Here is a 72,089-nt window from a genome sequence, read left to right on the forward strand (position 1 = left end):
TTAAAACAACAAAAAACTTGTGAGGGCCAAACAAAACATGGATGAGGCCAAAATCTGCCCATAGGCAACCAATTTGCAATTTCTGAACTATAACTACTGTGAATTTCTCAAGATGACAAAGTGAGTGAGTGGTAGGTATTCCTGGCGATAGAAGAGGTTGCAGTGTATGAGTTCAGAGTTTGTGTGCGAGGAGCCTGTACATGTGAGATATATATTACCAAGTTGGTAGCAGATAACTTTATTTATGTATTGGAGGGAGAAAGGTTAGAAGACAATATAAGAGTTTCTTAAGTTCTAAACACAGGCTCTATATTGTCAACTCTGAACTTCTACAAATGTCCAAACCTGGGTTGGGAGAAGGTAAAGTTCCTGTAGTTTCTTTCCCTTTAAACTCTGTCCCCCTTTGGGAGATGTTTCTAAATAAACCATGGTTTACTTAAAAACCCAACAAGCATCCCCTGGAAGCCAGTTTAAACAAGCAGAAGCTAAAAATCACTCAATCAATATATTACCTCAAGTCAAGAAAATATGCAGGCAAATGAACCTTTACCTGCCTAGGGTCACTAAGCTTAACAAGGACATGAGACAAAAATTGGAAGAGACAAACAAACAAACAAATACATCCTGTAAAGTGAGGCATTAGTAGAAGAGCCCTCGCCTATCCTGTAACAGGATTTTCACAGTGCTTTCCAGTTCCTGGTTTCTTGCAGATAACATCATTTCATTGACTCCTTGCCACAACCATGTGGAGTGTTACTTCCAATTTCTAGATCAGTAGTTCTCCTGTTTCTTTAAAGTGACTGTCCAAGAATAACTAGAAGAGTAAGGAGAATTCACATGTATACAGCACTTTGGAATGGATAAAGTGCTTTTACTTTTGTTATTGAATCTTCCAAGCACCCCTCTGAAGTAGGTAGTGAAAGGCATCTAACTCAGTTCTGTCCTGTGAAAGACACCCTGAACTCCGGTTTCTTTAAGTGGCATATATATATATATATATATATATATATATATATATATATATATATATGTTTTTTTTTTCTTCTGGATGCTTTGGGTCTTCGTTGCTGCACGTGGGCTTTCTCTAGTTGTGGCAAGCGGGGGCTACTTTTCATTGCGGGCTTCTCATAGCAGTGGCTTCTCTTGTTGCAGAGCACGGGCTCTAGGTGCGTGGGCTTCAGTAGTTGTGGCACACGGGCTCAGGAGTTGTGGCTCACGGGCTCTAGAGCTCAGGCTCAGTAGTTGTGGTGCATGGGCTTAGTTACTCCACGGCTTGTGGGATCTTCCCAGACCAGGGCTCGAATCTGTGTCCCCTGAATTGGCAGGTGGATTCTTAACCACTGTGTCACCAGGGAATTCCCAGTGGCTTATATTTTTATTTCTAAGACATTATCAACATATTTGACATTTTTCCTCTCAAGTAAGATTGTCAATGTTTGACATTTTTAAGATTTTGCAGCATCTTGGGGCTACAATATTTGTCAGAAGAATGCATCTCCAGTGTTATTATGGAAAGCAATGAGGAACGGGATTCTATACGGGAATTGTTTTTTGGTGGCCAAGTTTACAGGCACACAGCTAGTTCATAAAATGAGGCACACCTGTAACCCTCTTGGTCCAAGCTGTCACATTCCTGTAGCAATATTTGTGATGCTGCAGATAGGAAGAAGTTAGGAAGGGTCATTGGATCCTTGTACATACTGAAATGCCACGTGACCCACCTAATGCTTCTTAAACCAGAACATATTGCAGGCAGTTCTATGTGATATTAAAATCTGTCTCTAAAACTCTCAAGGCTGGAAGTTTAGTAGTGGGAGTGAGTGTGGTGCTCAATTCAATCACCACAGTCATCAACTGACTTCATTCAAATCCAAGAGCACGGGATTTATCGAGGCATAGTTCATTCAGGCCTTGAGTACAGCGTTCACACAAAATGTCTTTGCCTAACCTGTGGCAGCTCTTGCAGAGAAAGCAGTTTCTTTTTGCATCATCTTTAATAAGCCAATCCCCCAATTCATCATTCCCAGAAACTCCTGCACTCTGGTACCAGTGATCTCTCTCCCCAGTGCTCTGCAACTCAGCATGTACAAATTAATTGCCAACAGTGATGGTAAGCATTTCCCTTGCTCCATATTTATAAAATATATTCTATAGAATATCTCAACAGGGTCTATAAAGCAGTCTAATCGCCTATATATAATTAACACCTGCCTGCTGCTTAATTGGGAAAGGGCAAGTACAGCTGCTTCTATGACCTTTTCCTGTGCTCCTCTGAAATCCCCCAAAGCTTCTACTATCTGCTAGGTCTGTTTTTCTGTGGCTCGGTGGGTTTTTGATGTATGAGGCTTTGGAGGATTCTTTTACCCTTTCCTAGCAAAAGAAGCCCCTATTACATAGCCAAATTGAATTCCACCCCCACCCAATCAAAAAGTAAGCAAGCATCATAACATACACCACTACCTGTTATTAGCGGGCTGCTCTGCTGTTTTACTTTCTCATGCGGCTCTTGGGAGGGAGGCTGGATCAAGTTGGGATGAGTAGGTTATTATTCCTCCAGTGAAAACCAGACTTCCACTATGAGCACAGCTAGAGAAGCCAGCTTTCTGTCTATGGCTCCAAAACCTGGAACATGTATTCTCTTTGCTTTGGGGGCTGGGGTGATGGGAAGAAAGCCATTTCCTAACACAGGACTGCCAAAGTTGATTCAGAGAAACAATGTTTGATTTGGTTAAAATGCAACTATGGGTGCTTTAGGCTTTAAGAAAGGCCAGGCCCTCTGCTTTCCTGAAAGCTTTACATTCCCCAGGGTCCTGTTGACATAGCTGGAGTCAGACAGACTGGCTCCAGCACTTACTAGCTGTGTGACCTTGGGCAAATCACTTAACCTCTCTGAGCCTCAATTTCCTTGTCTGTTAGATGAGAATACCTTGCACAGCATGTGCCTGCTAGCCATTCTATAACTGTGAGTCCCTTGTGGATTGTGGAGGCAAGCACTCCATTCATCTCACTGCTGGGAGCTCCCCTCTCTGGCACTAGCAAGCCGGGCTGGCTAAAGACTGAAGCAGAAGAATGAGGAATAGGGTGACAAACTGTCCCAGTTTTCCCAGGACTTTCAGTGCTAAAACCAGAAGAGTCATGGGCAAACTGAGACCTTTTGTCACCCTAGCACTCAGGTGCTAGGTCTTCCTGCTGCTCTTGTCTGCAAGGGCTATAGCTGCAAATCCCTCCCACTGCTTCCTGTGCTAAGGAAGAACTATAGAGCCTCAACCACATCCCTGCTCTCTATGAGTGAAATAAAAGACAGTTGAAAATGATGTTACATTTTTCTCTGACTATGTAAAAACTTTAGCCAGTTCTTCCATATCATTCCAAAGATATTTTATACACATATATTCTTTCTTCACGTAAATCATAACATTCTACGCATGTTTTGTCTCTTGCTTTCTACACTTAATATATCATGGAGCCCTTTCAATATCTGTACATACTGAGCTGCCTCATTTCTTTTTACAGTTGCATAGCATTCTGCTGTATGGATATAATATGATTTATTTAAACAGTTCCCTATTGATGGACAATGGTTTAAAATCTTATTCTATTACAAACAATACTGCAATGACTCTCTGTATATACATGTCATTTTGCATTGGTGTGAGTACATTGATAAGATAAATATCAATAGCTGGTAACTTTAAAACTAGCCCACTGGGACCATAAAGCCTAAAAAGATATGTCTTCTCAAATCTCTCCCCTTTCTTTTTCTGTTATTGGAGTTTCCTAGGAATGGTAAGGACCATTAATTGCTTGCAGATTGGGGAGGAGATGAGCAATTTGGACCCAGGCTGACAAACTGCAGAAAGCAGTAACCTGGCTCTTGGTAATTGCCCTGGGACTAGCACGAGCCACAAAGTGGGAAGAGCTTGGCTGAGTCCTTCCAGACCTACACACAGGTTTGAACTGTGCAGCCTTGAACAAGCCATTTCACTGCTAGGAGAGATTATAAGTAACTTGGCTCTGGGTGGGGATACAAGCTTTGGTCTATGTAGTTCAAAGTCTGTGCTCTTGCCACAAAACAGCCTTTTAACTTTCAGAGCTAACCTGACCTTAGCAATGAGTAATCTCCCTCCCCACCCTGTTAAAGATGATGAAAATAGGGCCCCAGAGGGGCTACACTTCAAGTCAAACAGGAAATTTGTGACAGAACCAGTACTGGGCTTCTGGCCACTCTATTTCAGTGATGTGGGGAATCCTCTCTGACCTCCTTCATGTGAGTGGAGGGGCCCTATAACCACAGCCATTGAGTTTGCTCTATATTGGCAGCACCTCCTGGAACAGTTATATAGTTTTAAGGGGCTTCAGAGGAAGAGCATGGAAAGGGGTGCGAGGATACCAGCAGGAACATGGCTTGACTCCAAGACTGGGATCAAGAGGACAGACTGGGTCAGAGCTTTGGAAGTTTGAGAAGAGTGGCTAAGGGGAACGCTTCCTGCAAAAGGTTGGTTTTGCTCTGCAAATGCAGGGAAGATGAAAGGTGTCAACTAGGGGGAGGAGGATTGTTTTTGAGCCTTGGGAGAACCAAAATCTCAGAAGCAGGAAATCCAGTTAAAGGAGTGGTATAAGCAGAAGCTTAGCAGAAGACCCCTGTTGCTACAGCTGCAGTTGTTGCTGCCTAGAAAAGGAAGTTCTGTGGTCACACAAAGTCCCTAAAGGAAAGATTTCATGGAATTTTGGACACGGGTCTTCAGCTTAACCAAGGTCACAGAGGCCAGGACAGCAACTATCATATCTAGTGTCACTGAATTACAAGGAATGACAAAACATGCCTGCTTCCAACTGCTTTCTTCCCCATCCTTTCACCTGACCATCAGCAGCCAGAGATGGATAGGTTCTTTTAATATCCTGTGGATGTTTCTTCTCTCAGAGACACTCCCCCCATTGCTTCTAGCCCTTGGGTCCCACCACCAAGCCACATGCCTTCTTTATCCTAACCACCTTCTGTGAGACCAGTGGCTCCTGTTCAGACTCTGGCGATGTCCTCATAGAAGCAGCCAAGGCAGCATCTTCTCTAAGTTTCTTTTCAATTATCCCACTCCAGAGGAAGAGAGTTGTTCCTGGATGACAAATGTCTGCTATTTGCTCTTGCTTTACATGCATTATCTCATTTAATGCCCACAGAAACAGTCCTGTTGGGGAGGTGGAGAAGTTGAGGATTAGAGAGGTTAAGTGATTAGTTCTAAGTCACAGTGAGTGGCAGAGATGGGGTTTAAAGCCAGGTCTGTTTGACTCTACTGCCTCTCCCCTCCAAATCCTAAGCATCTAAAGGATGATGGTCATAATGATCTGGCTTGGGTGTCAGGTCCAACCTGAGGATCACTTCAGTCCACTTATTTCTTCCCCTAGGGGCCACAATTTCACCTAGGAGGAAAAGCCATGGACAGTAATATCTGCAGATTTCCCACTTGTTTAGCTGAGAGAGACCATGTACTACAAATTATTTCACAAAGGGGAGGAAAAAAACTGGTTTTTGGAGAGAGGCCTGAAATGTCATAATCCCATATTTTGCATATTTTGATACTTTGTGACAATATGCTGGACCGTCTAGGAGCTCCTAAACGTGGGAACTTCAGCCTTTAGAGGTATTTTTAAATGTTTACAACCTAAGGCCAAAATGAACCTTGCAAGTATGCAAATATGTAGTTCATTTGGCTACAACTCACTCTAAGAGCAAAGCAATGAAGACTCAATTGGTGCTTCCTGTGCTTTGGTCTTTAGAACTACCTCTTTCCAATCATGGCTTCAAGTGCCTATAATAAAGTAGGCGTGGTGAGCCCATATCACCTAACCATATGTTCTTAGGGAGTTGGGGACATTGCCTTATTGCCAAACTGGCCCCATGCAGATAGCTATCTGAAGATGCACACAGGATCTAAAACTACATTCACTAACAGGTCCTCTGGGGATGAAGTGGTTAGATAATAAACAGGGGATGTGTGACTTTTCATTTTTTTCTCAGCCTTATGAACTGGTGTTGACAAGAATCATGAAGTTGGAAGACAGAAACTGATGCTAGAACCAGTTGGTTTGCTTGCTTCTTGCAGCAATAGTAGTCTAGGGAAGATTAAGTTCAGTAATTCACTAGTGGTTTTGTGTTGGGGGGAATGGGCAACCTGTGTGCATGCGGTGTGTGTGTGTGCTTGCCCAATTTGCCCCATTAGTGGTAGGTGAGAGCAGGAGCAAGGTCTCAGGTAAGGACACCTCAGGGGTAGGAAGAGCTTGGGGGCAGGGTGAGGGACAGACCCATGGGAGACTCCACCCAATGCCTAAAGCTATGGATAGCCTTGCTGCCTCTGAGCAGAGAACTGTCCCTGGCTGAACAAAATTGCCTCATGTGGAGGAAAGAGGGTATGAGGTATGGTAATTTGACAGCCCACAAAACCTGGAGGGAAAATGGAGGAAAGAGCTGTGATTGCAGGAGACACTAATCTGTCAAGGAGGAAACTATGTTGTGGGCCTTGGTTATAGAGAAATTACTGGCCAGGTAACAAAGTTGAAAAGCTGTGCCAGTTGGTAAAAGGAGGCCACCAGGGATAAGCTTTCTTGAGTAGTAGTAGCAGTAGTAATAGTAGTAGTAATATGAATTACTAACAGTTGGTGAGTCTTCACTATGTGGGAAGCACTGTGTTAAATCATGTTACATGGGGTATGTCATTTGAGCCCAATAACAATTCTAAAAAGTAGGTGCCATAACAACCTTCACTTTATAGATTGAGAAACTGAGGCTTAGAGAGATTAGGTAACTTCCCTTAATAGGTTAATAAATGGCAGAGCTAATATCTCTCTTGGATTTTACAGGACATGGAAGACCAGTTATTCCTTCACTGAAAGAAAAAAAAGTAAGGTTTAAACCACTGGTCTTATTGCAAGATATACCCTATCCTATGTCAATTGACTGAAGGAGGCAGAATGGCGGAGGGGGGGAGACTGATGGTGTGAATCGCAGGTATTTGGTTCAGTTCGGGTTTTTTTTTTTAACAACTTTATTGAAGTATAATTGCTTAACATTGTTGTGTTAGTTGCTGCTGTATAACAAAGTGAGGCCAAACCCTTTCCCTTCCCCAGGGGGTGCTGCTAAGCCCTGGTTGGGCTTGCTCACTCATCCACACCAAAGGATCTAATTCCGCTGGGCCCTGGGGTTTCACAGGAACAATTGCCTTCAACAATAGCCAGAAAACAAGTTCCACCAGTCTAGGCATTTGCAAGTGAATACAACTGTCTGGTGGGGGGCCCAGGGCCCAGGAAATGAGCTCTGTTGTGATTCTGGAGCAGAACTAGAAAAGTGAGCAGCTATGTGGCTAACAGGGTCTTGGTGTTCCAGCCAGGTGTCAGGCCTGTGCCACTGAGGTGGGAGAGCCAAGTTCAGGACATTGGTCCACCAGAGACCTCCCGGATCCATGTAATATCAAATGGTGAAAGCTCTCCCAGAGATCTCCATCGCAACGCTAAGACCGAACTCCATTCAACAACCAGCAAGCTACAGTGCTGGAGACCCTATGCCAAACAACCAGCAAGACAGGAACACAGCCCCGACCATTAGCAGAGAGGATGCCTAAAATCATAATAAGGTCACAGACACCACAAAACACACCACCAGACACAGTTCTGCACACCAGAAAGACAAGATCCAGCCTCATCCACCAGAACACAGGCACTAGTCCCCTCTATCAGGAAGCCTAAACAACCCACTGAACCAACCTTAGCCACTGGGGGAAGACAGCAAAAACAACGGGAACTGTGAACCTGCAGCCTGCAAAAAGGAGACCCCAAACACAGTAAGTTAAGCAAAATGAGAAAACAGAGAAACACACAGCAGATAACGGAGCAAGGTAAAAACCAACCAGACCAAACAAATGAAGAGGAAATAGGAAGTCTACCTGAAAAAGAATTCAGAGTAATGATAATAAAGATGATCCAAAATCTTGGAAATAGAATGGAGAAAATACAAGAAATGATTAACAAGGACCTAGAATAACTAAATAGCAAACAAACAATGATGAACAACACAATAAATGAAATTAAAAATTCTCTAGAAGGAATCAATGGCAGAATAACTGAGGCAGAAGAACGGATAAGTGACCTGGAAGATAAAATAGTGGAAATAACTAATGTAGAGCAGAATAAAAAAAAATGAAAATGCTTGAGGACAGTCTTAGACACCTCTGGGACAACATTAAATGCAGCAGCATTCTAATTATAGGGGTCCCAGAAGAAGAAGGGAAAAAGAAAGGGACTGAGAAAATATTTGAAGAGATTATAGTAGAAAACTTCCCTAATATGGGAAAGGAAATAGTCAATCAAGTCCAGGAAGCACAGAGAGTCCAATACAGGATAAATCCAAGGAGACAAACGCAAGCCACATATTAATCAAACTAGCAAAAATTAAATACAAAGAAAAAAATTAAAGGCAGCAAGGGAAAAGCAGCAAATAACATACAAGGGAATCCCCATAAGGTTAACAGCTGATCTTTCAGCAGAAACTCTGCAGACCAGAAGGGAATGGCAAGACAAATTTAAAGTGATGAAAGGGGAAAACCTACAACCAAGATTACTCTACCCAGCAAGGATCTCATTCACATTCGATGGAGAAATTAAAACCTTTACAGACAAGCAAAAGCTAAGAGAATTCAGCACAACCAAACCAGCTTTACAACAAATGCTAAAGGAGCTCCTCTAGGCAGGAAACACAAGAGAAGGAAAAGACCTACAATAACTAACCCAAAACAATTAAGAAAATGGTAACAGGAGCATACATATTGATAATTACCTTAAATATAAATGGATTAAATGCTTCCACCAAAAGACATAGACTGGATTAATGGATACAAAAACAAGACCCATATATATGCTGTCTACAAGAGACCCACTTCAGACCTAGGGATAGATACAGACTGAAAGTGAGGGGATGGAAAAAGATATTCCATGAAAATGGAAATTAAAACAAAGCTGGACTAGCAATTCTAACATCAGAACAGATAGACTTTGAAATAAAGACTATTACAAGAGACAAAGAAGGACACTACATAATGATCAAGGGATCGATCCAAGAAGAAGACGTAACAACTGTAAATATTTATGCACCCAAATAGGAGCACCTCAATACATTAGGCAAATACTAACAGCCATAAAACAGGAAATCAACAGTAACACAATCATAGTAGGGGCATTTAACACCACACTTTCACCCATGGACAGATCATCCAAACTGAAAATAAATAAGGAAACACAAGCTTTAAATGATACATTAAACAAGATGGACCTAATTGATATTTATGGGACATTCCATCCAAAAATAACAGAATACTCTTTCTTCTCAAGTGCTCACGAAACATTCTCCAGCATAGATCATATCTTGGGTCACAAATTAAGCCTTGTGAAATTTAACAAAAGTGAAATCATACCAAGTATCTTTTCCGACCACAATGCTATGATATTAGACATCAATTACAGGGAAAAATCTGTAAAAAATACAAACACATGGAGGCTAAACAATATACTACTTAATAACCAAGAAATCACTGAAGAAATCAAAGAGGAAATAAAAAATACCTAGAAACAAATAACAATGAAAACGCGACGACCCAAAACCTATGGGATGCAGCAAAAGCAGTTCTAAGAGGGAAGGTTATAGCAATACAATCCTACCTCAAGAAACAAAAAACATCTCAAATAAAAAACCTAACCTTACACCTAAAGCAATTAGAGAAAGAAGAACAAAATAATCCCAAAGTTTGCAGAAGGAAAGAAATCATAAACATCAGATCAGAAATAAATGAAAAAGAAATGAAGGAAACGATAGCAAAGATAAATAAAACTAAAAGCTTGTTCTTTGAGAAGATAAACAAAATTGATAAACCATTAGACAGACTCATCAAGAAAAAAAGGGAGAAGACTCAAATCAATAGAATTAGAAATGAAAAAGGAGAAGTAACAACTGACACTGCGGAAATACAAAGGATCATGAGAGATTACAAGAGGCAACTCTATGCCAATAAAATGGACAATCTGGGAAAAATGGACAAATTCTTCAAAAAGCAGAACCTTCCGAGACTGGACCAGGAAGAAATAGGAAATATAAACAGGTCAATCACAAGCACTGAAATTAAAACGATGTTTAAAAATCTTCCAACAAACAGAAACCCAGAACCAGATGGCTTCACAGGTAAATTCTATCAAACATTTAGAGAAGAGCTAACACCTATCCTTCTCAAACTCTTCCAAAATATAGCAGAGGGAGGAACATACTCAAACTCATTCTATGAGGCCACCATTACCCCGATACCAAAACCAGAAAAAGATGTCACAAAGAAAGAAAACTACAGGCCAGTATCACTGATGAATATAGATGCAAAAATCCTCAACCAAATGCCACAAACAGAATCAAACAACACATTAAAAGGATCATACACCATGATCAAGTGGGGCCTATCCCAGGAATGCAAGTATTCTTCAATACATACAAATCAATCAATGTGATACACCATATAACAAATTGAAGGAGAAAAACCATGTGATCATCTCAATAGATGCAGAAGAAGCTTTTGACAAAATTCAACACCAATTTAAGATAAAAACCCTGCAGAAAGTAGGCATAGAGGGAACTTTCCTCAACATGATAAAGGCCAGATATGACAAACCCACAGCCAACATCATTCTCAATGGTGAGAAATTGAAAGCATTTCCTCTATGATCAGGAAGAAGACAAGGTTGTCCACTCTCACCACTATTATTCAACATAGTTTTGGAAGTTTTAGCCACAGCAACCAGAAAAGAAAAACAAATAAAAGGAATTCAAATCAGAAAAGAAGAAGTAGAGCTGTCACTGTTTGCAGATGACATGATACTATACATAGAGAATCCTAAAGATGCTACCAGTAAACTACAGAGCTAATCAATGAATTTGGTAAAGTAGCAGGATACAAAATTAATGCACAGAAATCTCTGGCATTCCTATACACTAAAGATAAAAAATCTGAAAGAGAAATTAAGGAAACACTCTCATTTACCATTGCAATAAAAAGAATAAAATATCTAGGCATAAACCTACCTAAGGAGACAAAATACCTGTATGCAGAAAACTATAAGACACTGATGAAAGAAATTAAAGATGATACAAACAGATGGAGAGATATACCATGTTCTTGGATTGGAAGAATCAACATTGTGAAAATGACTCTACTACCCAAAGCAACCTACAGATTCAGTGCAATCCCTATCAACTACCAATGGCATTTTTCACAGAACTAGAAGAAAAAATTTCACAATTTGTATGCAAACAGTAATGATACCGACAAGCCAATGCAATCTTAAGAAAGAAAAATGGAGCTGGAGGAATCAGGTTCCCTGCCCTCAGACTATAGTACCAAGTGACAGTAATCAAGACAGTATGGTACTGTTACAAAAACAGAAATACAGATTAGTGGAACAGGATAGAAAGCCCAGGAATAAACCGTCACACACATGGTCATCTTATTTTTGATAAAGGAGGCAAGAATATACAATGGAGAAAAGACAGCCTCTTCAATAAGTGGTGCTGGGAAAGCTGGACAGCTACATGGAAAAGAATGAAATGAGAACATTCTCTAACACCATACACAGAAATAAACACCATAGTCAAAATGGATTATAGACCTAAATGTAAGACCAGACACTATAAAACTCATAGAGGAAAACATAGGCAGAGCACTCTATCACATACATCACAGCAAGATCCTTTTTGACCCACCTCCTAGAGAAATGGAAATAAAAACAAAAATAAACAAATGGGACCTAATGAAACTTAAAAACTTTTGCACAGCAAAGGAAAACATAAACAAGATGAAAAGACAACCCTCTTTTCATCTTGGGAGAAACTATTTGCAAATGAAGCAACTGACAAAGGATTAATCTCCAAAATTTACAAGCAGCTCAATATCAAAAAAACAAACAACCCAATCCAAAAATGGGCAGAAGACCTAAATAGACATTTCTCCAAAGAAGATATACAGATTGCAAACAAATACATGAAAGGATGCTCAACATCACTTATCATTAGAGAAATGTAAATCAAAACTACAATGAGGTATCACCTCACACCGTTTAGAACGGCCATCATCAAAAAATGTACAAAGAATAAATGCTGGAGAGGGTGTGGAGAAAAACCCTTTTGCACTGTTGGTGGGAATGTAAATTGATACAGCCACTATGGAGAACAGTGTGGAGGTTCCTTAGAAAACTAAAAATAGAAGTACCATACGACCCAGCAATCGCACTACTGGACATATACCCTGAGAAAACCATAATTCAAAAAGAGTCGTGTACCACAATGTTCATTGCAGCTCTATTTACAATAGCCAGGACATGGAAGCCATCTAAGTGTCCACTGACAGATGAATGGATAAAGAAGATGTGGCAAATGTATATAAGGAATATTACTCAGCCATAAAAAGAAATGAAATTGAGTTATTTGTAATGAGGTGGATGGACCTAGAGACTGTCATACAGAGTGACGTAAGTCAGAAAGAGAAAAATAAATACCGTTTGTGAACACATATATATGCAATCTAAAAAAAATAAATGGTTCTGAAGAACCTAGGGGCAGGAGAGGAATAAATTCGCAGAGCTAGAGAATGGACTTGAGGACACAGGGATGGGGAAGGGCAAGCTGGGACGAAGTGAGAGTGGCATGGACATATATACACTACCAAATGTAAAATAGATAGCTAGTGGGAAGCAGCCACATAGCACAGGAGTATTAGCTCAGTGCATTGTGAGCTCCTAGAGGGGTGGGATAGCGAGGGTGGGAGGGAGACGCAAGAGGGAGGAGATATGGGGATATATGTATATGTATAGCTGATTCACTTTGTTATAAAGCAGAAACTAAGACACCACTTTAAAGCAATTATGCTCCAATAAAGATGTTAAAAAAAGAAAAAGTAAAGTGAATCAGCTATACGACTCTTTTCCAGATAAGAACACTGTGACTCAGGGAAGTAAAGTGACTTGCCCAAGGTCACCATGTTGTAAACTGGCTCTGGCACAAGGCTCTTTTCACTGTATCTCTATATTTTATGTTTTCTGTGTTGTTTGATATCATTTTAATTAGTAGTCTGTATTTTCAAAGCCTAATTTTGCCTTCTCATCCCTTTTCTGCCATTCAGCAGTATAAATCTCTGTTATCACTGTTGGTAAAGAAGTATAGGCATAGTCAAGTGTGCCATTTTTATGCATACTCATGGTTAATGATGATAGTGCCATGCTGGGCCCTAAGGGAAGCTCTTCTCTGACCTGGATGATTCTTAGTAGCAATAATGAAAAATTAACTTGGCAGTGCATCTACTGCAGGAAAGCATTCTACAAGGATCTTACTAGGAAAGACTGAGAACATTGCTGTTACTGTTCCCCTCCCTTCCCAGGGGCCATTTCCCACGTCTTGTTCAGATGCTTTACCCTAAGACCTACTGCTAAGCTTTTCATAGTTTTAGACCTTCATTTATTTCCCTGTTGAAGCACCATTCAGACCTGCATCCTTCTCTAATTTCTCCCTGCAGGCAAACACCTGGTAGAACACCACTCTCTCTAGCCAGGCTATGTTTAAGGGATTAAGACTGCTCAACTCCTAAATGTCTACTAACTACAGCAATCAAATTCTAACACCCACTGGCCAAGGTTTACAGCAATGCTGACTGTTATCATCTGGATCTTGTGCTGCTCAACTCTTGATAGCTTATCCAGAAGGGGCCACCTAAACGTACAAATGCACTAAGAGAGAGGGAAAGAGAGAGAGGAAGAAAGAGATCAGTGGTATTCTAAGTCAAGCTGACAGGCCTGGAAAGGGGGAAGAGAGGAGTAGAAAAGCAATGACTAGTTCGAGCATGGAGGGGTGGCTGGGGGGTGGCTGAAAACACTCATAGACTTACAGATGACACAAGAGGTTCATTTCCCCACCAGTGATGCATAGGACTCTCACTCATCCTGGAACCATCTCTCAACCACCATTTCATTGGCTCTGAGACTGTGCCCTAACCAGTGTGTGCAACTATCTATTTTAAGTTTGCTGGGGAGAAGGCAGTGCTGACTAAAATGGGAAGAGAAGGATTATCAACTGAGATCTGGGGAACAGCTAGACCTGTAGGCAAAATTGTCCTCTTGTAGGGGGAGGGGACTGTCCTTTCATTGGAAACAGGACCTAAAAACTAGGATTGCTTAAGAAAGGGAAGGAGTAGAGGAGATGGCAGGGGAGAGTCAGTGTTAAACAGTCTCACTAATAGCAATATACATACACCAAAATTGATACAGAGAAATATAGAGACACAGCTAACCCCTTTGGCCCCTCATAATATGATTAACAAGTAATGTAGGAAGATGGCAGAAGAGTAAGACGCGGAGATCACCTTCCTCTCCACAGATACACCAGAAATACATCTACGCATGGAACAACTCCTACAGAACACCTACTGAACGCTGGCAGAAGACCTCAGACCTCCCAAAAGGCAAGAAACCCCCCACGTACCTGGTTAGGGCAAAAGAAAAAACTAAACAGAGACAAAAGGATAGGGACGGGTCCTGCACCAGCGGGAGAGAGCTGTGAAGGAGGAAAAGTGTCCACACACTAGGAAGCCCCTTCGCGGGTAGAGACTTCGGGAGGCGGAGTGGGGGAGCTTGGGAGCCGCGGAGGAGAGCACAGCAACAGGGGTGCGGAGGGCAAAGCGGACAGATTCCAACGCAGAGGATCGGGCCGACCGGCACTCACCAGCTGAGAGGCTTGTCTGCTCGCCCCCCGGGGCGGGCGGGACTGGGAGCTGAGGCTCCGGCTTTTGTCGGAGCGCCGGGAGAGGACTGAGGTTGGCGGCGTGAACACAGCCTGCAGGGCGTTGGTGCTCCGCGGCTGGCCGGGAGAGAGTCCGGGGAGGGGTCTGGACCTGCCGAAGAGGCAAGAGACTTTTACGTCCCTCTTTGTTTCCTGGTGCACGAGGAGAGGGGATTAAGAACGCTGCTTGAGAGAGCTCCAGGGACGGGCGCGAGCCGCGGCTAAGAGTGCGGAGCCCAGAGACGGACATGGGACGCTAAGGCCGCTGCTGCCGCCGCCAGGAGGCCTGTGTGCGAACACAGGTCACTAGACACACGCCCTTCTGGGGAGCCTGTGCAGCCCGCCACTGCCAGGGTCCCGGGATCCAGGGACGGCTCCCCGGGAGAGCACACGGCGCGCCTCAGGCTGCAGCGTCACGCCGGCCTCTGCCGCTGCAGGCCCGCCCCGCACTCCGTGACCCTCCCTACCCCCCGGCCTGGGTGAGCCAGAGCCTCCGAATCAGCGGCTCCTTTAACCTCGTCCTGTCTGAGCAAAGAACAGACGCCCTCCGGCGACCTACACGCACAGGCGGGGCCAAATCCAAAGCTGAGCCCCTGGGAACTGTCAGAACAAAGAAGAGAAAGGGAAATCTCTCCCAGCAGCCTCAGAAGCAGCGGATTAAAGCTCCACAATCAACTTGATATACCCTGCATCTGTGGAATACCTGAATAGACAACGAATCATCCCAAATTAAGGAGCCCTGTGGATGAAAGGCTCTTGGTGCTGCAGCCAGGACTCAGTGCTGTGCCTCTGAGGTGGGAGAGCCAACTTCAGGACACTGGTCCACAAGAGGCCTTCCAGCTGCACATAATATGAAACAGCAAAAATCTCCGAGAGATCTCCATCTCAACGCCAGCACCCAGCTTCACTCAACGACCAGCAAGCTACAGTGCTGGACATCCTATGCCAAACAACTAGCAAGACAGGAACACAACCCCACCCATTAGCAGAGAGGCTGCCCAAAATCATAGTAAGTCTACAGACACCCCAAAACACACCACCAGACGTGGACCTGCCCACCAGAAAGACAAGATCCAGCCTCATACACCAGAACACAGGCACTAGTACCCTCCACCAGGAAGCCTACACAACCCACTGAACCAACCTTAGCCACTGGGGACAGACACAAAAAACAACAGGAACTACGAACCTTCAGCCTGCAAAAAAGGAGACCCCAAACACAGTAAGATAAGCAAAATGAAAAGACAGAAAAACACACAGCAGATGAAGGAGCAAGATAAAAACCCACCAGACCTAACAAATGAAGAGGAAATAGGCAGTCTACCTGAAAAAGAATTCAGAACAATGATAGTAAGGTTGATCCGAAATCTTGGAGATAGAATGGACAATAGAATGGACAAATTGCAAGAATCAGTTAACAAGGACCTAGAAGAACTAAAGATGAAGCAAGCAACGATGAACAACACAATAAATGAAATTAAAAGTACTCTAGATGGGATCAATAGCAGAATAACTGAGGCAGAAGAACGGATAAGTGACCTGGAAGATAAAATAGTGGAAATAACTACTGCAGAGCAGAATAAAGAAAAAAGAATGAAAAGAACTGAGGACAGTCTCAGAGACCTCTGGGACAACATTAAACGCACCAACATTCGAATTATAGGGGTTCCAGAAGAAGAAGAGAAAAAGAAAGGGACTGAGAAAATATTTGAAGAGATTATAGTTGAAAACTTCCCTAATATGGGAAAAGAAATCATTAATCAAGTCCAGGATGCACAGAGAGTCCCATACAGGATAAATCCAAGGAGAAATACGCCAAGAAACATATTAATCAAATTGTCAAAAATTAAATACAAAGAAAACATATTAAAAGCAGCAAGGGAAAAACAACAAATAACACACAAGGGAATCCCCATAAGGTTAACAGCTGATCTTTCAGCAGAAACTCTGCAAGCCAGAAGGGAGTGGCAGGACATATTGAAAGTGTTGAAGGAGAAAAACCTGCAACCAAGATTACTCTACCCAGCAAGGATCTCATTCAGATTTGATGGAGAAATTAAAACCTTTACAGACAAGCAAAAGCTGAGAGAGTTCAGCACCACCAAACCAGCTTTACAACAACTGCTAAAGGAACTTCTCTAGGCAAGAAACACAAAAGAAGGAAAGGACCTACAATAACGAACCCAAAACAATTAAGAAAATGGGAATAGGAACATACATATCGATAATTACCTTAAATGTAAATGGACTAAATGCTCCCACCAAAAGACACAGATTGGCTGAATGGATACAAAAACAAGACCCATATATTTGCTGTCTACAAGAGACCCACTTCAGACCTAGAGACACATACAGACTGAAAGAAAGGGGATGGAAAAAGGTATTTCATGCAAATGGAAACCAAAAGAAAGCTGGAGTAGCAATTCTCATATCAGACAAAAGAGACTTTAAAACAAAGACTATTAGAAGAGACAAAGAAGGACACTACATAATGATCAAGGGATCGATCCAAGAGGAAGATATAACAATTGTAAATATTTATGCACCCAACATAGGTGCACCTCAATACATAAGGCAAATACTGACAACCATAAAAGGGGAAATCGACAGTAACACATTCATAGTAGGGGACTTTAACAGCCCACTTTCACCAATGGACAGATCATCCAAAATGAAAATAAATAAGGAAACACAAGCTTTAAATGATACATTAAACGAGATGGAGTTAATTGATATTTATAGGACGTTCCATCCAAAAACAACAGAATACACATTTTTCTCAAGTGCTCATGGAACATTCTCCAGGATAGATCATATCTTGGGTCACAAATCAAGCCTTGGTAAATTTAAGAAAATTGAAATTGTATCAAGTATCTTTTCTGACCACAACGCCATGAGACTAGATATCAATTACAGGAAAAGATCTGTAAAAAATACAAACACATGGAGGCTAAACAATACACTACTTAATAATGAAGTGATCACTGAAGAAATAAAAGAGGAAATCAAAAAATACCTAGAAACAAATGACAATGGAGACACAACGACCCAAAACCTGTGGGATGCAGCAAAAGCAGTTCTAAGGGGGAAGTTTATAGCAATACAAGCCCACCTTAAGAAGCAGGAAACATCTCGAATAAACAACCTAACCTTGCACCTCAAGCAATTAGAGAAAGAAGAACAAAAAAACCCCAAAGCTAGCAGAAGGAAAGAAATCATAAAAATCAGATCAGAAATAAATGAAAAAGAAATGAAGGAAACAATAGCAAAGATCAATAAAACTAAAAGCTGGTTCTTTGAGAAGATAAACAAAATAGATAAACCACTAGCCAGACTCATCAAGAAAAAAAGGGAGAAGACTCAAATCAATAGAATTAGAAATGAAAAAGGAGAGGTAACAACTGACACTGCAGAAATAAAAGAGATCATGAGGGATTACTACAAGCAACTCTATGCCAATAAAATGGACAATCTGGAAGAAATGGACAAATTCTTAGAAATGCACAACCTGCCAAGACTGAATCAGGAAGAAATAGAAAATATGAACAGACCAATCACAAGCACTGAAATTGAAACTGTGATTAAAAATCTTCCAACAAAGAAAAGCCCAGGACCAGATGGCTTCACAGGCGAATTCTATCAAACATTTAGAGAAGAGCTAACACCTATCCTTCTCAAACTCTTCCAAAATATAGCAGAGGGAGGACCACTCCCAAACTCCTTCTACGAGGCCACCATCACCTTGATACCAAAACCAGACAAGGATGTCACAAAGAAAGAAAACTACAGGCCAATATCACTGATGAACATAGATGCAAAAATCCTCAACAAAATACTAGCAAATAGAATCCAACAGCACATTAAAAGGATCATACACCATGATCAAGTGGGGTTTATTCCAGGAATGCAAGGATTCTTCAATATACGCAAATCTATCAATGTGATAAACCATATTAACAAATTGAAGGAGAAAAACCATATGATCATCTCAATAGATGCAGAGAAAGCTTTTGACAAAATTCAACACCCATTTATGATAAAAACCCTGCAGAAAGTAGGCATAGAGGGAACTTTCCTCAACATAATAAAGGCCATATATGACAAGCCCACAGCAAACATCATCCTCAATGGCGAAAAACTGAAAGCATTTCCACTAAGATCAGGAACAAGACAAGGTTGCCCACTCTCACCACTCTTATTCAACATAGTTTTGGAAGTTTTAGCCACAGCAATCAGAGAAGAAAAGGAAATAAAAGGAATCCAAATCGGAAAAGAAGAAGTAAAGCTGTCAATGTTTGCAGATGACATGATCCTATACATAGAGAACCCTAAAGATGCTACCAGAAAACTACTAGAGCTAATCAATGAATTTGGTAAAGTGGCAGGATACAAAATTAATGCACAGAAATCTCTGGCATTCCTATATACTAATGATGAAAAATCTGAAAGTGAAATCAAGAAAACACTCCCATTTACCATTGCAACAAAAAGAATAAAATATCTAGGAATAAACCTACCTAAGGAGACAAAAGACCTGTATGCAGAAAATTATAAGACACTGATGAAAGAAATTAAAGATGATATAAATAGATGGAGAGATATACCATGTTCTTGGATTGGAAGAATCAACATTGTGAAAATGACTCTACTACCCAAAGCGATCTATAGATTCAATGCAATCCCTATCAAACTACCACTGGCATTTTTCACAGAACTAGAACAAAAAATTTCACAATTTGTATGGAAACACAAAAGACCCCGAATAGCCAAAGCAATCTTGAGAACGAAAGAAGGAACTGGAGGAATCAGGCTCCCTGACTTCAGACTATACTACAAAGCTACAGTCATCAAGACGGTATGGTACTGGCACAAAAACAGAAAGATAGATCAATGGAACAGGATAGAAAGCCCAGAGATAAACCCATGCACATATGGACACCTTATCTTTGATAAAGGTGGCAGTAATGTACCATGGAGAAAGGACAGCCTATTCAATAAGTGGTGCTGGGAAAACTGGACAGCTACATGTAAAAGTATGAAGTTAGATCACTCCCTAACACCATACACAAAAATAAGCTCAAAATGGATTAAAGACCTAAATGTAAGGCCAGAAACTATCAAACTCTTAGAGGAAAACATAGGCAGAACACTCTATGACATAAATCACAGCAAGATTCTTTCTGACCCACCTCCTAGAGTAATGGAAATAAAAACAAGAGTAAAAAATGGGACCTAATGAAACTTAAAAGCTTTTACGCAGCAAAGGAAACCATAAAGAAGACCAAAAGACAACCCTCAGAATGGGAGAAAATATTTGCAAATGAAGCAACTGACAAAGGATTGATCTCCAAAATTTATAAGCAGCTCATGCAGCTTAATAACAAAAAAACAAAGAACCCAATCCAAAAATGGGCAGAAGACCTAAATAGACATTTCTCCAAAGAAGATATACAGAGTGCCAACAAACACATGAGAGAATGCTCAACATCACTAATCATGAGAGAAATGCAAATCAAAACTACAATGAGATATCATCTCACACCAGTCAGAATGGCTATCATCAAAAAATCTAGAAACAATAAATGCTGGAGAGGGTGTGGAGAAAAGGGAACCCTCTTACACTGTTGGTGGGAATGTAAATTGATACAGCCACTGTGGAGAACAGTATGGAGGTTCCTTAAAAAGCTACAAATAGAACTACCATATGACCCAGCAATCCCACTACTGGGCATATACCCTGAGAAAACCATAATTCAAAAAGAGTCATGTACCAAAATGTTCATTGCAGCTCTATTTACAATAGCCCAGAGATGGAAACAACCTAAGTGTCCATCATCGGATGAATGGATAAAGAAGATGTGGCACATATATACAATGGAATATTACTCAGCCATAAAAAGAGACGAAATTGAGCTATTTGTAATGAGGTGGATAGACCTAGAGTCTGTCATACAGAGTGAAGTAAGTCAGAAAGAGAGAGACAAATACCGTATGCTAACACATATATATGGAATTAAAAAAAAAATGTCATGAAAAACCTAGGGGTGAAACAGGAATAAAGACACAGACTTACTAGAGAATGGACTTGAGGCTATGGGGAGGGGGAAGTGTAAACGGTGACAAAGCGATAAAGAGGCATGGACATATATACACTACCAAACGTAAGGTAGATAGCTAGTGGGAAGCAGCCGCATAGCACAGGGAGATCAGCTCAGTGCTTTGTGACCGCCTGGAGGGGTGGGATAGGGAGGGTGGGAGGGAGGGAGACGCAAGCGGGAAGAGATATGGGAACATATGTATATATATAACTGATTCATTTTGTTGTGAAGCTGAAACTAACATACCATTGTAAAGCAATTATACTCCAATAAAGATGTAAAAAAAAAAAAAAACAAGTAATGTACTCACAGACATAAGTCTGAAATCCACACCTTTTCTGAAATATCCACTATGGTTAGGTATCCTGCTAAGCAAGTTGTATCCATTAGTGCTAATACTCACAATACTGCAAGGTAAGTATTATTAGCCTCATATTACAGATGAAGCACTGAAGCTCAGAATGATCTACCAAGTTTTCCAAGGTCACACACAGTTACAAAGGAGGATGACTTTGAACCCAGGTCTGTCTGATTCTAAAGCCTACAAGCATTTCTATTCATTATACTGTACACCTAGCCTCTCTCTCCTGGAAAGTGAGGATTGATTTGGGGTGAGAGAGAGAGTGGATAGTTGGCAAAACCACAGGAGATCTGAATGATCCAACTTGTGAGTTTTCACAGAAATATTTGTACATGGGTGCAGTATGGGCAGCGATATGGCACCAGGAGAAGACAGTGGATTAATGGACTATGAATTGCATACAGTTTGGGCAGCTCCAGTAAACTGCTATGTAAGCAAGTCATGCCCCTTCCCCAAGCTGCCATCTCCTTACTAAGAGCTGTGGATAAATATGCTAAAATTTGGCACTTGCTTCAGCAAGGGAAGACAAAGACAAAACAGAACAAAACTGCTAATGTTGCTCAGGTCTATTGCCATAAAGTAACCTCCTACCAAATTAAACATGGCAGCAAAAGATAGGGCCTGGGCCCAGGAATAGAAATTATTTCAAAACTGAGCAGGTCAGGAAGGCAAATCTCAGTATAAAGCTTTCTTGGTAAATCACAAAATATGTCATAGCCGAGTTATGTCCGATAGGCAAAGTGCCCAGAGTGCCACAACCTATGCATAGTAGGTACTTGATAAATGTTTATAAAATGAAATTGAGTGAAGTAAAACACACATAGGGAGGACAATGAAAAAAGTTGTTCTCAAATGTTCAGGGATCCATGTCCTATCACTTGGCTTCTAAAAGCCAGTTGCTGTTGTAGGAAACACATGAAGATCCTTATATTTCTAAGCACAACTGGCAAAACCCAATTTGTGCAGTGAAAAGGAGTGTAGATTTTGGAATCAGATAAACCTGGATTTGAAACTCAGCTCCATCTCTTATTATGTGTCTGTCTTTGGGCAAGTAATTTAACTTACAAACCTCAGCATTTTTACCTACAAAACCACATACAGTGACACTCAACTCTTAATAAAGATCAAGGGAATACATGAAAGTGCTTAGTGCCAAGTAGAAATTCAATACATATTTCTTCTTTCCTTCTGTGGATATGGTGGCAATATTTTTGACTCCTAAATTGGACCACAAGACTTATCAAGTGTAAGTATATATGTGGTTGCAATGGGGTATTGGGGGATTGATTTGAAATCAGTATTTGAGCCAAAATTGGGAGCATAATTTACATACTAATAATCTAAGCCCAGTGGGTCTTTAGTACCAGCTATTAGTGTGCTTTTGATTTTTGTGGATTATTCCATGCAAGCACAGACTCTCTCCTTCCCATGAGTAACAGAACACGGATGGCTGAGAAAGGAAACAAAGACTATAAATAGAAAATCAAATTTAAGTCTGGAGAAGAATCTGTGCCTGCTTTCCCCATAAAGATACTCATAATGCTGGGAATTTTGAACTCCCCTCTCTCAAAAAAAAAAGAATCTTAGAACATCAGAAGGGCTTCTGATGGTAGGTCTGAATATTTAAGGCAAGTTAAGAGGAATGTTCTATTCAAGCCTGGAAGAGAAACCAGTGTGAGAACAAGTGGTGATTAGAACAGTTAGGATTAGTGAACCCAAGTGTTTGTATCTCTTTAAATTTAGCACACAGACATTTCAAATCTAATCCTCTCTCGTGTTTACGTTAAAACAGCGAGGCATTTTTTGAAGGACAAGAAGGATAACTGAGTTGAAAACATCCTCTTCTGTTGTATTCCATTAACCACAACTATGGGAAATGCAGTTTCAAGAGCAGCTATAATCTTCCATGTCTAAAGCATCACCATTTACCTGGTGGCATTTTATTCTACTGATAGTATTCTTAATTCAGGGCCAATTATCTAGGAAGAAATCATTTGCTTTTAGAGGTATAAACTTGCAAACTTAGAACTAGTTAAATGAAATAAAGGTAAATATCACAGGGCCATTTTCCCACATAAATAACTAAAATCAGGGTTTTATTATACCAACTGACTAGATCTTTTACAATGGACAGAACGTAGAAATCTGCAACTACCCACATAACAGCTTCTGCCATGTGCTTATCCTAAAGTAAAAATTCCAGTCCTTTCTTATTCTACTTTGCCATTCATGTGCCTTGGGCTTTCAAGGGAAGTCTAAATGCACAGCTATGCAACAAACACTGGCAAATGTATCTTTGCATTTTATCTGTGTTCCTTTCAAAAGCTTAAGATGGTTGGATTGGACTTCACAGTCAACAAATCCATCTACTTGCCCATGGCTATGTGACATGACTATATACCTAAGCTATCCCCTCCAAATGGCTGTTCTTACTTTTCTTAAAAGTTCCTTCTCCTCCTTTTACCCTTGATGCAGAGAAATGAGATGCTCATTCTTCTTAGCTCTCCATGTCTGCCTGCAATCCCTGGGGTTTTCCTGATGGGCAGAAATTCCCACATTGGTATTCCCAACTGATGGGCTTTTTGATTTCTCCAGGTCCTCCTCACCTGGAGACATGGTAAGACTCTTTTCCAGGCTCATGATTTGCTGAACCATTTTTAGCCAGGAGAAGCAAATTACATGATGAAAAATAACAAGGGAAATGCAAACTGAAAACCTCATGAACCTTGAGTAAGTGTGAAAGGAGACAATTTTTCTGACCCCCAAATTTGTACTTTACAAAATGTGTAAAATACATATACATGTCATCTCCTCATTCAAGAACTCAGGGGTGCCTTGGCATGCCCTTTGGTCTATCTCAATTTCCTAATTTAGACCCACATATACATGTCCTCCAAATAGCATGTTCAGAGGTGAGAGAAGATGTGGATTGATGGCTTCAAACTAGGATGGGTATATGGACATTTGGATGAAAGAAGGTAGTTCTGGAGTGAGTGGATAGGCGAATCAAAGAGAAAAATCTAAATTAGAGGAAAAGGTGTCAATGAAGTGATTTTAGGAAGGCACAATTCAGTGTGTAAGCCAACATCATTCTCAATGGTGAAAAACTGCAAACATTTCCTCTAAGATCAGGAACAAGACAAGGTTGTCCACTCTCACCACTATTACTCAACATAGTTTTGGAAGTTTAAGCAACAGCAATCAGAGAAGAAAAAGAAATAAAAGGAATCCAAATGGGAAAAGAAGAAGTAAAGCTGTCACTGTTTGCAGATGACATGATACTATACATAGAGAATCCTAAAGATGCTACCAGAAAACGATTACAGCTAATCGATGAATTTGGTAAAGTAGCAGGATACAAACTTAGTGCACAGAAATCTCTTGTATTCCTATACGTGACTGATGAAAAATCTGAAAGTGAAATTAAGGAAACACTCCCATTTACCATTGCAACAAAAAGAATAAAATATCTAGGCATAAACTTACCTAAGGAGACAAAAGACCTGTATGCAGAAAACTATAAGACACTGATGAAAGAAATTAAAGATGATACAAACTGATGGAGACATATACCATGTTCTTGGATTGGAAGAATCAACATTGTGAAAATGACTCTACTACCCAAAGCAACCTACAGATTCAATGCAACCTCTATCAAACTACCAATGGCATTTTTCACAGAACTAGAACAAAAAAACTTCACAATTTGTACGGAAACACAAAAGACCCTGAATAGCCAAAGCAATTTTGAGAAAGAACAATGGAGCTGGAGGAATCGGGTTCCTAGACTTCAGACTACATTACAAAGCTACAGTAATCAAGACAGTATGGTACTGGCACAGAAACAGAAATATAGATTAGTGGAACAGGATAGAAAGCCCAGAGATAAACCCACACACATATGGTCACCTTATCTTTGATAAAGGAGGCAAGAATATACAATGGAGAAAAGACAGGCTCTTCAATAAGTGGTACTGGGGAAAATGGACAGCTACATGTAAAAGAATGAAATTAGAACACTCCCTAACACCATATACAAAAATAAGCTCAAAATGGATTAAAGACCTAAATGTAAGGCCAGACACTATAAAACTCTTAGAGGAAATCATAGGCAGAACATTCTATGACATACATCACAACAAGATCCTTTTTGACCCACCTCCTAGAGAAATGGAAATAAAATAAAAAATAAACAAATGGGACCTAATGAAACTTAAAAGCTTTTGCACAGCAAAGGAAAACATAAACAAGACCAAAAGACAACCCTCAGGATGGCAGAAATTATTTGCAGATGAAGCAACTGACAAAGGATTAATCTCTAAAATTTACAAGCAGCTCATGCAGCTCAACATCAAAAAAACAAACAAACAACCCAATCCAAAAATGGGCAGAAGACCTAAATAGACATTTCTCCAAAGAAGATATACAGATTGCCAACAAATACATGAAAGGATGCTCAACACCACTAATCATTAGAGAAATGCAAATCAAAACTACAATGAGGTATCACCTCATACCATTTAGAATGGTCATCATCAAAAAATCTACAACCAATAAGTGCTGGAGAGGGTGTGGAGAAAAGGGAACCCTCTTGCACTGTTGGTGGGAATGTAAATTGATACAGCCACTATGAAGAACAGTATGGAGGTTCCTTAGAAAACTAGAAATAGACCTACCATACGACCCAGCAATCCCACTACTGGGCATATACCCTGAGAAAATGATAATTCAAAAAGAGTCATGTACCACAATGTTCATTGAAGCTCTATTTACAATAGCCAGGACATGGAAGCGACCTAAATGTCCACTGACAGATGAATGGATAAAGAAGATGTGACACATATATACATTGGAATCTTACTCAGCCATAAAAAAAACCGAAATTGAGTTATTTGTAGTGTGGTGGATGGACCAAGAGTCTGTCATACAGAGTGAAGTAAGTCAGAAATAGAAAAACAAATACTGTATGCTAACACATATATATGGAATTTTAAAAAAAAAAAAGGTCATGAAGAACTTAGGGGCAGGATAGGAATAAAGACACAGACCTACTAGAGAATGGACTTGAGGAACGGGTAGGGGGAAGGGTAAGCTGGGACAAAGTGAGAGAGTGGCATGGACATATACACAATACCAAATGTAAAACCGATAGCTAGTGGGAAGCAGCTGCATAGCACAGGGAGATCAGCTCGGTGTTTTGTGACCACCTAGAGGAGTGAGATAGGGAGTGTGGGAAGGAGGGAGATGCAAGAGGGAAGAGATATGGGGATATATGTATATGTATAGCTGATTCATTTTCTTATAAAGCAGAAACTAACACACCACTGTAAAGCAATTATATTCCAATAAAGATGTTAAAAATTTTAAAAAGAAACAACACTTATTTATTTATAGTGAGGTGGATGGACCTAGAGTCTGTCATACAGTGTAAAGTAGTTCAGAAAGAAAAAAACAAATACCGTATGCTAACACATGTATGGAATCTAAAAAAAATAAATGGTTCTGAAGAATCTAGGGGCAGGACAGGAATAAAGACGCAGACATAGAGAATGGACTTGAGGACACGGGGAGGGGTAAGGGTAAGCTGGGACGAAGTGAGAGAGTGGTATAGACATATATACACTACCAAATGTAAAACAGATAGCTAGTGGGAAGCAGCCACATAGCACAGGGAGATCAGCTCAGTGCTTTGTGACTACCTAGAGGGGTGGGATAGGCAGAGTGGGAGGGAGATGCTAGAGGGAGGAGATATGGGGATATATGTATATGTATGGCTGATTCACTTTTTTATAAAGCAGAAACTAACACACCATTGTAGAGCAATTATACTGCAATAAAGATGTTAAAAAAAAGAAAGAATTCATTGCGTAAAATCTTTTATTGTATGGAAAAATGTTTCAAGCATACATTTTACATGAAGCTTAAATATCCTTACAACATCACACAAAGCCATTGAGAAAGTAGGTTATCATCTTTGTAACTCATTGCCTCAATAGGTACACTTAGTGCTTTTCCTTCTCCAAGTTTAATGTAAGTAAAATGTCGTATTTTCTCAATAGCATCTATTTCTAAGAAGTGTCAAAGTGTGTTATAGACCACGTTAATTTTGTAGTATCACCACTTATATGCTTTTTTCAAAATATGTGTGTATATATATATTAGTCAAAGGTATAAACCTTTTAGTAAATTGATATAAATAAATAAAAATGATCTCATTCTCCTAGGCCCAAATGCTTTCTGGAACTCATTGATAGAATTCAACAAAGAATCTTGAGAAAGTTTACTGATAACATTCTGTATTCTCTTCTTGAATTCTAATGCAACCAAAAGAGGCTTCTTGAATCAAAATGTTTGATTAATTTCCTCATGGTAAATGTCACAAAGCCATTTCTCCACATCATAAACAACCAAGAGCAACTAAGAGCTAAGAAATCTGTGAAATATACATTTTTCAAGTCTCAAGACGGTATTCTGTACTTTGCATGAAATTAAGATGTAATCTATTGCCATCTATTTTCTGAATGCAATATGAAGTCACTCAGGCTTATATAAGCATATTTAAGTGAAAGCATAAAACCAGTGCTAAAAGCCAAATATAAATGTATTCTAATTAGCTATAACACAACTGAGGACTGATCATTACAAAATCCTAAACAAAAAATCCTATTAAATTTGTCAATTACAGTTTAACAATGAGCTATAAAACTCTGAGTTTGGCTGTGTTAGATATCTCCCATTTCCACAATCACATCCCTACAGCAGAGAATTAACATATTTTTACATTAGAAGCTATATTTAAAAAAATATTATGCTATATTTTGGCAAAAAAAGACAAAATTAATTTTAATACACAGGATTTATTTGTAATGCACAAAATAAAGAAATTAATTGTGCCTTACATATGAAACAAAATATACAGCATCCAAAAAATATTACCCTTGTTTTTTTTAGAAAACATTAAAAAATTTTTGAAATAATTACAGATTCACAGAAAGGTACAAAGAAATGTACAGGGAGGTCCTGTGTACTCTTCACCCATCCTCCCCCAGTGTTAACATCTTTTATAACTATAGTACAATATCAAAAGCAGGAGATTGACATTAGTACAATCCATAGATCTTATCTGGATTTCACCAGTTATACATGAACCCATTTTGTAGGTGGTGTGTGTGTACCTCTATGCAATTTTATCACATTTGTAGCTTTTAGTAAAGATCATGCCAGTCAAGATATTGAATTGTGCCATCACCACTATTGTGGTACCATCACCACTCCCTTGTGCTACTCCTTTATAGCCACACCTACTTCCTCTGCACCCCTGCCTCCATCCTTGACCCATGGCATCCACAAATCTGTTCTCCATCTAATTTTTTATTTCACAATTGTTACATAAATGGAATCATTCAGTATATATCCTTTTAAGATTGGCTTTTTACACGTAGGATAGTTTCCTTGAGGTTCATCAAAGTTGTATTGTTGAATAGTATTCTATGGTATGCATGTACCACAATTTGTTTAGCCATTCAATCTAATGAAAGACATCTGGGTAGATTCCAGTATTTGGCTATTATGAATAAAGCTGCTATGAACATACGTGTACACATTTCTGCACGAAAGTAAGTTTTCATTTCTCTGGCATATAGGCCCAAGTGTGCAATTGCCGGGCTGTATGGCAAACCTATTTTAGTTTGAAAAGAAACTGTCAAGCTATTTTTCAGAGTGCCTGTACCATTTTACATTCCTACCAACGATGTATGAATGATCAAGTTTTTCTATATCCTCTCTAGAATTTGGTGGTGTCACTACTCTTTTATTTTATAGGTGTGTAGTGACATCTTACTGTGGTCTTAATTGTATTTCCCTAATGACTAATGATATTGAACATCTTTTCATACACTTATTTGCCATCTGTATATTCTCTTGGATGAAATGTCTATGTATGTCTTTTGCCCATCTTCTAATTGGATTTTTTTGGTTTTAAAATGTTGAGTTTTTAGAGTTCTTTATAATTCCAAAAACAAGTCCTTTGTTAAATATGTGATTTGAAAATATTTTCTCCCAGTCTGTAATTAGCCTTTTCATCCCCTTAACAAGCTTCACAGAGCAAAAGTTTTACATTTTGATGAGGTCCAGTATATCAATTTTTATTTTTATGGATCATGCTTTTGGTATCATATTGTTATATGCCTATTATATAACACCTTTGGAGAAACATTCACCATGACTTTCTGCTATCTTTAATGCCTTTGGAGGATTTTCCGTGTGTGTGTGCATGTGCGTGCATGCACGCTGACCGGCCTGACTAAAAGATTTTGAGCTTATTGCTTGTGCATAATTACTAACGCATTTGTACTACTATGCAGCTCCTGGAGCTGAGTATAATACTACAAAATACACATAGTGAATTTTGAGAGTTTATTTACCATGCCTGATGTGAGCAGGGGAGAAATAGCTCATAAAGTTACAATTCCTCTTTGAATTATACTGTCTTCCATTTAGAAAAAATAGAGAAGCATGACTAGTATATATACAATGTTATATAATAAATCTGTGAAATTTCTACCTTGAAAATTATGTAGTCAGACATCGGCAAAAAATACAAAAGCTAAAATTCTTTAGCTTCTAGGAGAAGCAGTGTATACTTTTGCAGAAATCGAGACTTGAGGGCTACTGTACAACAAATGCTTGAAACACCTACTTTAGTAAGTAGATAACAAGAATCAAAATTGAGTAAAAAGAGACACAGCAGGACACTGGTTTTAGGTGTTCCATATGAGGACCGTCAGACTCCATGAGTTTATATCACCAAGCACTGACTAGTTGTCATTATCAGCCGTTGAAACTCAATTTAGTGTAAGGTAGGGCTAGATCTCTGATATGTTGCCTTAGGTTTTACCACTATTTGACCAATTCCAGTTATTTGAGCAATAATTCTTTGAGATCAGGGCAAACAGAGAGTCCAAGTGACTTACTCGGATTCCCAGTGGGAAATCTTTTCAGAGTCAGGAATGAAGGGGGCAGTAACCCAGCTTTTCTGTATTCTTTTCAGAAATCCTTCAGGACATAAATGCTGCTTTCTTCCAAAGGAGTGACTTAAAGGTGATCTAAAAATAACTTAAGTACTGGATAAACCTCCTCTACCTCGGTCCACTCCCAGATAAGCATGGTGGAAATTTTATTCAAAACCCTTAAGCAAAAACATCAGCAAAGATCCTTTGACCCTTGGTTAAATGCAAAATAAATAGATCTCCAGCCGCCTGGACAACTCGAATGCAAGAGCTATTTGTGTGGTATTTCCAAACATTGAAAGAGAAATTAGGCATCTGACAGGGGCTATGTCCTTTTTTGTTGTTGTTCTTTTTAACCTTTTACCAAACCTCCTTTCTCTCCTCCTCTTTTTCCATCCCATCCTCAGTACCTCCATTTTGTAGGCTCTAGTCCCAATATCTTTCCCTAGACCACAAATGGCTGATCTGATATTGGGCTATTTGATCTTCTGGAAACTCCTCAAAGAGTTCTGATTTGAACTGGTCCTTTTTGTAATCAGCTTGGTCTGCTTAGGGACATCTGGAGGTGGGAAGTTCTTTTTAAACAAATTGCTTTATTAGTTCTGAGAATGCCCCTCACAGGACTTGACGTAAAAATATAATGCTGGACTCCTACACAAAAACACTAACTCACACTGGTAGGAAGAGAAGCACACATACATCAGCAGGGGCAAATCCATATGAATGTGCATAAGTATACAGCAAGCCACAAATGGACTCAATAATGCATAGAGGGGGTGCAGTAGCGGGTGGTGAGATTCAAAATAGATTCTCCTATACTTCTTAGGGTCTGTAAAGTCTGCATAGCTATCAGGGGCTCATAATGAGCACTGGATGACCATGCTCCCTTAATAGTGGTGAGTCAGAAGATCAGGCGCCTACTATGAGTCACTGTGGAAGGTGCCCCAACAGTAAACCAAGCTGCATTCCATAAAAGCTAAGGGCTCCATCCTGCCCCCTGACCTGCAACTCCTCCTGCAGGATTCGCTACAAATAATGATCTTCACTGCCCCAGAGGAACTGCAGGGACATATGAAGTTGGGAGAGATGGGGAGGTGACTCTGTATCCAACCTGAGAAAAGAATTGTCAGGATATTAGAATGAACTGAGTGCTATCTTTACCTATAATGATTTGTTGGGCCCTTTTTCTTAGAGCAGGGGCAGGTTAAGGAGGAGGTCATTGTCATCAGCCCATAGCATCAGCAGCCTGCCCACACTAGTTTTGTTTCTCACAAAGAATATCAACTTCCTTCTTTGTTGAGGTCACCACTACACTGCTGCTGCTAGGCAGGAAGTCCAAGCTCTGGAGTATGAGTAACATGCTAAACCACATGGTGACACTAAAACCCAGGAACCATGTGCGCCTTAGGATGGCAGCCCAGGGAGTGGTCAGAAGGGGAAAATAGCAGAATCTGAGATATTACCCACTTGGAGCCTCCTCTCCTCCCTTACTCCTCCCACATTTCCCCTCCTCAAGCGGAAACTGGGAAAGGCCTGCCTGAAGGTGATTACATACCCAAATGCCCCACCAACAGCCATCCCACAAAGGAAATGTCTGCTGTGGTGGGAGCCTTGATTAAAACAGCTAAGACAAAGTTCAACACCAATAGGACTAGAAGACACTGAGGAAAGAGAAGGCCAACTACTACTTTAATTGTTTGCTTTTCCTCCCTCCACTCCAGACTTAGAAAGAAGCTACATGCCAGAGAACAGATATCCTATGCTGCCACTGAGCAAAGAATGCAATGGGTCATGCATATACCCCAGTTACCAGGCTCCCTAGAAAGAAAAACCAATAATAAAGCACTCTGGTCATAAGAGCTAGGCTGGCTCACAACCACCCCAGTGCTACTGGTTACACTGTTGGTATGATGCCCACCCTTGCTCAGACACACTTAGAGTGTAGAGTGATTAAACAGCTCCTACAGTGAGTTGAAGCTTTCATGCCTGACTTCTCCAGCTACACTACTTTAACTTTTTCCATAAAACTCCCCCTGGCAACCATGAGTCAGTTCCTAGGATTGGCTTCAGCCTAGAAAGGATGACTAGGTTTGTGTGGTGTTTTTTTCTTTTCTTTTTCTCTTCCTCTCCACTTCCCCCAAGTCATAGAAAATGTGTATATCAGCCTTCTGAAATGTGGACTTGAAAAACAAGGCACACATAGTTGTCCTTCATCCTGGAAGGTGGCACAGGCGAGAGTAATGACTAGTCATGTATACACATGGCTGTAAATATTTAGTGTGGGGGCAATCTCTTCCATGTTCTACACATGAACCCTATCCTTGAGGCTGGCCTTATCCACTACTCATGCCAGGTGTTTTTCATAACTTTGCTACTAAGATTTATATTTGTAGTAGAAAATATCAATATGTAAAAAGATATGCTACTTCTGAGAATTCCTGACTAGAATGGCCTGTACATACACTCTCATTTGCTAGAAGTCCAAGGTCTAGTCATGCTATGCTTCAGTGTGTCTTGGAAGCTTCTCTTTATCCTGTAGGCTTCTGATTACCTCACCTCATCACATACCGATTGTTGAATTTCCAGCTTCCATTTATAATCCACAGAGTACCAACTCAGAGGAGTTGAGGTGTGATGGGAACTCAGATGTTGCTGCCCTGACTTTTTGATACTGCCCTCCTTGTTCCATTGGTGGGTTTTAAGTGGTAGCTTTCCACTGAGTGTCATCTGTGGACAGAACTTGATCCTGTTGCAGGATGACACATAAGCTGGATTTGTTCTTGCTTCCCAGAAGTGCAGTGCTGCATCTGTACTGTTATTTATAATCATTTGCCTGTCTTCTGAGGTGTGTGCTTAGCAAATACGACCACTTAACCACAGCAGTATCTAAATGACTATCTTTGGAATTCTAATGTTATTTTTAAACTACAGAGTCCAAGAATTTCTCAGAAGACAGGAGACGTGCTCAGACATGAGCCTCCTCCATAAAATCTCAAGGCTACTTGGCACCATGGATTAAATACCTAAATCTGTCTTCATTTCACCTAGAGATGGAGAGTTGGTTATACATGATATTGTTCACTATGAGGAGCCTTAGGATCTGAGAGACCTTGTCAATGCAGCCAAACTTGATATCAGAGCTCAGGTCTCTTAATAGCAAATATTGTAGTAATATCAGTGCATAAACATCCTTGTTCCCTCCACTTCTCCTCATAGATATAAATCCATGCATCAGAGTTTGTGCCTGCTACGTTTGCTATGCTGCAACCTCAAATTACAAAGCAGTACTAGGAAAATCCTATCTGCTTGAAAAATCTCCCTAGGAGAGTCTCCAAATGAAAAAAGTCTCTTTCAGGACTTAGGTTTCTGCAGCAACTTCTTCAAAAGTTGGAATAAAGTTAACACTGGACTTTGTAAATTCTCATTCCTTTATCATGAAAGTTCATCATCCCCTTTGATGTTCGAAGGAAGATCACTCAAGTGTTACCGACATTCTTGCTGGAGGCCCGCCCAAATTAAATTGGTGCCAATTCTGTGTACCCTGGAGATTATCTATCTATCTATCTATCTATCTATCTATCTATCTCTATATCTATGTACCTATCTGTATCTATCATCTAGATCTATCTATGTATCTATCTATCATCTATATGTCACCTATCTATCATCTCTCTCTCTATCATTTCTATGTATCTATGTTTCATCTATCATCTATTTATCTATTTATGTATCTATCTATCATCTATATCTATGTATCTGTCTCTATATTTATCCATCCTATCTAATCTATTTTCTATCTATCTATCTATCTATCTATCATCTATTGTCTCTCTCTCTCTTTCTGTCTCTGCAGGTCTGCAGAGATAGGGTGCTGCCACTGAATGATTTTTGCCCTGCAGCTCTTCGGGGGTTTCTTTTTCCTCTCTTTCACTCATACATAAAATTGCTTTCAAATTAAAATTGCTGCTTTTCTGGGAAAAAAAAATCTTGAGAGGTATCAGTGACTCAAATGTCAGGAAGGATTGAAATAATTAACTAGAAACTTAGAATTCTATAATTAATTAATATGAATGAAATACCTGTCCATTACCAATAAATTATAGAAAGAAGAGAGAACTTATTATGAAAGAAGTCAGAGATGCGATTACTAAGTGCTCAAAAATACTTGTTGAATTGAATTGCAAGTCTCTCTCTTGACATGCCCCTTTAACCAGAAGAAAACAGCAGTAAGTAAAGGGGGTCCATGACTGTGATATTAAGATGCAGTGTTAAAAAGCAATGATAGCCACTCTTGTTGTTCCCATGATTTCCTTATTTTGCGTGGAACATTCACCCCTTTTGAACCGGAAGGGGTTGCAGAGACAGTGAGCGAGTATAGTACTTGCTTGAAATGAAACCAGTGTCTTTCATATCATAGCAGCTACCATTTTTTTTAAAAGAACTAATCAGGTACCAGGCACTGAACTAAACACTTTCTATGCCATGGATCCTTAGAGCAACCACACAAAGTGGGAATTATTAATTTCATATGATAATTGAGGAAAATGAGACTCAGAGAGGTGAGTGAAGGTCTTTGCCCAAGGTCACAGAGCTAGGAAATGACAGAGCTGGAATTTCAACCCAAATGTGTCTGACTGTGAAGCTCACTATGTTACACTGCAACTCCCACGGTTAGGCTCACATATTGCCTCTGCAGGTAGAAGCAGATCTTAGTAACTCCATTTTATAGACAGGGACATTAAGGCATAGGACAGAGAAGTATTATTACAAAAAGTCTAAAACATTTTCCCTTCCACACAATCCAGGCTTCAAAGGGGAAAAATGAAATAGAGAATTAACCTTCTCCACTAGGCTTCTACCTTAGAAAAATCTCTACCCAGGGATATTAGTTGTAGTGACATATGATCCTGCAGGAGATAGCATGCAGGATGAGCCAACTTGCTGTGGCAACACCACATTGTGGCAGATATGAAAGGGGAACACAGACTTCAGCTGTGCCTATTAAAAACAGTAGTAGACAGGCAGAAATCTGTGCTTTAACCCTGTCTCCATATACTCGTTTTAAATTAACTAATTCCACCGTGTATTGATGTCACAGTCATTTTGAAGCTGTGCAAAGTGCTTTACAGAAGTTTTAAGGCTTTAAAATACCTTTGAGCTTAGAATTTTAAAGTGCTTCCCAGTTACTATATGGTGGGAATTATGCTTATTTACCAATGGATAAATAAGTGAGAGGTTAAAGGATTTACCTCAAATCGCAAAGGCACAGCTAGGAATAGAATCAGCCTCTTAAATCTCAATTCTGGGCCCAAACATCTAGACTGGTGTGTTTTTTAATCTCTTAAGAATTATAGAACCTTCTGAGCATTCTGATCTTAGGAAGTCCCAAACTATTTACACGATGAATCATCATTATAAGCATCCAAAAGAGTTTTATATGAAACAACCATTACAACCACCTTAAAACTGTGTCTCATCTTAAGCCTGTGGATTTTGTTAGCTTTAAGGAAGGTAATTAGTCCTGAGATAAAGTCAGATGGCCCCCATTATCCTACTTTGTTTAGAGGAAACTATATCATTTTTGGGCTCAAGAGGACTGCTTTGAAAACCTGGTACTAAATAGCCTGACATGGATTAGGGATTGGTTTTGGAGTCAGGAGCCTTGGGCTTGAATCTTGACTCTGATTATCCTTTAGCCTCATTTTTCTCATCTGCACAATGGGGGTGAAACCAATACCACATACAGAGTTGTGGTGAGAATTCAAGGACATAGGACATGGGAAATATGGAAGCATTTTAGAAGGCTGTAGAGTATGATACAAATATCAAGTAGTAGTCTACAAAGACCACTACTTTTTATGGCTATAACGTAACTGATTGAGAAGTGTCTCTGAAGGCTCAGTTTGAAATGTACTGAGAAACAAATTAGGAACAGTTCTCCTTACACGCATGACAAGGCATTCCAAAGGTATGTCAAACAGGTATATACAGGCAGCAAAACCGAGACTGAGAGATGTCCCTGAACACCAAAGATTGAATATAGATACTACTTAGTGTCGAAACTAGCCTTGTATGAGATGCATGTGGGAATCAGTTCCTTTCTCAGGCTAGGGCACCTCTATCAGTCAGGACCTTATGCTCCCACATCAGAGAAAATGGTGCATAGAAGTGGGTAGGCCAGGAATGAAACAAAAGCATCCCAGACCCTTGGAAAGAATACAGACAGAGTTTGAGCAAAGTGTGAGTTGCAAAGTAGAAATAACATTAGAAATTATTAATGTCCTATGCTATCTTCCCTGACCATTTCCCCTCCTCCTTACCCATCCACCTCCATTCACTTGTCCTACCCCCACCTTCTCCTAGCTCTTCATTTCTGTCTGCATCCCCAAGCTTCACATGCTCTTGTCTCCAAAAAATACCCAGTGTTTTCTCACCTTGGTTCCTTTGCTCACACTGTTTTGTTTGCCTAGAATTCCCTTCTTATCACTCTTCCCAGCATCTTTTCTCAAATAAGAAAACTTTTACTCATCTCCGAACTCAAGTCTACCCCATCCTGCTAGGCTCCAATCAGTTCTTATCTCCTTTGAACTCAGAGTTTCTCTCATGGCCATTGTCATTTTCTACTTGGGGTTGTAGTTATTTGTATACTTGGTCTTATTTTCTTTACTTAGCTATAATTTCCTTCAGTTAATTTACAGTTATTGGCACAGTGCCTGACACAGAGTAGGTGTTCAAGAAATGATTTTAAGTGAATGAACAAATGATCATCATTGCTTTCAATAAGCAGGCCACCGTCATCTCTCACCTGGATTTTTGCAACAGCCTAGGTAATCTCCCTGCCTCCTATCTTATCCCCTCCAATCTATCTTTCTCACTATCACAATATATATCAGATAAAATTACTTTTATTATGTTACTCTCCTACTCAAGAACATTAAATAATACCCTGCTGTACAGAATAAAGTCCAAATCCTGCCTTTCTCTCAAAACTCTTTGATATCAGTTGAATAGAGTCCTTGCTGCATCCAAGTCTTTGTGTATGTTGCTCTCAGATCTAGGTTTGATTGATCTCACCTCCATCAGGAAGCCTTCCTTAACTACTCCATCCCTTATCGTTCCCCTCTTTTATAATCATACAGCATTACTCTCTGACCTACACTTGCTGTAACCTAATCGTATATTTTCTTGTATTGTTATGTACCTGTCTCTGGTGTACATGTTTTTTTTTCCAAGTGAGATTGCAGCCTTCACATCTACCCTTGTTCTTTCCACACCAACTAGCAAAGGGCTGGGGGCCTACCAAGCTTTCAGTTCACACTTTCAAACATTTGTCAATTTATTCCCTGATTATTCCATCTGGCTTGCCCTTTGTTTCCTCCACTTTCTGCTGCTATGTTAAGGGGCTTATTATTCAGTTCATACCTAAAAGACAAAGTTTACCTGGTAAGAATAGTTTTCTTTAAGAAAGTCCCTACCTCCCCTCAACATTTTCAGAGCTAATCTTACAATACCCTAAGTATATATTAGCTTGCTGTCTCTGGAGATATCTTAATATCTATATATTTATATCTCTATCTATCTATCTATGACTGTTTTGTTATTTCTTATAAATTCAACAGTTATTAAGTGTCTGCTATATATGAAGAGCTTTAAAATAGAATCTTTGTTATAGAGAATATATTCTTCTTTAACACAAGAGAAATGTTCTCATGCTCCTTCTATTAATAACTAGATAACTGTTAACCTTACTGGTTTCCAAAATCACACTATATTCCTAGGCTTACAAATAAAGACTTGGGTAATAAGAGAAAAGCTACTTGCATTCTATCCGAGGACAACACATGAACAATATCCCCTCTCCTTTCAAGACCATTCAGAGGATTTTTCTCAACAAAGAGAAAACAGCCAAAGGAGAGGATAGAAAAGTTGTTGAAAAAAATTACTCAGGATTGACACTTTCAAAGAAAATGTTCCTGTAAAAAAATTACACATTCTCTTCTTTCTCCCTTCTTGTTCAATACTTCAACTTCAAAATCAATAACTTTTTCTCTGCCTATTTCCCCAAACATTATTTGTCCATGTTCATCTCTCTTCCATTATCTGATTCTATTGATTTTGTTCATTGCTTTCAATTAGTGTGTATGTAGTGGGGGGAGCAACAAACTTTTTCCACCCTGCTTACTTTTCATGGTAAAACATACATACTTTGGTCCTTTAACCCTTAAGTTCTCATCCTTCTCTAATCACTGTGCTGAGCATAACCAACACTTCAAACTCAAAATTTCCAAAACTGTACTCATGATCTTCCTCTGGAAACTACCTAAGCCTGCTCTTGCTCCTGTCGTTTTTATAATTTTAACAACTCCAGGCTAGAAAGTTTAGAGTCACCTTCCATTCTTCTCTTTCCCCACCATCCACTCTTAATCAATTACAAACCAAATCCCAACAGCATCTCTTCTATCCACTTTTTCCCATACTGATTGCATTAGGTCCTCAATATATCTTGCATAGATTGATGCCCCTTTCTCTAGAGTCTTCCTGGCTAACCCATCCTATATATTGACAGTTTTCTTAAATCTAAGCCTAGTCATGTTACTCTTAATCAAAAACCTTCCATGATTCTCCACTGCTTATGGAATAAAACACGTGTTCCTTCACATGGCATTCAAGGCCTTCTGCAATTTACCTCCCAACTAAGTTTTCTAGCCTTTCTTCCTGATGCACTAAATGTTCCAAACGTCTTTGTGGGATTCTCAGAGCATCGCCCTTTCTAATTCTTCCATGTCTATGCTTAAGATAGTCCCTCTGCCTCCTGTCTCTTTTCCCACATTTACTTATCAAAGTCCTACTTAAACTTCAGACACAGTTCAGATCTTACCTCCCTCAAATAACCTTCCAAGACTGAGTGGGTCCCTATATCTACTTAGCACAGTTCTTTGTCACTAGTACGCCCTAAAAGTGGTTTGTTGAAATGAACTCACATGAGAGCATGCAAACTTTAGGGAACTCATTGCCTTGTGGGAGTGAAACAGGCTGAAAATAGGTTAAATAGGAGAGCTGGGCAAGAGCTTGGCACCACAGTGAGCAGCCAGAGCCTCCTCCTTCATATGCTTCAATGTCCAACTAAATCTCTATTTGTGTGTGTGTGTGTGTGTGTGCGCGCGCACGCGCACGTGTGCACTTGTGCCTACCTACCAGGCTGTTCAGCTATTGGAGTATGTATACTTGGGTATGTTCCTGGGAGCAAATGTACCACTGTGTACCTGTGGATGCATGCCTGCCCATGACTGTGCCCCTATAAATTCCTGGTTCAAATCCTTGTCACAATTTTCTGTTTTAAAATGATGGTCACACCTAGCAGAGTGGCACAGTGGAAGCATGCTGGGCCCATAAAATGATGCCCAAGGTAAATGTGATATGAAATAAAATAGGATATTTTGGAAATCAGTTCTGAGCATATGGTTTATAGGCTTCTAGGGAGTTACAAAGAGAGCCATTGTATTTAAATGTAAAGAATTAGTATCAGGATCAGCCCATAAGGCACATCAGGAAAAGGCACCATTTGCTAAAAATATTTTAGTTCCATTTGTCAGAAAATTGTCATAATACAGTTGACTCTTGAACAACATGGGTTTGACTGTGCAGGTCCACTTACACGTGGAAATTTTTTCAATAGTAAATAGTACAGTACTACACGATTTGTGGTTGGTTGAATCCACAGATGCGGAACCTTGGATATGGAGGAAGTGCATATAAGGAGGAAGCCCGGATATGGAGGGCCAACTATAAATTATATGAGGATTTTCGACTGCGTGGAAGGTTGGTGCCCTTAACCTCAGAGTTGTTCAGGGGTCAACTGATTTTGTTAGCATGAGGCACTTGACTGCCATCTTCAGGAAAACTGTTTAGAATAAATATCTATCTATATCTATATCTATATCCATCTATATGATGTCTACTTTGTGAAAGGTGTTCCCCTTAGTCATGGCAGCCTCACATAGTGTACAACCTGTACAACTTTATGTGGTGATCCTGCCCAGTAGCTATTCTAGAACGGGTAGAAGTTTTCTACCTCCTTTAATGAAAAAGTTCCTTCTGATTGGAAACAAGATGGTCATTAGGGTTTCCTGCTGTCTAAGTAGAGACTCTGTATTCACTTTCTTGATCAGACCATTTTCAAGGTCAGGGTGCTCAGGCATTGGTGAAACAAATTAAGGCTTTTCCTGTAACTAGTAGAAAGCTATTTTGGATAAAACTTGGACTGCCAAGGGGACATCAAAGCTTAGTTGTTGCTTTTTATTCCTCACAAGAAAGGGAGAACCTCAGAATAGTCATATTGACACCTAGCTCCAAATTCAAGTGTCAGATACAGGAGAAATTTAACACCAAGGCAATGAGTCAGGAGCTTTTCAATTATGGTTAAAAGAATACCATAAATAGATTAAATCCTAATTAACAGTTAAGATTAGTGATAAGACTACCAACTGGTACCTAGTTATGTGTTTAACCCTGCTCTCTATATACTATAATTAAGTATAATATTCTTTAGTGTTGCTATACTTGAGTGTTTTAATAAATTTGCATTTTGTTTTTTTAAAAGAACTGACTAGATAACTCATCATTCTCATTTTTGTCAAGATTAACTATGCATATAACCAAAGACTAGTAATTCAAATCCACATGATCAATACACGGCTGCTACTAATGTGTAGGGTCCCTCTGTCTGAGTTAGAAAAAACTACAGCCCTCTGGGAGGATATGAGGCAGCCCTGCCTACAATCACCTACTGGCAATGCACCTGAGTTGTTAAGTCCATTTTTTGAGGGGTGAATATATTAAAACTTACCTACATACCTAAAGATAGAAAGTGATGATAGCAAATATCATGGCATATATACAAACGATACTAAAATAAGCTAGCATTTGCATATTTCTTATTTTTAAAATATATGTTTAAAATCTAATTTCTCATTCAGCCTTTATGGCATTTTCATAAAGTAGTTCAGACACCATGTATTGAGTGGCAGGCAGTATGTTAGGCCCTAAGAGCTTTATCCTTATAGCCCTAATGGGATATTCAAGTTGATAATCTCAGTTTATGAGAAGCAAATGAGAAGCAGAAGTTTGTACAGGGTGGTAGGGAGCCCAGAAGAAGGGCACCCAGCCTAGATGGGATAACAGTGAAGACTTGCTGGAGGAGACTGCTGAGCTGAGCTGAGTCAGCTGCACATTATTGGCTTAATTTAAGAGACACAAAAGCTAAGCCATGGAAAGATTAAGCAATTTACCCCACATTACACAGATATGTAAAGTGGAATCAGGCCTAGAATCAATGTGAAGTAACTCCCAATCCAAGAAAGAGTCCAAACTATTGAATGTCTGGCTGCAAGGTACCATTTGGACTTATTTCAGAAATAAATTTTATTTGAAATAGAATTTTATTTGAGAAGGTCCAATACTCATATGCCTCACAGTTGCATACATGCATTAGAATATTAGAAAAATTCAGGCACACCAAAACAACCCAAACCTATGTTAATTAGGACAACTAATTAACACCTCTACCACAATCCTGGCAACATTTAGTTCTTCGTTCTGTGGTTGCTGCAGCTTGCTACAGGAAGATGTATTGCATAAAAATGAGGCATTAGCTCAGACTTCCTCAGATACCAACTTTAAGAGGCCTGAGTCATTCAAATCATTCCCCAAAGTTTTTCTACCACCAAAGGCAGCAAACAAAAGTACTGCTAATTAAATGTGTCATTAGGGTTTATTACAACTAGCATATATTAAAGTCTCATTCACCACTGCTTTGAATTGGTTTTGTTCTGTTTTTATTTGTGCTTAATTGTCCTATTTTATATGTGTTTAATTTTGTAGGATACTTTATATCCTTTTTGGATGCGGGCAGAGTGCAAATTCTAAGTAAATAATAACAATAGATTAAATTTATGTAGAATTGGCTCTTTTATGTGCTGCATGTACATTTTATAGTACACTGGGGCCCCTTACAAAATCAGTGTGTATGGTACATTTATGCCCATTTTATAGGTGTTGGAACAATTTTGCTGTTTTAAATTATTACAGAAGCTTACAGTTACATATTAGCTTTTATTACATATTTTTAGTTATATCTACAATTTACTTGGTGTGGTGTCCTTGGTCAGGAACACAATCCCCAATAATAAAAATGTTCCTACAAGCAAAGACAGCGTACATTATGACAACCCACTTTATAAGATAGTTGTAATACATTCCTAGGGTGAGTGAGGAGGGAGGAACTCTAAAATGACATGTTTCCAGGACAGTATTATCTACTTTCTGGAATATTTTAGGCCAAATGTTAAACTCTGACTTGTTTCTTTTTTACTATACAGTGTATTCCTACCTCACCAGCATCCTTGCTAAGAAGCCAGTAATAAACAGGGAGTACAAACTCACTTTCCTATTAGCTTAAAATAAAGAGCTGGGAAGGCATGTCAGTTACAAACCCAAACTAGCATAGAGGAGGACTAATGAAATACTTCTTGTAGGCTTTCACTTGATTTCATTGAGAAAAACATAAAAAGATTCTATGGCTAAAAAGGTTTTTAAAACACTGGACTAGCTGATCTCCAAAGGTCCCTTTCAGGACAGTCTGGAATTTGGTATACAAGGAAATTGAAAGTTTTGTAGTGTTTAATTATATGCCCCATCAGCCAACCCTCTGCTTCAGTCATTATTTTACTAATCAACAGCCCTCCAATGGTTATACCTCATCAATCAGATGATATACACAATTTTGCAGGTTGCCTTCAAAGTTTCAATAGGACTTTCCCCAATCTACTTTATTTTCCACAAGATTTCAATCTGTACTCTACAATTTTATCAAAGTCGCCTTTTTTCTAAGTCCATATACCTCACTCTCCTGTCTGTAGGCCCTGGTCTAACCTGCCCAAATCAGGCATAGCTGCACCTCTGTCTGATACTTTTCACTGTCATTGCTTAATTTAATTTAATTCCACTTTTCTCTAGGTTTGAGGAAGATATATTGTTCCCACTTACCTCAGACAACTTCATTCTTTCCCCTAAATTTCTTATGTCAACGTGAATTTGCTATCAGGTAATCCCTCATATCTGAATCTAGTCCATCCCCGAAAACGCTGGATAGTGAATTTCAGATAGTGGGCAACTTTATTCCATTCTTCTCAATTGAAAAAGTAATAATGCCTTCCCATTGCATCTTCCAAACCCCCAACCAGTTTCCTCAAATACCAGTAAAACACTCTAAAATACTTCTGTAACAGTCCTCCAAATATGTATCATATTGTAAAGCATTTAAAACACCAATGCCTAATTATTAACATTTAATGAATTAATTAGCAGATATGTGTAGTTCACAATGATGCTTATACTATAGTGGATACAAACCAAAAAAAAATAAATAAATAAAAAGCAGGCTTTCAAGCTGCTTGTGAATGTCTATCTTTGTTTTGCACCATTAGAAGGAAAGACTTTTTCATCTTTTTTAAAAACTTTTAAAAGTTTAGTTCTGATGAGGGATGATGGAAAGACAAAATAAAGCTTTTCCAAGAACTTCTAGACAGAGGACTCACTAGTGAGAAGCAATATAATAGGAAAACCATGAAGAGAGCCACTGAGGGGGTGCTTTGATTCCATGTGAAACCAAAGTGAAGCCAAAAACAAACAAAACTGCCCTGGAGGTCTTGTCACCCAGTTGAGTACATTAAAGCAAAGGAGACCACAGCAAACACCAAAATTATCATTTTAATTAGTCTTAACAGTCAAACCAATTAAAGTGAGGGAGAAAGTGACAACAATATCCAAATTATGGGTAAGAGAAAAGTTATGTTCTACTCAAGCCTGGCAGGAGGGAAATTGTCACAGTAAGCATTAATTGAGGTTAGTGAGAAGGGCACTAACTTGTTAATTTTCTGAAATCAGTAATCTTGTTTTGTAGCCTCTCTGCTGTTTATGCTTAGCTGTTTTAGTAAAGCTACATCACATTTTCCTTTTATACTGAAAGGGAGATGTACAGTGATGTAAGTAAACCATGAAATAATATGTTAAAGGTAGTAATAGATGCAAATGACACTTATTAAGGGAAAGTTAACAATCAAGGTAATTCTAAAATGAGATGCAGAGACTACTGTTAGAGTTGGGGTTTGGAGGATGGTGCTGTCATGCTGGAGCCACTTCAGGAGAATGGGGACTCAATTGACAAAGCCTGGGCTTAATGAAAATTTTCCTGGTTTCAAGTATCTGTACTCACAGCCAAGGAGATTAAAAAATTTTACTCAGCAGGTACCTTTCATTTCCTGCCTCAAGCTGCAAAATCCCAGAAGGGATATTAGCTGCAGGAGAAAGCAAATGAATGAACATTCAGGATTCTGGATGTTCTTACTTGAGCCCTGCAAGCAGTGATTCCAGCCCTCTCCTATTCTTGTAGGCAGGGGCCAGGCTCAGTCCCCATGCCCATCACCTCTCCTTTCAGAAGAACTGACAAAACTCTGGGTGGGAGCATCATGCCTATCTCTCAGAATCCCACAGTATCACATGCCTCGCCCTGTGCTGCTGGGAGGGAAAAAAGGCAACGGGAATCCTTGCTCTCAGGGGCCAATATCTCTTTTATAGGCTCTTTAAAAGCAAAAGGCTTAAACAGCAAATGCCTGTAATGCTTTGGAAGATGAAAATCTCTAAGTGCTGCAGACAAGGCTGAAGATTCTGATCTTAAAAGAAGTGCATTACACTCGCCTTTTAAATTACTGATTCAACCCTGGTTGGATTGTATACAGTTTATTAACTCTCTCAATTTTCTACCACATTTGGTTAATGAAAGCTGGATGAATTGAATAGTCTTTCTCCTAATAATTGTTGTTAATGTCCTCACACATATGTATTTCCCTTCTGGGTAGGAGGCACCCAGAAGAGCACGATGCTGTGAGTTTGTGTTAAAGAGACAAAACCATCAGTACATCTTTGCATATGGCTAAAAGTGACCCAATAGAGTCTCAGAAATTTAGATTTTCCTTTTGGGAATTTAACAGTAGGAAGAAGGTGGATTTTGTTCTGGGTCTCCTCGAAACACAAGTCACAAAAGCTAGCTGGACAAATGAAATCTAGATGACCAAGAAAGTGCTGTTAGTAAACGTGAGCTCAGTCAACTATTTATATATGGGACATTTGTTTGTGTAGATACAACAATTGTATCTACATAAAATGTATACTCTCATCGCTTTACACTGCAAATACATCCCTGAACAGTTATGTTTCAAGCACATGTTTATCAAGCAGATCATACAGGTAGATACACTTTAAGCTAAAATTAATGAGTGTTTCCTAAATATAATGTAGAACAATGTACGTAATCTAATAATTAAGTGGGAAAGGTGACTGGGACGGGGGAAGCCTGAGACATAATTGCACATTCCCTAAAGTCTTACTATTGTAGACTATAAGCATATATTCAGAGAAAATAAATGGAAAAAATATATCAAAATATTAACAGTAATTATCCCTTGAATGGCAGGGTGCTACATAATTTTTATTTACTTTCTGGAAGCTTTCATGATTTTCCACATTCTCTGAAATTAGCATATATTCCATTATTTTATTACATTACATTTTTGTTTAAGAAGAGGTATGCTGAGAGAATTGACTGAGTGAATACCTTGGTAAAGTACATCTGGTAAAACAAATAATCACTCCCTGTACATCTGTTTTGGTAATTGGGTCCCTCATTTACCATTGCTTCTTAAAGGAAATCTCATCTATGTGATTTTGCCCACCGTGGATTCCTCAGTGCTAAGCATGTAGGACATAGAGCAGGTACTCAATTTAATTTTTAAAATATTTTAACCATTTTTAAAATTGAAGTACAGTTAGTTTACAATGTTGTGTTAGTTTCAGGTGTACAGCAAAGTGATTCAGTTATATATTATATATATATATATATATATATATACACACACATATCCTTTTCATATTATTTTTCATTATAGGTTATTACAAGATATTGAATATAGTTCCCTGTGCTATACAGTAGGTCCTTCACTTTAATTTTTAAATAAGTAAATGAATTAAAAAATTTGGAAAACATTGAGTCTTATTCTCTGCTTATAAATCTGACTTGCAAATTGTATGTATTTGTGAGTGAAGCCCTTTATCGCTCTATGAGAACAGACATTTAAGTGAGCACATGATTAAACCACTGTCAGAACCCCATTATTGAATTGGCTAAGCTCCTTCTGTGCTAGGTAGGGGTGTTTATCTAATTTGAAAATTAATAGTAAGCGTGTCATTGCTTTAAAGTTTATCATCAACTCTTGAGTTTCTATAGTATTAGAGCAGAATGATGATGCAGCTAATTCCCAAATCATTTCTGTTTGGTTTGGAAAAGAGGGATATGATTTATCCTCAGAAGCTTTGCCTTCTTAATTCTGTTTTCCATGGACAGGGTTTTCCTTTACTGAGTGTACAGCCTGAATGACAGATTGGAAAGGTAACCAGAAATGGGCTGGAGGCAGAGGGAAGCCAGCCTGGGATTAACCATTGACTACCCTTCAGCCTCACGTGCTGAATTTAAGGTTCACTGGTACTTTTCTCGAATGATATTACCTCTTCTTTGTATAACACTTTCTAGTCTTTAGAGTGGGATGGGTGGAGAGGATACTTTTTCTTAAAAGACAGGCCTTTTTTTTTTCTCTTTTTGGCTCTTTCTTTAAAAAAAATTTTAGGGGAATAAAGTTCAATGGTGTTGGTGAGATTATGGCCAACTTGCCTTAGGAGGGTTTCTCTTCTTTTCCTGTTAAATTTCTCTTTTTCTTTTTTTCCTTTTGTGTGTGGAGAGGAATAAGGTCTATTGATTTTAGTGAAGTTGAAGGTATCTCGTATGATGGAAGTATTTTTCTTTAAAAATCATCTCTGGGGAAAAGGTTCATTGTTTTTGGTAGGGTTGAGGGAGCATCTGTCTTCAGGTTTGGAGGATTTTCATTTTTTGAAAACTAGGTTTTGTGGAGAGGAGCTATAAAGGCCACTGGCTTTAATGAGGTTGGGGAGCCCTTCTTAGGAGGATTTTTCTTTCCTTTTCTTTAAAATAAATTATTTGGAAGAAATAAGATTGGGAACATCTCTCTTTGAAAGGATTTCTTTTCCTTTCCTTTTATTAAAAAAATAAATATTTGAAGGCTGGAAGACAGATAAGGCACCTGGGTTTGGGTGAGATTGGGTGCATCTCCCTTTGAAGAAGCTTTAGGAAATTTTGTGGGTTTTTCTCCTTTTCATGGGGGGTGGAATGCATTGATTATCAGGAATAACATTCATTATTTTCAATAACATTCATTATTTTCATTGGTTCATCTTCCCTGAGAATTTCTTCTTTTTAAAAATTATCCCTTAATTAACTTTCTTCTTCCTCCTCTTCCATCCCTTCCTCCCTTTCTACCCCCTTTTTTTCCTCCCTTCCTTTCTCTCCCTTTCCTCCTCCTCTTCTCTCACCTCCCTCTTTGTTTCTCTCTCTCTCTTTTTTCTTGGAGAAAAAATGTTCAGGGACTTGGTGAGTTTGGGGGCTTCTTCATTCCCTAAAAAGGAGGTTTCTCTTTTAAAATATATTCATTTTCTTCCTTCTTTCCCCTCTAATTCTAAATGTATGTACTTGTTTTGAGAAAAGGGAGCTTTGTGGAGACTGGGGACATCTTTCCTTAAGAGGGTTTTCTTGGTTTTGTTTCTGTTTCTCTCCTACCTTTCTCTTCCAAGTTAAAATTTTCCTATATTAAAAATAAAGCTTTTGGGTTTGGATGAATTCAGGTCACCTCTCATTAGAGGGATTTCCTTTTATTTTTTTCTTCTTTTCTGCATTTGTCTTCGTTGTGTTTGAACAGAAAAGTTCATGTGTCTTTGTGAGGTTGGAGCACTTCTTTTTAAGAGGATTTTGTTTTCGTTTCATTGGTATTATTCCCTCCACCAATATACACATCCTTCCTTCATTAATTTTCTTTTAAATCTTAAAGAAATTGTAAAATATTTCAATAAAGAAATTGAAATAATATTCATGTGCTTTGGTGAGGATGGGGCATCTCCCTTTGGGGGGATTTATTTCTTTTGTTCCTTTTTTTTCCTTTTATGGGAATTAAAAATTCAGGAGATTTGGTAAGATTAGGGACCCTAACCTTTAATATTTCATTCTTTTTGTTAAGTTAAAATGTTTGTGTGTATCTGGGTGGAGGGATTAGTAAGTTTCATCGATTTTGATGATTTTGAAAGTATCTGCTCTTGAAGAGATTTCCTTTTTTGTTTGTTTTTCTCAAAAGAAAAAAAAAATTGGGGGTGAATAAAAGTTATTTTTCTTGGTGAGGTTGGAGGTCCTTAAGAGGATCCCCTCTTTTAAAATTTCTTTTTTTCCTTATTTATTCATTTGTTTTGTTTGCTTATTTGTGGGAAGGTAGTAGGTTCATTATCATATAGTTGGATGAACGATCTTTACTTATTTTTTAAATTGAGATCTAATTTGCATAACATAAAATTCACCATTTTACAGCATACAAGTCAGTGGTTTTTAGTGTATTCACAAGTCGTGCAAACATCACCACTGTCTAATTTCAGAACATTTTTATCATCTCCCAAAGAAACCCTGTACCCTTTAGCTATCACCCACACTTCCCCTCCCCCCTTCCTTCACCTCCTGGCAACCACTAATCTACTTTCTGTCTCTAAGGATTTGCCTATTTTGGACATTTCGTATAATTGGAAGAAATAACTGTAGGGAGCTTTGGTGAGATTGGTGAACATTTGGGAGACTTATTTTTGCCCCCATAATTTTTGTGAGAGATTGGGCATGGGCCATGAGGTGTAAATAAAGTTTATAAATTTCAAGAAAATTTTAGGGTTAAAAATACTGTTTACCTTGAGATGATTTCTCATCCTTTTCATTAAAAATTTTTCTCTTGGGGATATGTTTCATGGGCTTTGGAAAGGGCAAGGAGCTCCTCCCTTTAGAATTTCTTTTTTTTTCTTAAAATAATTTTCAGGGGAGGTATAAGTTTCATTATCTGGGGTCACTGTCCCTTTCTTTTTTAAAAAATTTGTAAATTTGTTTTTCTATTTTGAGAATAAGGTTTATTTGCTTTGGTGAGGGTGGGGGCATCTCCCTTTAGGAATGGCTGCTTTCCTTTTTAAATGCTTTAAGTTTTTATTTTTCCACTGAGAGAATTACAGTCGGCGGGCTTTGGAAAGGTTGGGAACTGTATCCCTAGCAGAATTTCTATTTATTTTCTTTCCCAAAAAAAAAAGGCCTTCTTTGGGAGTAATAGGTTCAGGGTCTTGTGCCTCTTCTTCTTCCGTCTCAGGCTCCTGTTCTATGATGGCCTCCTCTGGGAGTATCAGACAGGGAAAAGCAATCACTGCTTTGGAAAAAAATCAAGGCTGATGGAATGTCAGCTAAAAGATTGTTCTTAGACAAATGAGTATCCTACATGTCACAGAAAGCCATATGTTGGATATTTTTTAAAATCCATAATAGATAAATTAATAGTTATATCCTATTAGGTGTCAAGTTCTATTTTTGCTCTTTCCCACCCTGCTGCCTTCTTCAGGGGAATAAAAGAGTTAATAATGCAGAGGAAAGCATTCTGCAAACTGTAAAGTGCCATACTAGCAGTAGGGATTATATAATCCTTATTATAAGGCCCCTGAATGCTTTCCTGGCCTCTATGGATTTTTCCCCTTTTCTTGGAAGCACTTTGGGTAACTGATGGCTCAGCCTTGCCTTTTGGGCTGCAGATCTGCAGAAGCCCCAGTTGGAGATTTTAATAAACATAAAAGAACTGTATTCTCAGAAAAGAAAGACCACTGGACAAATATCTCATTATCGTTTCTAAAACATCCTGCAGCAAATGCTCAGGAGCTCTCAGAATATACCAAATAAATCAGATGGTATCATCAAAACCTGGCAAGGAGGGGAGAAAGAACCTATGAGGAAAGAAAGTAATTTCATCCTGACCTTCAACAGGTTAAACATTAGAACTACATCCTGAAGTTGTTTACAGTCACTGCAGATATTCTGTTCACTTAGGAAAAAAATTTATTACCCCTGAAACCAACAACATCATCATTAGTCTGCTGCTGCCGGGACTGCAGGGGATAAGGACACTTTCCAAATCATTTTTTTTTAATTGTTAGTAATTTTCTTCTTAATTATGGTTCTAACATCCATTCTGAAAATGGAGAGATTGACTGCATTTCCTAAGGGCTATATATTCCAGGCTATTTAAATAAGCATTTACTTCTCACTCTGAAACGAGTGAGAATGCCTTTTTTAATTCATTCACAGCAGCAGTCTCTACGTCATTGTTGAAAATGGAATTGCTAGGTTTCAAGCTTCAGCAAGTGTATTGAGCAAAAATAGGGAGGGCTGAATTATATTAGGCACTGGGAAGGAGAGACAGTATCTACCTTTGAGAAGCTCAGACGTAGGTAAGATATGAAGCATTCAGGCAAGAATTACCAGATGTCATATAAGCAAATGCTTGCTACTTTGCAAGAAAATGTGTGCAAAAAATACCAGGAAACTGTTCTGTTATAGTTTGGGATGTAATAGTAATTGCTGTGTAGTCATTAGGAGTGAGAGATACAGAGACCCCTCTCTAACCCAGAAATAAAAGCCATAAAAGTATATTTCATTAATCACCTGTATGATGTGATTATAATTTCATAGCTGGTCAAAACCCAATGAATAAAAATATAAACTGTCTTTCTTCAACCACAGCTGAGTGAAGGGAAGCAAATATGGTCTACATGCAAACCCCCACCCCCAAAGAGAGTTATAGCATTGTTAAAGAACCAATTCACACATCTTTACTTACACTTGTTGCCACCAGGTGGGAGACCACGGCTCATTTCCTGGAAATTAAACCATTTCAGAAAGGAAGGAAATAGACAGGTTTGGTTCACAGACTGTTATCCAAGTAGGCATTCAGAAAGAAAACATGAGCCCCCTTTTCTCAGTCCCTACCCTCATGCTTGTCATAGATTTGCAACCAGCAGGTTCTGAAACCCCCAAAGAGAGCAGACCACACACTGGAAGATGTTGGGTTTTTTACTGCAGTATTGGTCGGCAAAGTTATCTGGGAGAAATCTGTAGTCACATTCAAACCCTTTGTTTTGCTCATTTTATCCTTTGACTTATCAGGCTAGTTTCATGCTACTGGTACTGACTGTGTCTTACCACGTAGGATTTCATTGTACGATGAGAGCTATATTTAGTTTTGAGCTCTAAGATTCTCTGTGTGTGTGTACACACACACACACACACACACACACACACACACACACACGCACACACACACACACACGTATGTCATTCCCTAAGCTTGCCTCAAGGAGGCAGTGTCTGAGAATAATGCAACCCTAGCTAAGATGGCAACCTGTTTGCCTTGAATGTTAAGATGCAAGTCAGCTGGCTATGGGTGCTATTTGCCTGAGGAGAATGCAGCAGAGAATGGTCCTATCACTGAAGATCAGATGTTCTCATCTGCATCAGAAAGCAATAGCATAGCAACACCTCAAGTGTTGGAGAAGGGTTCCTCCCAGGAATTTTAGCATTTACCCAGATCTTTGCATCCTTCAAAATCCTCTAGGGTTCATTTATATGGCCCTTTTGAAGCCCACTCTGCAAGATAAGTGACTGAACAAAAGACCAGCTCTACTTGGCAAAATGAAACTGGGGGAGGTGGTCCTGGTCCCCTGCCAGGGCTGCCAAGTGCCCGTGGGTCAGTTGGCCAGCACGCCTGAATGGATACTATGTAGAGGAAGCTAACCTGCTTCCCCTTACCTTGATCCTCCTTATCTGTCTGGCAATAGAAATTTTCTTGTCAAGCTGCTGGGAGATGCTTTCCCACTGTCACAGGGCTCATCCCTGGAGCTCCCGACCTCCAGTCAGTCTTCCAGAGGCCAAAGAGGCCATACATTCACTGACTATCCTGGTAATTAAGCCCTCAGATGTCAGTTTCTCAGTCACGTTCGTGGAATGTCACTTAAGAAGGCCACAAGGTCCTTATTGGTCTCCCTCTCACCAGCTTTATGCAAACTCTTCCAAAAAGACAAGAGCAAGCACCTGGTTAGGGTGACCTCCCAGGTCTACCTGCCCTGCCCTTTCCCTTCTTGAGATCACTGAAGGGAAGGGCTGCTCTGATGCAGGAAGGGTGTGTGTGTGTGTGTGTGTGTGTGTGTGTGTGTGTGGAGATCCACCATTTGGTGAGAGCGGGGTTGTTGGATTAAAATATATATATATATATATATATATATATATTAGTTCCCTACAGTTCTATTTTATTTCTTTTGAAACCTCTGCACCCTTTTTTCCCTGTGAAACTTTTCCCTTTAGAGTTCCTCTTTCTCAGTCGTTTATCATTTCAGTTATTTTGCAAATTCAAGCCTCCCTAGTCATAACTCAGGAAGCAACCAGCCCTTCCATTTCCATTTAGAGATGCCAACCCCTACCCCCTTCCCCTACATTCTACAAGTGTACAGTCCAGAGCAGAAGGATTCTGAGCCGTGTTCCTATGCCCTGCTAAGCAGCAGGATGGACGGGCATCGTTGGTGTGATGTGTTGTTTCCGTGTTTTGTTGTTTTTCTCTGCGGGGAAGCTAAATGAAGGTGTATGTATGCATTATTATGATTTTCACAATCTTGTGGAACAAAGTTTAGGAAAAACGAAGAGTAGGGGGAGCACAGAGAAAGTAAGAAAGACTCCTTCTGAAGAGCTGGGTTTCGGGGTTTCAGGGTCCAACGCAAGGACTGAAAACTGGGTTTCGGGGTTTCAGGGTCCGAAAACCTTCGGACTGAAAACCTTCTTCCTCCTCCCTCCCCCGTGGGCGGGTGCCCGAGGATTCTCCACTGGTCTTCTTCCGGCTAAGTGCAACGTTTAAGAAGTCGTCTCTGAAGACTGGAAGAGATGAGGGTTCCCATTCACATGCTCTCAAATACCAACTCATTTTCGTGTATCTAAACTGGGGCTCCTGTACCATCCCAACTGGCACCAGTGCGGGATGCCAGTTGACCGTTTGTGACGCGGCCCATCACTGTATCACCGTGTTTGCACCTACCTGCCGGGAAATCCTGCAGAGAGATGGAATGGTGGCTTCGACATACGCATGCTCTCCCCCTCCTCCCCTGCGAACCCTGCCCTTCCCCTGCAGTGCGCGTGGGCGCCGCCCAACCCCTCATCCCCACGCGGAGTACCAGCGCCCAGCAGCCAACAGAGGCTCCGGGCCCCTCCCTGGAGCGTTGCCAGTTGTGCCCCAGCTGAGGAACCCCCTCCCCAATGGCAGGGAGGGGGCCAAACAGACGCTGCTGTTCCGCAGCTTGGGCCTCTGCGGCAGTGACCGCGGCTAAGAGGTGTATCCCACCGCCCACCCCCTCCCCAATCCCGTCCCTGTGTACCTTGGGCCAGCCCCTAACACCTCTCTAGGTCTCTTGCGCTCCCTGGGCTTCCTCTTCTTTTTCAAGATATAGGCGCTCACCGCACTGTCACTTCTCCTCATGAGGAAAACTGCTCCGACTCCCAGCCGGTGCTATCACCCCCGTTTCTAGCCCCAAACAGCCCACTCTCACTTCCACATGTTGCTTCCCGCCTCCCAACCGCTTCCCAGTCCCCTGGGCTCCCCCATCCCCGCATCTTTCCCAGCATCTTTGCTAGTCGGTGGCAACCAAATGGGATGCTAAGGGTGCCCAGAGTCCCGCAAGCTGGATAGCCATCCGGCCTCGCCTGGGTTCTTTCCCTCCCGCCCCAGGGGATCTTTTTCTTACCTTTATATTGGACAACGGCACTGGCACTAGCGTTCGTGGCGATGGCGAGGTCCTTAGACCTTTCTCTGGAGCGACCACCGGACACTGCAATAGATGTGGTGCTGGGCTCGGCTCCGGACAGGACACTTGAGCCGGCTCAGGGCAGGACTCTGTGGCTGGTTCTGTGGCTGGTTCTGGGGCCGGCTCGGGGGCCGGTTCTACGGCTGGTACTGGGATCGGCTCAGGGGCCGGATCTGTGGCTGGTTCTGGGGCCGGCTCGGGGGCTGGTTCCGTGGCTGGTTCTGAGATCGCTTGTGTGTCTAGTTCTGGGGCTGGTTCTGGGATCGCCTCCGGACCGGGTTCTGGAGCAGGCTCTGGACAGAACTGCGGTGCCGGTGCCGGCGAAGGCGCGTGGAGCAGCTGAGGAGCTCGCGCCGGCGGTGACGGCGGCGGCTTCGGCGGTGGCCACGGCGGCGGCGGCTCTGGAGACTCCGCGGGCTGCTCGCCAACCTGAGGCGGGGCAGTGCCCTGGGCCGCGGCAGCTCCGCGGTCCATGGCCGCACACCGCCTCAGGTCCGGGCAGCGGGCGACCCTGAATTCGGAGGGCTAAAGTACCCTCGGGCGCCCCGCCCACCCTAGTTTGACAACCCCTTCCAGGGTGCCAAACTTTCCCCCGCCCCGCTCCATGGCTGGCTCCGCTCTGAGGTCTAACCCGGGGGCGCTCGGCGTCTCCCAGTGCTGGAACACGCCCCTCGGTGAGCGCACACCTCTTCGTAAGCAGCCACGGGCCCGATGGGCGGGAAGCAGAGGGGCTTGCGAACGCGGACTGGACAGAGCGCTTGATGACCTCCTAGCGACGCGCGGGGTGGGGGGGGGGGGAAAAAAGGGGGGGGGGGAGTGGGGAGGTTGGGGGGGGGGGGAGTGTTTGAAGCCCGGCCGCGTTTAACCCTTTAGTGACGCGAATGCAAAAAAAAAAAAAAAAAAAAAAGCTAGAGGCGAACTTGAGGGTCTTTGCAATCCCCCTAACCACTCAGTGTGAGCTGCTGCTCAGAACAGCTTCCATCCTGTGTCTGCTCTCTCACCTCAGCAGCAGGTGATCCTAGCCTCGGACCAACCTCTTGCCCCTCATCTCCAAGCCTCTGTGGGCAAGTAATCCTTTTTTCTAACCCGGGAAAAGAAATTAAGCGGTGCGGGGTTGGGGGTGTTGCATCTCTGTGTGTGTGTGTGTGTGTGTGTGTGTGTGTGTATTCAGTCCTTTGGGTTGAAGTAAAATTCGTGTGTGTGTGTGTGTGTGTGTGTGTGTGTGTGTGCGCTCAATCCTTTGGATTGAAGTAAAATTTGTCCCCCGTCGCAGTTTTTGCATTTCTGAGCTTTGCCAGATCCGAGAGGCTTGCCGTTGGGTCCAGGGTTTGGGGGTGCTTCGGGAAAGGTGTATGGTGAGGGTGGGCGGCAGCCCTGGCTTTCCGCAGCCTGCTGATGTAGCCCCGAGAGCCAGGCAAGAGTGCCCGGGTAGCGGCGGCTGGGTTGCGCGCTCCGGAGCTGAGGCTGCGCGGGTCTCCGCAGCGATTCGGGCGTCTGTCTGGCTCGCCTTCGCCATGGGAGACTGCCTTTTGCCTTTAGCTGGACTTCCCAGGCATCATGAAGACTTTTTACTGAACTCCTTAATGTGTGTGTGTGTGTGTGTGTGTGTGTGTGTGTGTGTGTGTGTGTGTGTGTGTGTGTGTGTTGGGCTAGGGAAATTCACTGCAACACCCACACCTTTTTCACCTCCTGATACCTCGGAAGCACTCTGACATTAGGGATGGAAGATTCTCTTGCGAAGAGAACGGCAGGTCCCTGCCGCAACACCCTTCCCACCACATCGGGAGACTTCAGCAGCTCTCTCGATTGTTAGTCACGTACACGTTCACATACATACAAATCATCACTTCAGTCGGACCTAGACTTTAGACGCCAATATACTGCAAAATTTCAATTAAAAATTGAGAAAACCACCCGTTGAGCCACTGCTGTGTGGGGGTGGGGGACGGAGCACCTATAAACCTAATTTGAAATATGACAAGTGAATTTATCTCCGACACACATAATGCTGCAGTTGTGGATGGCAGCCTTCCTTCTGCAGCCCCTCCTTTCACCCTCTCCTCTCAGACCATATCCTACTCTAATCCCTCTTCTTCTGCCAAATGACAGTGACCCACCTGGAATTTTCTAGAACCTGCAGCATTTTTCTGTTCCCTACACCACATCCCAGCAGTAGATAACACCGTTGAAGACAGTCTCACCTAGCCCCCTCCAAAGATCATAATCTCTGATACCTGTGTTTCCCAGATCCTCACTAAAGCATCCCAGCTTAAGCCCACTCTTCTGGAGAAGGGTTACACTGGTTGGCAGCTACTAAGCTAGTGGGGGACCATCCTTAACCTCTGGGGCTGGGGAAGTCCAGGGGAGGTGAACCCTGTCTATCAAGTTCCTCACTGATGGCAGGTCTCCTTCCAGTAGACCCACACAAACGGCTCATCTTCTTCATCCTCCTTGGTGTCTTTCTCCTCTCTTCTATCCCACACTCCTCTTCTATCCCACACTCAAGCAGCCAAGCTGCTTTTAACCCTAAGGGCTCAGGACAGAAACATACAGATGCCAGGTCTGACCAGCCAGTAAACCTATGCTTGGAGCTCACTTCTCAGGCTTTCAGACTTTGGTGAAATCTCTGTCCTCAGAAGGGGCCAATATCTCACATTTAAATCTTATTTTCACTAAGCCCTGGCATATTAGTTAGAAAGGCTGAAGGCAGAGGAGTCACTGAGTAGAATGGCCTCTTGGGTTAGAGAGTGATGGAGTGGGGTTTGGCATAGACCGGGTGTCATCAAGCAGGACACCACCAGGGGACAACTTGGAGCTATTGCTTTATATATGTTCATTGATACTCTTGTCTATAATTCTATACTTAATCACAAGGAGTCCAAAATGTATGATGTAAACTCTTGCTGCAAGATCAGTTTGAGGGTGAATGTTAAAATAATTTTTTGTGTCTGGCTTTTGCTCCATTAGGGTGGGTTACTAGACATATACTGGCTAGATTGTATTATGATTAATTTAATTAAAAAATTCTCAGCACATCACAAGCTGCCTTATTGCCTTATGTTACAACAACATTTTGTTTTGCTTTTTATTCTTTCCTCAGACCAGTGTTGAACATAATGCTTTGCATGGACCATGGTGTGGCGGGGGGAGGGGGGAAGGGGAGGATGGTTAGAATGCACTGATTAGTGTCTGACTTAGGGAGACACTTTTGCCATATCTTGTCTATACCTTCCTCTCCTCCATAGTTTACTATTCTCTTAACAGAGGAAGCTTTACTTGGATGCTTGTGTATTTTCTTCAAAACCTAACCCAGGGCTGAGGCCATAGTAGGGATTCAAGAAATGTCTGATAGACATAGAGAATGGACTTGAGGACATGAGTAGGGGGAAGGGTAAGCTGGGACGAAGTGAGAGAGTAGCATTGACATATATACACTACCAAATGTAAAATAGATAGCTAGTGGGAAGCAGCCGCATAGCACAGGGAGATAAGCTCAGTGCTTTGTGACCGCCTAGAGGGGTGGGATAGGGGGGGTGGGAGGGAGGGAGACACAAGAGGGAAGAGATATGGGGACATATGTATATGTATAACTGATTCACTTTGTTATAAAGCAGAAACTAACACACCATTGTAAAGCAATTATACTCCAATAAAGATGTAAAAAACAAAAAAAAGAAATGTCGGGCTTCCCTGGTGTCGCAGTGGTTGAGAGTCCGCCTGCCGATGCAGGGGACACAGGTTCGTGCCCCGGTCCGGGAAGATCCCGCATGCCGCAGAGAGGCTGGGCCTGTGAGCCATGGCCGCTGAGCCTGCGCCTCCGGAGCCTGTGCTCCACAACGGGAGGGGCCACAACAGTGAGAGGCCCGCGTACCGCAAAAGCACACACACAAAAAAAACAAAATAAAAAAAGAAATGTCTGCTAAATAGATGATTCATTACAGGTTACTGGTTAGGGTGTCTTTTTTGTTTTTCTTTTTTTACTGCATTGCTTTTAAACAGTATTTGATATTTTAGATGATTGATGATCTCCTAAGAGGCTCTTTTCTAGTTGAACAATACTGACATATGGGCCAAGAGCTACGTAAGAGTAAGAATGATGACCATCTCCACAGAGGCTTGTGTGGACATGATTCTGGCTGTCCTGGGGCAGACATGGTCCCTAATCTGGGACTTTTGGTCATGTTATATATGTTGCCCAATCGCGCTGGATGAAGGATAGATCAGTACTGTGGGCTCATATCTTTGAGCATGCAATGTGCTATCTCACACCCACCCCCAGCATTTATTTATCCTGATTCCACTCAAAATAAAGTCCATCCAAGTCAGAACAGAGATCCTTGATTTCAGGCGTGTTAGGAGTTCTGGAGAGGCAAAGGAGAGAAAACCCGAGAAATGTGGTAAAATTAAAGCTCTTATCCCTCCTTTTTAAAAATTTTCTTTTCACTGTTGAATGAGAGTGTGACACTGCAGAGCTAGAGTGCAAGCCCTTTTTTCCTTGACCAATAGCTTCCATTTTCCTAAACCCTCCCTTTAGGGAAGAAATAAGTGCCTCTCCTGAGTCTTAGCAGCTGCCAACCTCCCCCACTTCTGCCACCTTGGCAATGTGCAAAGCCAAAATAGCAACATTTATAATACTCTACTAAATAAAATAAAGAGATGGGATGAAGAACAGCATTTACTGAGGAAGGTAGAGGATTCAGACAATTAATTTCAATGGGATTAACATGCAAACCCATCAGCCTTCACTTGCTCTAGTCTCTTAGGATTTAATTGATCCAGGATTGGGAGTTTAAAGTTAATACCTTGTATTCATATAATGCTTTTGCTTTTTAAAGTACGTTCACATATATTATCTCACTTGAGCCTCACAACAAATGTGTGAGGCGAAGCAAGTCTGGACTTCCATCCCACAGCCCCACCCCTTAACCTTTTACAGACGAGAAAACACAAGTCCCTTGAGATTAAGTGATATGTCTTAGGTCACAGAGATAATTAGTGGTGGAACAGACATTTAGGACTTGTGTCACTCAACTCCCAGAGCATAGTGCTGAGTTGGGGGTTGTGAGACAGAGGCTGCATAAATCCTCTCCATGGCAAAGTGGGAAGCATACCTTAATGCCTTTCTATTTCTCGAGTCTGTAAGAGGAGAAGTGATTCTTACATTTTTATCCTGAGATTTCTCAGCTCTCACTCTTTCTCTGGATGGTAGTTAATGATCTGTAACCAAGCTCACTATAGGAGGTCCCTGTTTAGAGGAACCTTTTGAATATGTATATTATATAATAATCCACCCAGAGCATACTTCTTTTATTGGTTCTGTTTTTATATTTTCTTGAAGTGAAGCACTCCACAGTTAAGATGCATTTACTGCCAGTCTGAGGTGTATACAGCCCTCTTAGGTGCCATGGGGAAAGAGAAGATGGGGCAGAAATATTAGACACTATCCCTTCCCTCAAGAGTTTTTAGAACTTGGTGGTTGAGATAAGACAAATACAGGTGAAAAACAATCCAAACACAGATATCAGTTTATGATTATGACACCACACTTTGTATTGTGTGTGGGGGGTGTGACAGTGGGAACAAAGTGTGACAGTATGGAAAGGAAATTGCAAAGGGAGTCAGGAACTCTGGCTTCAGATTAAGTTTCTACCATTAAACTCACAGCATGACCTTATACATATCATTTAATATCTTTGGGCCTCAAGTTTTCTCATCTGAAAAATGGGGGGGAGGATAAAGTTGAACTTGATCAGCTAGCTTTAAAGTCTTTTCTAGCACAAAATATCAGGGACACTGTGAGTGAATCAGGGAAAGCTTCTTGGAAGGGCGCATACTTGAAGTGGGTCTTGAATGATGCAGTGTAATATGGATCAGTAAGAAGGAAGTGGAAAGGAGAGGAGCAAGAACTGAAACCTGGTGGTGAGAATACGCCAGGCTGGTTGAGGTAGGGGAACAGACCAAGGATTGTTGAGAGATGAGGTTAGAGCAGAGTAAGTGGTAGAAAGAAGGGAAGATGTAAAAGGCACTGAATGCCAGACTGAAGGGTTTGAAGATTTGATTTTAAAGGTAATTGGTAGCCAATGAAAATTGAGTATAGGGGTGACATGGTAAAACTAACTAGTAAAAAAAAATTATCCTTGACAGTGTACTTAGTTTTGGAAGCATGGACAAATCTGCTTTGTTCCCCTTGAGCTGGCATCCAGTTAATTTGGGGTCATTTGTGAAATTATGATTCTTTCTTGATTTTTGTTGCAACCTCTAGTTTCGGGTCTGCATTGCCAAGGCTGCTGGCCTGACCTGCATAACCACCTGCCTATACATTTGGATTCAGTCCATAATGTGTCATTTGGCTTCAATGGACTCAACATGCTAATGGAATTCCTAATTTGAAATTCTAACTGATGATGAATGACCAGCAGAATGGAGGAGATGAGAGAAAAGTCTTCTTAGGCAGGCAGGAGTGGGATGGCTGTGGACCTGAAAACATATTAAGTGATCGAGGACAATTTGAAGGAGGATAAGAAAAATGGATCTTTGTAGAAGCTTTGACTTACTATGATTTAGATATGGGGAAAAGCTGATGAGAAACAGCCATCCAGTCCAGAACTGCCAAGAACCTAAACTGAGCTTGGAGTAATAAGAGAAAACAGATTGCTCTAATGTCATAGAGAAAGTAGTGGTACAATTTGGTGTGACAGGTCACAGGTGTGTGGGAGGGTAGGATGCGGGTGAGGGAGAGCATAGAGCTGATAGTATTCCTGAGGTGATGGTGTTTAGAAAGACTGGAAAAGATTCTTAGAACCCTCGTGGTGTGTATGTCTTTATCCAAAAATGAAAAAATATTCTTTTAGTAAGGATTGTCCCTACACAAAATTAATTTATTACGCCACCACTGTCCACAAACACTTCTTTCTGGCACCAGCCTGGTGGGGAGGGATGATGGAGGAGGATGAAACAGGTAGGGAAAGGAAATTAAGAAAAAGAGAAGCTGGGGAGTTCCCTGGCTGTCCAGTGGTTAGGATGCAGAGCTTTTACTGCCATGGGCCCGGGTTCAATCCCTGGTCAGGGAAATGAGATCCTGTAAAAAAAAAAAAAAAAAAAAAAAAAAAAGGAGACATTAATAAGCAGAACTGCTGTGATGAAAAGACTTGGGGAGTAAGGGAGCTTTCCTTTCCTCCAAAGAATTAGCTACTGCGTTCTTAGGTGTCTCGTTCTCTCTCCCCCTGCAGTTTTCTTCTATTCTTGAGCATTAGCTCGAAATGCACAATTCATTGGCTCTGTGGGAAGAGGGAATTTCAGGCAAGAGTCTTTTTTTTTTTTTTTACATCTTTATTGGAGTATAATTGCTTTACAATGGTGTGTTAGTTTCTGCTTTATAACAAAGCGAATCAGCTATACGTATACATATGTTCCCATATCTCTTCCCTCTTACGTCACCCTCCCTCCCACCCTCCCTATCCTACCCCTCCAGGCGGTCACAAAGCACCGAGCTGATTCCCTGTGCTACGCGGCTGCTTCCCACTAGCTATCTTCCTTACATTTGGTAACGTATATTCTTTACACAATTGAAGTGACTTGCAAGGACAAGGTGCACATAACTCAGTTGTCTTGGATGCAGATTAAAGCATTGAAAAGTCATTTCCAGGACGTCCCCATCATATTCACCTTTTAGTTTTAAGTCCCTATCCTGTAGTTGTAACCTTTGGGATCACTCCTACTTTGAGTAGGTTTTGTTCCCTTTAACCACATTCCAAATGCCAGAACGAGGCTGAGTTCCCTCTCCTTTTCCTCTCTCAACTTCACACGTCTCTGCAATAACTAGACCCTTTCCCAACTGAGCCTCAGAGCCTTAACTTAGCCCTAGGGGCAAAATTGCAGCTGCCTGACCATTGTTTCTACTCAAGGGTTTTGGGGATTGCTTCATTCATTCATTCATTCTACAAGTAATTATTGAACATTTATTATGTGCTAAGTAGGCACTTGTTTGAATCCTGGGGATTCGCAAGTAAATTAGACAGACACCATCTCTGCTCAAATAACATTTATGGGATAGGGGCTGACATTAAACAGACAAGCAAATACAAAAACAAAATAAATGTTTTAGAGATGATAAATATGATGAAGAAAACAAAACAGGATGGTGTGGTAGAAAGTGCCTAGAGGGCTACCTTGGTCGATATTTTTACTCATTTGCCTAATCCTATAACATATGCAAAATATCAATAGTTTGGAATTACCAATACCAAATACCAATTACCAATACTACTATCAACAAACCTGCTAAATAAAGTTCGAGATTTTTTCCACCAACTTTTGATTTGGTAAGTTTTCAGTTCTACAGAAAAGTTGCATGAATGAAACAGTGAACACATATATTCTTCATTAATATTCACCAGTTGTCAACATTTTGTCACATTTACTTGATATCTATAAACTATCAACTTTCTCTCTGTGTCTCTCGCTCTCTCTGTCTCTGCTTTGAATCATTTGAAAATTAGTTGCAGACAAGATGACACTCCACCCAAAAGCATTTCAGCATATATCTCATAAGAACAAAAACATTCTTGTACATACACAATATAATTACCATATTCAGGAAGTTTAACAATGACACATTAATATTATCTAATATACAATATATATTAAAATTTCTCCAATCATCCCAATAATGCTTTGTATAGCTTTTTAAAAATAGAAATAGTCAAATCATAAATTGCATGTAATTGTTCTTGTCTCTTTAGTTTCCTTTAATGTAGACTAGTCCCAGCTTTTATTTCTCTTTCATGACATTGACATTTTTGAAGAGTCCAGGTCAGTTGACTTTTAGACTGTCCCTCAGTTTGGATTTGTTTGACTGTGGAAGGCATCTCTAAAGGGGCAGCTTTTAGCTGAGTCCTGAATGAAAAGAAGGATCCAGCCATGCAAAGATCTGGGGAGAGTGATTCCTGGCAGAGGGAACAGCAAGCACAAAGGCTCTGAGATGGAGACAAGTTTGTTGTGTTTGAGGAAGAGAAAGTAGACCACAGGGCCTAGAGTCTAGATATTAGTGGAGCAGGGGAGTGGTATGAGATGAAGTAAGATAGTTAGGCATGATTCAGATCATGATGAGTCATATATGTCATGGGGGAAGAGTTAGGATTTTATTCTAATTGTAATGGTAAACTACTAGGAGTTTTAAGCAATTTGGTGACATAATCTGATTTGAATTTTCTTTTAAAAGTAGTTTTTATTTTCTAAAATTTTTACTTTATATGCAGTTTAAAGAAACAAATAGTTATTTGTCACAGCTGTCAGTGTCCCCTCCCCCCATTATCTACTCCTCAAAGGCAACTACTTTGAACTCCTTTAGCCAAATAACATACTTATAAAGCTAATACATAATTTTCAGATTAAAGCATTCTATGGAAAAGGAGAGTTTGGCTCGTCATCACCATCAACTCCCATGCACACACAAACACAAACTTCCCATTTCACCACTCTCCCGGTATAGTTTATGTCATAATTTGATTATGTCCATGTTCAGTGTTTACATTATTATTACTATGGAAATTCTATTCACAGTCGAGTTATGTAGCATGCTATGATTACCTTTCCTTTCTTGCACATCTGTTTGTTTTTAATGGAGCTGATAATTGGCTTGTTTATTCAATTTCTTAATTTTCTATATACTTAACATTACTTCATGTATAACCTGTTCTCCAACTGACTAAATCTTCTCCTAATATGTGAAGATTGAAAGATTGAGAACATTGGCTCTTCTATCAATTTCATCTTCTGGGAAATATCCTTTGGAATTTCTCCAACATGACTTATTTGCTCTCTAGATCTGTGGCACTGCACTCATCCTGCAATATCCCTAATAATTTTGAAAGCATTGCTTCGTTGCCTCTAGTTCCTAACTTTTGAGAAACCTGAAGCCATTCTTATATCTGATCTCTTATAAGTGACCTTTAATTTTTTTCTTCTCTGGAAGTTGTTAGGTTCTTTGTTTTGCCTTTAATGTACAATGTCACACTGATATACCTTAGTGCTTGTCTTCCATTGTGCTGGGCATTTTTGTGGACCCTTTAAATTTTAAAACTGTCTTTTAATTCTGATAAATTTTAAAACTGTCTTTTAATTCTGATAAATTTTCTTGAGTTATTTACTTCATATTTTTCTCTCCAATTTTTCTGATTTCTTTTTCTGGAAGTCATATTATTTTTATGTTGGACTTCCTGGACTGATCTTATAATTTGCGTATATTTTATTTTCTGTTTCTCTTTGTCTGTTTGCTCTACTGCTAGGAGATTTCCTCAGTTTTATCTTCCAACCCTTCTGCAATACTACAATGCAATTCTGACACTAACTATCCAGAGTTAGCACAGACTTCACTGGTTAGGTGCATAGTTCCCAACAAAATTGCCCTCTTTTCATATACCAGCCACAAATTCAGGGGTCCCCAGGTTACTCACATTTCTGACAAACTGACTACAAACTTAGGGGTTCCCAGTACCCCCTCAGATTTGGTAATTCCCTAGAAGAACTCACAGAACTCAGGAAAGTGCTATATTTACAATTACATTTTTATTATAAAGGATGCAAATCAGGACTAGTCAATTGAGGAGACCCATAGGTTGAGGTCTGGGAGGGTCCCAAAAGTGGAGCTTCCATACCCTCCCTCCCCTGACTCCATGGGATCAGTATGCGTCATTTTCCTGGCATATCAATGTATTCACCAACCAGGAAGCTCACCTGAACTTTGGTGTCCAGAGTTTTATTGTGGTTTCATGATACAGACATGTTTGATTGAATTATTGAACTCATTCTCCAGCTCCCCCTTCCCTCCCCAGATATCAAGTTGGGCTTATATAATCTGACTCAAAGCCCTACCTCTCTAATCATGTGGTTGGTCATTCGAGCATGAGCAGCGCCCATTCTGAAACTATCTAGAGGCCCACCATCAGTCACTTCATTAGCATAAATTCAGGCACAGTCCCAGAGGTCTACCATGAATAACAAAACACTCCTATCACTCAAGAAATTCCAAGGGTTTAGAAGCTCCTTCCCAGGAACCTGGGGTAGAGACCAGACAAATTCCTTATTATACAACACTTTCTAATAAGAAATTCAAGATCAGGAATTTTTAAGAGTAAGTTTTTGTTCTCTGAGTATCCTTTTCTTCCCTTTATATATCATCCTATTCTTGGTTGGTGGATGCAATAGCTTCTTGAATCTCTTTGAGGATAATAATGGTTATTTTTTTCTCTATATTTCTTTTAAATTTTTTGTTTATTTGTTGGTTTAGATCTCTATCCTTGATATCAGAGGCTTTCCTTAAATACCGCAGCATCCTTGGCTTTCTGCTCATATTTATGAGTAGGTTCCTAAAAAATGTGATTAGAAGATCAGAGTGCTTAGTTGAGACTTGTAGACTATGAGTGCGCTAATTTTCAATTGCTGTGTAACAAATTACCACAAACTTTGTGGTTTAAAATAAGACACACTGATTATGTCACAGTTTCTATGCATCAAGAGCCTGGCACTGCTGGGTCTTCTGTTCAGGGTCTCACAGACTGAATAAAAGTGTTGGTCAGGATGCATTCTTGTCTAAAAATTTGACTGGGGAAGAATTTTCTTTCAGGCTCATTCAGGTTTTTGGCAGAATTTATTTCCTTGTGCCTGTATAACTGAGGGCCCTGGCTTATTGCTAGCTGTTGGCTGAAGGTCACCCTTAGGTCTTAGAGGCCACCCACAGTTCCTTAAGGCTACTGGCAGTTCCTTGCCATGTGGGCTTACCCAGCATGAGCTCTTATTTCATCTAGCCCAGAAGAAGAGACCCTTTCTCAGCAGAACCTTATATAGCATAACTTAACGATGGGAATATATCTCATCACCTTTGCCATATTCTTTTAGTTAGAAGCAAGTCACAGGTCCAACAGCATTCAAAAAAAGAGAATTACACAAAGGTATGAATATCAGGAAGTGGGACTCATTGAATATTACCTTAGGGTCTATTTACCACAATGGGCTTCACTGCAATATGATCTGGCTGAGTCATTTCATTGGACAACCCCTTATGCAAGCATCTTGAAGGCTTTTCTTGAATTTCTCATATTGCCAAAGAGTAATATTCCAATACCCTGCCTGACGGTTGTAAGTCTGACTGCTAGCATTCTGAGAACCAAGTGGGATAAAGGGCTAGAAGTCTCAACAATCAAAACGTAAAATTTTTCATTTTTCTGTTTCCCATATAGTACCTCTGCCTCAACTGTGCTCAATGTTCCCCCAGTCCAGAAAACCTCTGTTTTACTCTTCTCCAGAGAATAAACCTCACATCTTCTGGGGGGGCAGGGCAGAGAAGTTGTAGAGGGGATCTTGGGATCTAACTGCTTACTAAAAATTTCAAGCAATATTCTCCTTTTCAGCCTCATGTTCACCTTCACTTACAGAAGTACTTCTACCACCAATTGCTGAGCCTTTGGAAGTTTTTTGTTTTGAATTGTGTAGCTTATCAACTTTCCCCACTTTGGATTCAATTTCCTTAGGTCTGCTAAGGCAGTTTTACTTGTATTTCTATTTTCTAGCTTCAAAAATTATATTGTTATCGTCATCTCTCCCCAAATTACTGTCATTTTAGTGAGTTTGCCAAAGGAGTGGAGGTAAATGCATGTGTTCAAATTTTATGGTCAATGGGATGTCATAATTTACATGCTAAGCAGATTACACTGACCTTTTTTGTGAAGAATGGACTATGAGGGAGGAATAAGAGAAGTTGGGAGAACAGTTATGTATCTAATCAAGAGATATTTAAGAGGATAAATAAATAGAGCTTGGTGGTAGATTGAGTGTGTGTATGTGTGTGTGTGTGTGTGTGTGTGTGTGTGTGAGAGAGAGAGAGAGAGAGAGAGAGAGAGAGAGAGAGAGAGAGAGAGATGTCACTGATGACTCTTAAGCTCATGTAGCAGGATGGTTGGTACATTTCATCTATTTCTTGCTTCTCCGTTTGTCAGGTTATTTTCCAGGACTGCTATCAACTCACTTGTATCCGCTCACTACCAAAACTGATGTCACCACAAAACTGACTCAGAGCAAACCTAACATTGCCAGGAACACAGTTACCATGGCAAGGAAAGCTTAATTTAAACACCACCACCACCAGCAACAACAACTACAACAACAGCTCCAATTTATGGAGTGATTACTATAAGCCATGCTAAACCCTTTCCATATATCATTTCATTTAATTTACCCAACAGCCCTGTGAGGTAAATACCAACTATGATTCATTACCATTGGATCCTTCAAGTGGATACTTTCTAAATCAATAAAGTTCTGGGGAGAATAGTTTTTACTACAAATTATGTTCGGGTCTCTAGAAGTGATAGAAGGGCATTACATTAGCCACTGCCATTCCTACTATTTGCTGTACACTCCATACCTGTGGTAGAAGACATCTGCTCTTTATCAGTACTGCCTCCCCCTCCCATTAACCACTTCCTCCCATTCTTGCCTTGCCATTCTTTCCTTTTAAAATCCTCTCTTATGCTTTATTCCAACTGCAGCACAGAACTGCAGCCTTATTCTACTCCACAACTTCTTCATAGAAGAAATAGGGGCTTGGAGTGGAGGAGAACTTTGCCCAATCTGCAAACTTCTGTACAACTTTAGGAATAAAAGGCATAAGAATGGACATTATTTAAATTGTTCATAGCCTAGAGGAGGACAACAAGGGGATCAAGAAGTGATTTTAATGCATTTTGAAACTTTTCCTGAGCTTCTTGAGAAATGGAAGAGTTGAGGGAACTGGGAGCACACAGTATACACTAAATTAACCCACCGCTAATTACTTGGGGTTGTAACCTGTGGGAAAGCCTAGGAGGATGTCTTAGTCAGCTTGGGTTGCCATAACAAAATGCCATAGACTGTGTGGCTTAAACAATATAAGTTTATTTCTCACAGTTCTGTAGGCTGGAAGTCTGAGATCAAGATGGTTGGGTTCTGGCGAGAGCTCTCTTCCTGGCTTGCAGATGGCTGCCTTCTCACTATGTACTCATATGGTGAAGAGAGAGCAAGCTCTCTGGTGTCTCTTCTTTAAAGGGCATTAACGCCTCCATGCTCATGACCTCATCTAAATCTAATTACCTTCCAGAGTCCCCACCTCCAAATGCCATCACATTAAGTGTTAGGGCTTCAACATATCCATGATTCATGGCAAAGGATCACATTCTGCTTTTCTGGGCCCTCATTGAACCTTCCCCCTAGTATTAATCAATACAGAGAGAATATAGAGCACTGACAACAAAGTCAGTCAGCAAGCATAGGTGATATTTGCATGGATGTCCATGTTTTCCTAGGTACCACTAGCTATGGTAGTGCTTGTAGGGATGACTCACTCTTTGCCGTTAACCATTTTCTTTCTGCTGAGTTCAGGTTAGATTTTTACTCTTTCTCTGTAAATCTGTTTCTTCTGTGCTATATGAAGCTTCATCAAGACATACTTCTGGTATGATGATAAAAGAGGTAACTAGATTGGCTGACTACATACTGAAATATCATAGATTTTCATCCCCTGATAAAGGTTCTTTTTTGTGTGACTAGTGAATGTTGGTGAGTATAAGTCAGAGGATAGAGTTCTTAAAAGAGGTTTGACTTCTTTGGAGACAAGAATGACGAGGAAAGATTTTGTAGTCTTGACGACATCACACGTGTGCTCTCTCTCTCCTCCATGGAAACCAAAAAGTGTGAATGAGACTGAAGGAGTCAGCTAATCCTCACTCCCCCTTCCACTCCCACTTCCACCACTAGACTTAAGGGTTAGTGTTTTTCTTCTTCAGTGCCGCCGAGCATGAATGTACTAAAGAATAAAAAGGAATACCACAGTGCCATAAGTAACTAAGTAACTTAGTTTCTTAGTTATTGTAGTTCTGGTTGCTGCTATAGAATCCTCCATTATTGCCCTAGGCACCTTTAGAATACAGTTCATATAGCCATTGACTGTGACCCCAGATGTTTGAGTACCAACTAATTCATGGGTCTCAATGCATACATGCAACTCTGGGTAAGGGGTTGTTTTATTATGTTTTTTTTTTGGTTTAGTGCCTTTCTAGGCAGCTAACCATATTCATCCTTTCACCAAAAGTCCATTGAGCATCTACTCTGTGCCAGGCATTGTAATAGGTACTGAAGGTATAAAGACACATAACATACAATTTACTGCCTTCGATGCAACTACAGCTGTACAGACAGATCTCTCTTTAAGACAAGGCCACACACAAATCACTGAAATACAGAGTAATAAGTGTGATGATTAGTTGCCTAGACAAAATGCTAACTCAGAAGAGAAATAATCTATCTTTGCTGCAGAGGAACCAGAGAAGTGTTCACAAAGGAGGTGACATTTGAGCTATGTTTCAAAGAAAGAGAAAAAGTCATTCCAGGCATAAGAAACAGTATTTGTAAAGAAACAGAAATGTAAAGGGTCATAGAGTGTTCAAGGATCTGCAAGAAGTTCAGTTTGACTGAAGCAATGTCAGGTGATCTTGCTAAAAAGGTAAATTAGGGTGATTATGAAGGACCTCCTTAAAGAGCTTGGATTTAGCATTGAATATTTGTGGACAGAAGAGTGACATAATATTATTGACAACTGATAAAATTCACTCCAGCAAATACATGGAGGACAGTTTGGAAAGAGGCAAGAATGAATGCAGGGAGACTGATTAGAAGCCTGTCAAAAATCCAAGTGAGAGGTGATAAGTGTTGGAACAAAGGCAGTGACAGTGGAAATAATGAGGAAGGAATATGATTAAAGGCAATTATAAAGAAGATTATAATAGTACCTTGTGGCCAATTGAATGTGCTTACCGGGGAGAAGAGAAAGTTTTGTGTGACTCCCAGATTTCCAGTTTAGGTGACTTGATAGATGACAGGGCCATTAATAGAGATCAGTTGAAGAAATCCAGTAGATAGTAGAACACATGGGTCTAGAGTAGAGGAGAGATGTGTAGGTTGGAGATTAAAATGTATGTATCATTAATGTAGTAGTTGTGGCCATGGGAGTGGAAAAGATTTCCCTGGGAAAGTTTGCAGACATATGAAAAGGGCATTATGAATAGGACCTCTAGAAACAGCAACATTTAAGGGATAGGCACAGGAAGAGAAGTTGTTGAAGGAGGAGAATGAATAATGAGAGAGATAGAAGGAAAACTTGGAGAGATGAAAGGTCTTGTTCACAGTGTCAAATACTGCACAGAGGTCAAGAAAGATGATGATAGGAGCAGGGCCCACTTGCTTCAGTACTTGGGGTTTTGGTGACCTTACAGAGAGCATATTCAGTAGAACTGTGCCAGAAGCAGCCCAGGCCAAGGGGGCTGAGACACAAATGGGAGGGAAGGAAGTGGAGACTGAGAGATTACCCTTTTGTTTTTACTTTGAAATATGGATTTATAAACATTCTAATAACAATGAACCTTGCCCTGAGGGTCTGTTGCACAGTGAGGTACAATGATTAGTAACAGATGCTTTTAATCTGTATCTCATATTTAGTATTTATTTTTGTATATTTTACTGTGGTTTATATAATATACACATAAATGAAGATACATATATGAGGGTGTCTTTTGTTTCTGATAGGGTAAGCAATCAATTACAGTTTAGGAGCTCCCATCTGGAGAGTAAGGTCCACAGACTTACTGACTCCTTTGGTTTTGGAAAAGCTCCTACTTTCCTTAAAGCAGCCCCAGCCCCAGAATAGAGAGAATGTTATCCTGTAGGGTATGAATCCTTCCTGGGAGCATCTGAATTTATGCATGCTGGGAATTCCCCTCTTTCTGTGTGACTTTACTGGGCATAAAGATTTCTCTCAAAACTAGGGAGCACTCCTGAGTCCAGGGATCCTCAAGGCAGTTATGAAAACTAAACTCTGAAATCCATGGAGGCATCATCTCAGACAGTGGTGCTTAATTCTTTTCTCACTCTAGCACACCTGGGGGAGGTAGTCTGACTTGCACTATCTGTAATAGTAATTCAGTGATAGCCAGGAAGAGAGATAATAATGATGGACTACTTTCATTAAATAGCCAGACATTGTCCTCAACATTTTACATCAATTATGTAAACTACTGTGTCCCCAGGATACAGGTGTGCAAACTAAGTCAGAGAGGTAGAAAGACTTGTCCTGACAGACTACTCTTTTAAGAAGTGTGGTGGTGAAGGAAGAGAGAAAGTGAAGGGAACAATTATGGAGAACATAGTTTTATTTTTCCAGTTAGCTGAATTCTTATTTGAACCCTGTCCTCTTCTTTGGAGAAGATGTGAGCAGTATGCCTGGCCTAGTGTTGAGGAAACACTGGGGAGGAATAAGAGATGAAAATGGCAAGTTCCCTAACTTTGAGGTTCAAATGGACTATTTGATGAGGGAAGAAACAAACATATAGAAAAGTAAAGACTCGGTGGTGTCTTTAAATGTGGGTTGTAAGGCGGTTGCTTAGAACTTAGAGTGCATTTTATATCAGGAACTTGCTAAAGATGGGCACTTTTATAGGTGCATCCATAAATCCAATTTGTCCTGTGACATAGCTGAAATGCTGTACATTTGTTATAAAAATTAGTATGAGAAATAATGTTGTACTAATAATTAAATATAATGAATTACAAAGTTGAATAAGATGTGGGTTTTAATGCTGGTACTTGAAGAGAAGCTGGTTTAATTAGGAGTGGGATAAAATAAGGTGAAGGCTTCAGTAGAGCTTCTGAATAGGACTTCTGGCACTTTCAAGGACTTTAGAAGATGATGCACATTTTTTTTATCATGTTTAATTTCACTTTAAAGTACATGGCTGTCAATTTGTTAATTTGGTTGCATCAGCACTGCTTTTACACTCATCAACCATAATTAGAGCTTTTGGTTGAATCACGAACATAACAAAGAAGAAAATGTT

This window comes from Aethalodelphis obliquidens, unplaced genomic scaffold, assembly GCF_003676395.1.
Source record: "Aethalodelphis obliquidens isolate GAN/ISIS:26980383/991018 unplaced genomic scaffold, ASM367639v1 scaffold71, whole genome shotgun sequence".
NCBI lineage: Eukaryota > Metazoa > Chordata > Mammalia > Artiodactyla > Delphinidae > Aethalodelphis > Aethalodelphis obliquidens.